Consider the following 72,089-nt stretch of genomic DNA (forward strand, 5'->3'; position numbering starts at 1 on the left):
AAGTTATTTTTGCTGTTTATCTGGTTTCGCCTCGGACTCTTGAATATTTCTCTATGCATCCTTTGTGGAAAAATCGAGAGTCGGTAATTCAAATGTACCCCTCCTACGTGTTCTTGAACGAAAAACAACTCATGAACTTGTTCATCACTATAATATAAAGCATCTTCAGTATGTTCCTGTAAACACTTCGTATTTGGAACTCTGTCAGTTAACACTAAGAAGTGATTTGGGCGATCCTCTAGCAATAACAAAAGGCTTAGCAGTGAGTACATGTCATTTTCGACCCATTGTTGGCGATAGCACAATCACCTAAAATGAAAAATAGAAGAATTACATATGCCTGTCCCGTTATCAAATGTTCTGTTGTTGCTCTGAGTCCTAATCAAAAAGGGACTGGATGGGAATAGTATCATGGGCATACTAAATTGTCCTGACTTTAATCTTGGTAGTACTGTTGCATAACTATGACGTTCTGCACTACCCTTTGCCAGATAATATCTTGTGCCTGCTGCATCAAATTTTGCTGCCTACACACTTAGGAAAGGGTGATTGGTTGCAAATTTCAAGGAGTGTTATGAAAAATGTAGGATCCTCAGGATAGGTTGCTGCAGAGAAATTACAAACACGACAAAATGCAGAGAAGTTCAAAGAACTCCGTTTACGACCTTAGCTTGTCAGTCCTAGCTCTCGTAGGACGTGAAGGACATCAAAAAGGACTTTGAGGAATAAAACAACGAAGACCAATAAGCAACAGAAGAAGAAGAAGAAGAAGAAGATTGTTAGATCAACGAAGGATTTCTTCTCTTAAGATGACTTATATCCCTCACAAGGAATCATATTCATCAATTAGTTCCTCATTGAATCTATTCAATGCTGAAAATGTTGATGTCAGTGTCAAGTATGGCTACTCTAAAAAAGTTTATCCCCATCAAAACCTCTAGGACCGAATACACTTTCAAAAATTTTCAACGAAGAATATTTCATTGACTTGTCATCATCATTTATTGATTTAAATGTTGTGGGGAAGAAAAGGTCAGAAAATACAACCCCAACTGCTGCTGAGTGTCTCTCTTACGAAAGCTGTATTCTACACAGCCTATTCAAACAAATTAATGTATTCATTAATGGAACATTGGTGAGCACTAGCAATAATTTATCCAACTATGCAAGCTACATACAATTTATGATGATGACACCAAAGTTATACAAAGAGTTGAGAGGACAATCATTGAGCTATGAATATCGATCAGGTGTTGATACTGACGGCGAGTTGACTACTGCAGTGACCCAAGAGTATCATCTGGTTGGAAAATTAAATCATGATATATTCAATATATCCAAATGGTTACCCCCCAATGTCAAGATTGACATAAAGTTACAGATGGCCCCATCAAATTTCATTTTGAGAAAAACACTTCCTGCAGCACCCGATGCAAATGTCATTATCACATCGGCAATTCTCCACGTCCGAAAACAACAGGTTATGAGCTCTGTTGCATTGGCAGTTAACAAGCTTAGAACCAATGGTAACCATTTTGAATGTCTTGTTACTCAAACAATCGCCAATTCATACCCTCTGACCGCTGATTGCTGTAATTAAGGTGATTCATTAATTAGCAGCTGAGGAATTCCACCAGCATGGGTTTCGGTCTTTGTGAAATAAGGCGGCGCTGCAGGATCTTGGTCGATCTCCCCCCAAGATTTTATTTTTTTTGACCTATATAGTCTTGTGTGCAAAGTGAATGGTATTCCACTGTACACTCTATCTTTTGACAAAAAATCCTATAGAACTCTGTACGAGTTGACCTTGCAATCCCTAGATCATGACTCTCAACTATTTGAAAATGGAATAACCAATTCAATGTTTTCAAAAAACATGGTGTAATTGTTTTGAACTTGTCAGGGACACAGGCTATAACTAAAGTAAGAACTGGGAATGTATGTTTAGAGTGTACATTTGCTAATGCTTTGGCTGAGTGTATCACGCTAATATCACTGAGTCAAATTGAAATCTATTAGGAAATCACATCCAACGGCAGTACTCTACTAGATTTTGAACAATGACAACAAATCATATAATCAATGTATTTAGTATGGATTCATGCATGTCCTAATACAAGTCCTATTGCATACTTTCGGACTTCATTGAACACATGCCAAGTGTTAACAATATCCTAATCGTTGTTAATAGCAGTCCATCGACTTTGAAGACCGGCCATTGGCTATGCATCTTTCAAACAGCGAAGAATATTGAATTTTTTGATCCTCTTGGCATATCATATAAATTCTACACGCCATACATCAGCAACTTTATTGAAAGCAGTGGGAAAACCATTATTCAAAATCAACGAAGAGTACGAGATTTAACGACTAAGACATGTGGCTTTCATGGACTACTCTTTTTCATGTTCAGATGTTGTTACTAAACCTACAAGCATTTTCTTGACATCTACGTTGACTTAGCTCTATTGAACGACTATCTTGTGGAAAATATACTTACAAATGTATTTGATATTTATGTTAGTGCACTACGAATAAAATGTTCTAAAAATTCATTTGAAATTGTTTATTAATAAATGATAAAAATTTATATAAATTATAAAAAGACTTTTATAATCTTTAGATATCATATTCTACTAGGTATAGATATATTTCGACAACAACTAGTGTAGGTAGATTATTTGAATTCACAGTGTACTGATCATGATGTACTGCAATTTCAGGCTCACATTTCTACGGTAGAATGTAACTTCAGTCTTGTCATATCTCTTTGTATAGTTAATGATGCTATTCTTATTCATTGTATAGAATTCAAATGTTTCAATTTGCTTATTTGAAGTAATTTCACAAACAGTGTCTTCAAGTGTCGAATCATATTCCGTCACAGCCAAATAGAAATCAGTGGGCTTATAATCATAAGACCCATTGTCTTCACAACGATGACGTAGAAACCATATTCTTTTGTTGTTCCAGCAGTTGAATCGCTGACCCGGCTCCTTCTCCCAGAACAATCTAAAACCACGACGATACCAATCTCGTAGCAATAAACTAAAATCACGGTTAGGATTCTTTCCAATCATACCGGGATATGTGTTCTCCCACTGGTTACATTTATCATAATGGCAATTGGAGCATAGGTGGCCTCTAGGATAGGAGTCACACACCTCTTCAAGACAGGAATTACAACCTTTAATTTGTACAGCATATCCTCTATGCAATTTACACGGGTTGCATAATCTACACTTTTCATCATACTCGACAATCATTGTGCTAGTCTCACACGATAAACAGTTTCCTAGTTTATACATAAAAATCGAATATATATAGATCATTTTGTCATTGGGTGACACTCTCACCGCCACAATGAATTTGAGCCAGGAACGACAAAAATTGTTGGAGATAGAGGAGCGAATTATCCCTATACCGTACCTTTCTCAAGAGAAAAAAGTCATGAGTTTAAAAACTAATGTTCAAACGCGTGTTTACGAAATCATTTTGCTGTATTATGATCAATAGATCAGTAAATTGCGTAAACGCATTTGAACCATGATGTAGAAGCTTCATACAATAGTCTAATGATGGAAAATCAGTTTTCATTATCTCGACAAGCATTCCCCGAGAAAATATCTTCCTTTGAATAAACAGCTCTAGAAAATCGTCATCTAGAGTCAAATGTTTTTCCATAAACACTAGATTCCCCAAGATTCGCTCTTTCTCTAATCTATCCATTTTTTTTTTTTTAGTCCTAACTCTCTCATAACCAACTACTGACTAACCAGAATTTTTTTTTTCTACTCTAAAAAATATACGCTAGTCTCCTATATAAAGAAAAATACCTTTTATTTAGAAACAATTTTATTTAACATAATTACAATAATAGTAATCACTGATGCATTTTGTTCTCTACAATATATTTCGATAGGACATCTAATGCTGACCGAAGTTTATTTATATGGAGAATATTCACTTTCCCAGCAAAACATAGTTGCCCCTCCTGTTTAAATTTGCTTAATTATATCACATATCTAGCATACATACTGTCCCATTCAAGGCATAGTCTACAACAAGCGGTTATATCCACTGCCATAGTGGGTATTTAGGAATCATTGCTGCTGCTTCTAGTGCCATCATTTTTTCCGCGCAATGTAAATACAAGACTAATTTTTTCTCCAGTAACATCTTAGAAAATAACGTATTCTCTTTGATTGTAATTAGCCAGCCAATGTGAATTTCGATGGAATTTATTTCCTCTTTTCAAACTACCGCCATCGATAGAATTATAGTATATGGAAAAACCTCTAATGTCTCTGATTGGCTCATAAATAATGCCCGCGTCAAACAATACATTCATTGTGCAATTGGCAACAACAACAAAAACCATGGCGGCTTTTCAAAACATTCACGCGGAAGTTTAATGACACAGCCATGGGTTTTTCTTGCGCAATTCCAATGTATATTTTCATGTAGGTTTTCAATCTATTACACTTTTGACCATATTCTTGTACGGTTGAAACTGTACGGTTGAAAGTGCCTAATAGGTTACTACTTACACAAGGCTTTGTCTTTATTTACGGGTCTTTAACGCGAACAATTTTTAAACTTGTGTAAAAAAGAAGACCCGTGAAAAGCTGAAAGGCTTCTAGAAATACTTAAAAAGACGCTTAAAAACAGAATTCTAATACTTAAAAACGCAATCTCTAGAAAATCAAATATTATTGAGTTAAAAACTATTGTATCACCTCTAGTATCCGAGTATATGACCAAAGACCTTCAAAATTGTCAATGAAGACTACCAGAAAAATTAAACAGGGTGGACGACTTCACCTGAAAAGCCATGATGAAAACACGGCTTAACATGAGGTGCTGAAACTTTTTGCAGTGACCGTTGGCAGTGACCGTACCTGTTTCGACTATTTTTGCCACATCAATATTTAGCAGATGTGCGTTTGTTAAGACCTCGTTCAGTGCGACTATTTTTTATTCTCACTAGATTACCATATGCTAGTTATTAATGAGAAAGAAAAATTGCCTGATTTTTGAAAAGGGCAGAAACATCCCCTAAAAGTCAAGGGATCTAAATGAAAATTGGAATCACCGTTTTCCAGAACCCCGTTGAAGAAGTTTCAAGCTCCCATTTGCAAAAATGTGGATTTTTATTAATTTTTTTTTTGCCAAAAGAAAGATCACGGATGCGTCTTTATTTGTTTTCTTTTGTTTGTTTTCTCTAGGGGTGATCGTATCGAACCAATATTCCTAGAATATCAAGAAAGGGCTTATTCAGCACTGAACTAGTTTTCAAGGTGTCAACATCTAACTAATCGGATTAAATTTCATTCGAACAAATAGCATCTAAAGTTAAATTCTTGTATTACTTGCAAAAGCTTTTGCCAGTGATTATGATTATAGATTTTGTTAGTGATTATTTCAGAGTGATTATAAAATTTTCACAATAAGACGAATTTTTTATTTTTAGTCACATATTTTTGGTTATTTTTCCAATTTTCGTTTCTCAAGGGAAAGGCACAAGTTTTCAGACTGAAATTGTTTGATTTTCGAAGGACTATGTAAGTGTCCTATTAATTTGTGTGGCGTTTGAATTATTTTGGACTAGCTGAATAAGGATGCTAGAGTACGGTGGTGAATAACAACGCAGGTTCTGCAGACCACCGGGCCAGCCGTCAATTGATGATTACCACTGCTGCCGTGGGCCTGCCCACAGAAAGATAAGTTGATTTTTTCTTGATTTTTCTCGTAGTAGTGAAGTAATATCAAAATTCCAACAGTTCCAGCTTGCGTTAGCGAATTTCAAAAGCTTCCCGCTGTGACTCGTAAGAATTATCCACGTTTCAAAGGATAAAAAAGGAATGTTCAACTACTTAGTTTTTGCGTAAGGAGATCACACAGAGTCGCGCCTCACGGAGAATAGTGTCATCTCGTTTGAGGACAATTACCGTGAAGCATCTAAAGAAACTGATAAAAATGTTGGAAGTGCGTTTAAAGAGGTTAACCAAAACCCGCACACTTATCAGACGGCTTCCAAAACTTTTGCGTCGCTGAAAGCAGTTTCTTCTGAACCATCTATTGCGGATTTGCTAGCTAAAATAGTCGTAACTAAGGAAGAAATCGCAAAGACAAAAGAATCAATGATGAGCGCGATTACTAAGCAAGTTCAAGAAACGACCGAACTCTGAAAACTTCTGTTGAGGCTATCGCGAGTGAAATATACTCGGCAGTGTCGCTTGAGTTCAATTCGAAGCTATAGCAGTTGTTGGTGTCGGTAAAGAATATCAAAGGACTGATTGAAAATTTAGAGAACCGAATTGCAAAATTATAAGTTAAAATTGATGATCATGAGCCAGAAAAACAGCTAGGAACTCTAGTTTTTCACGATGTTAAGCAGCAGCCGGGTGTTGACCTGAAGTCGACCATTCCGTATATAGCCTCGCAAAAGCTGGGGCTTTCAGGTATCTCCGAGTGTGATTTTGCTATGGTTTACAGGTCGAAATTGCAATTGGCTGGTTCGAAAATCTTTTTGTCTGAGTCTCTAACCAAGCGCCGTTGTGATATTCTGAGTGCCGCGAGAGACAGTGCCGCGAGGGGTGAAAAATGTATGGTCAGATCATGGCCAGGTCCTCGGAATGCTTTCGGGTGAGCGAGCCGCTCGTCGAATTAACTCGCTTTCAGATTGCGCCTAGTTTATTGTTTATGAGTAGTTTGGTAGTATTTATCTCGTTAAGATGTTAAATCTTGCTCTTTATTTTTATTTTGTCGGTTATTTTTTCTTTCTTATGAGTATAAATATCGTCTCGTTTGAGCGCGGAAAAGGGATGTATTATATTTTTTTTTTTAATTAAGGTGATATGAGTAGTAGTTTACGTTGAAGATTGAGTGATTTGCAAAATAATCCGTTTAATGTTGATGATTATTTGTTAACGGATATTTTAAATGACGGGTCGAAAATTAGTTTTCGTCCATCTCAGAAACGATTTGGAAATTTGGAAGGAAGGTAAGATAGAAACCCTTAGTATAAAAATTCAGTTTGGAAATCGAGCTTCTATTTTTACTTATCTATTTTTACTTATCTATTTTTACTTATCTATTTTTACTTATCTATTTTTACTTATCTATTTTTACTTATCTATTTTTACTTATCTATTTTTACTTATCTATTTTTACTTATCTATTTTACTTCTATTTTACTTAGTTTAGAAGCCACCAAGTGCATCATTTGATGAGTTTTCTGAAGGATTTGAATGTCTTGCTGCAAAGGTAAATAGATCTAGTCAAGAGTTTATATGTATGGGAGACTTTAATTTTGATTTGTTAAATATGCGCGGGCCGAATTAGGATTTTTTTAGCCTGATGATGTCAAATGGTTTATACCCGACCGTGAGCATTCCAACGAGAATCACGGATCGTTCGGAAACGCTCATCGATAATGTGTTTGTGTCTTCGGAGGTACTTAGTTAAGCGTTCTGCTCTGTTGTTATAAGCCCAGCCTCTGACCATATTCCGGTTGTATTGCATTTGAATTGTGAAGTGAAGAAAAATAATAGACAGAATAAAATGCTAATGCGTGAACTGAAGCCAGTTAATCTGAAAAATTTTGAAGAACGAATTAGTGTTATTAATTATTTTGTGGATGAGCAGTTTTGTGGATGAGCGAGGAAGAGATTTCGAAATGAATATCCAGCCTTCTACTGAGAGGAGGTACGCAAAATTGTTAGCACAATTAAGTCAAACAGTGCAGGAGTTGATGAAATGAACCTTAGAACACTCAAGTCGGTGCTGGTTTATTTGCTTCCTGTCTTCGTATACCTTGTTTTTTTCTATGGAAAAGGGGGTGTTTCCGATTGCGCTTAAAATAGCTAAGATTATACTGTTGCACAAAGGTGGAGTCAAAACTGACATATCTAATTGGAGACCAATATCAATCTCCCGATTTATTAAAAAATTTATGAAAAGATTTTTCATCACCGGATTTACGAGTATCTGATGAAAATTGATGTTTTACACTATGGTCAATATGGCTTCCGGAAAGGACATTCGACGACACAGGCAGTCCAGCATCTTCGAAAATATTAACTCAGCACTTGAGAAAGGTGAGCTGTGCATGGGTGTTTTTATTGATTTTAGAAAAGGTTTTCGACACTGTTGATTTTAAAATTCTATTGGAAAGGCTGTATTTTTTAGGCATAAAGGGTATTGTTTTAAATTGGTTTGAATCGTATTCAAGTGAAAGGAGCTATGAGTGACTTTGAGTAATAAATCTTCTCAGCCGTTTCCCATAAAGTGCCGTGTTCCACAAGGCTTTCTTCTTGGTCCTCTCTTATGCCTAATATTCGTAGACACAATGAGATTCTACATTCCCGGAGCTTCAGTTACTTCATTTGGTGACGAAACGGCTTTAGTGATTGCAGCGAAGTCGCTCAAGGTTAATAAGGCGTTGGATGGCCACAATCAGTTTGTTTGTGCTAGCCTACTTAGCGTCAATGCACCAAAAACTAATTTTAGGATGTTTACGATGACTGGTTTTGCTCCCATTCTCCCTGGTGTCCTTCTATGCAATGGCCTACCGCTCTTAGAAGTCGAAGAGATCCGATATCTAGGATTCATCCTGGATCGAAACTTGAGTTGGAGAAAACACTGCGACATCATAGCATGGAAGCTGGCGAAAGGCTTTGGAGTTCTGAACCGTTTTCAAAATTTTTTAACTTTGAAAATTCTGCTTTTATTGTATTTTTCCTTAATAGCGCCTTATATTAATTATGGTTGTTTGATTTGGGTGAGTAATTTTAGTTTCAATTTTAGAAGAGTTCACGTTTTGCAGAATAAGGCTTCAAGGTTGGTTGGAAGGTATGATCGTGGTACGGATAGCACTGAATCACTTTTTAGAAAGTTTAAAATTTTAAAGTTTGGTGAAATAAGACATTATCAAATCGGAGTATTTGTATTTCAGAGTCTGAATGGTCTTGCACCAGATTTTTCAAACAGTTCGTGGTAACGAACTGTAAGTAAGGAGCGACCCTGCTCAATGGTAACCGAAACTCTAAAAAACGGAATTTTGATACCAATAGATACATCAAAAGAATCAGATTTTAATTCTGATTTCAAATATATAAGTTTCATCAAGTTTAATCTTACCTATCAAAAGTTACGCGCCTGAGAAAATTTGGCTGATTTTCAAAAAAAGGGGGAAAGACCCCCTATAGAACCTGAATGAAAATCACACCATCATATTCAGCGTATCAGAGAACCCTACTGTAGAGGTTTCAAGCTCCTATCTACAAAAATGTGGAATTTTCCATTTTTTGCCAGAAGAAAGATCACGGATCCGTGTTTATTTGTTTGTTTTTTTTTTTTTCTTTTCCCCAGGGGTTATCGTATCGACCCAGTGGTCCTAGAATATCGTGGGACGGCTCATTGGAATGGAAATCAAAAGTTATAGTGCCCTTTTTAAGTGACCGAAAAAAATGGAGGGCAACTAGTTCCCCTCCAACGCTCATTTTTTTCCTAAAGTCACCCGATCAAAATTTGAAAGGAGCTGTCCCCTCCTCAACGCCTCGCTCTTTACACTAAAGTTTGACTTTCTCACAACTAAATTTTTTTAAACAATAAAATTTTCTTTTAATTGCAAATTTTTTTAATTAACTTTAACGAAATTCATACCATCAGATTCAGCTTATCAAAGAACATTATTAAAGAAGCTTCAAACTCCTATCTGCAAAAATGTGGAATTTTGCATTTTCAATTAACTTTAACGAAAATTACACCATCACATTCAGCTTATCAGAGAACCCCATTAAAGAAGTTTCACGCTCCTATCTGCCAAAAGATGGAAATTTGCATTTTTTGCTCGAAGAAAGATCACGAGGCTTGCCCTCCAAAAGATGGAGGGCAACTAGGCCCCCTCCCACGCTCATTTTTTTTCTCAAAGTCACCCAATTAAAATTTTGAGAGAGCCATTTTGTTCAGCATAGTCGAAAATCTAATAAATATGTCTTTTAGGATGACTTAATCCCCCGCAGTTCCCAGAGGAAGGGCTGCAAGATATGAACTTTGCCCATTGCTTACATATTGTATTAGTTATTGGGAAGTATACAGACATTTTCAGGAAGGATTTTTTTTCTGGTGGGGGGGGGGGCTGGAGGAGTGGGTTACTCGGGATAATCTTCCCGTGTAGGATGTTTCTTTGGGGTAAGGGACATTTCTATGAAGGGGGCGCCGGATTTCCAAGCATTATTTAAAAAACGATCAGAAATTAAATTTAAAAAAAAATAAGTTTTTTCAACTGAAAGTAAGAAGCAACATTAGAACTTAAAACGAACAGAAATTATTACGTATATGAGGGGGTTCTCCCCCAGGTCAATACCTCGCTCTTTACGCTACAGTTTTTTTAGTGCTTTCAAAAGAGCTATCTATTCTAATTAAACGGCCTTTGTGATTCAGGGTTTTGTGAATTAAATTTTTTTTAACTTTTAACGTAAAGAGCGTGGAATTAGATAAGGGGAGAGCCCCCTCATATACGTATTAACATAGACGTAATAAAAAAAAAACAAGCGATAGGGCTCAATAGTAATCGAAACTTTTAAAAACGGAATTTTGATGCCAATAAATGTATCAAAATAATGGGTTTATAATGCTGATTCTAAATATAGAAATATTATTAAGTTTAGTATTACTCATCAAAGGCTACGAGCCTGAAAAAATATACCTTATTTTTTAAAGAGGGAGGAAACATCCCCTACAAGTGAAAGAATTTTAATAAAAATCCCACCGTCAGATTCAGCGTATCAGAAAACCCTATTACATAGGTTTCAAGCTCATATCTGTAAAAATCTACAACTATATCTGTAACTTTGTATTTTTTGCCAAAAGAAAAATATACGAATATAGAAGTTCGTTACGTAAGTTAATTTTTAAATTACGTCAGAACCAAATTTAGAAACAGCCATTTAGCAAAAGAAAAGTAAAATTTTTATGCAAATTTTTTTTACTTATTCAATGACGGTGAGCCAAAATAAAAGCTGCATTAACTAAAAAAAGATCAGACATTAAATTAAAAAAACAAGTTTTTTAAACTGAAAGTAAGGAGCGACATTAAAATTTAAAACGAACAGAAATTATTCCGTATATGAAAGGGGCTGTCCCCTCAACGCCTCGCTCTTTACGCTAAAGTTTGACTCTGTCTCACAACTTTATTTTTTAAAACAATAAAAAACTTTAGCGTAAAGAGCGAGGCGTTGAGGAGGGGACAGCCCCTTTCATATACGGAATAATTTCTGTTCGTTTTAAGTTTTAATGTCGCTCCTTACTTTCAGTTTAAAAAACTTATTTTTTTTTTATTTAATTAATGAAAAAGATCGTAGGCCAACTAGCACACTTCTCACCCCTTTTTTTTCTTCAAAGTCGTCTGATAAAAATTTTAAGATAGCCATTTTGTTCAAGATAGCTGAAACGTCAAATAACTACGTCTGGAGATAACATCAAACAGTTCGGGGTAACGAACTGTAAGTAAGGAGCGACCCGGCTCAATGGTAACCGAAACTCTAGAAAACGATATTTTGATACAAATAGATACATCAAAAGAATCACATTTTAATGCTGATTTCAAATATATAAGTTTCATCAAGTTTAAACCTACGTATCAAAAGTTAGGCGCCTGAGAAAATTTGCCTGATTTTTGAAAAAAGGGGGGAAAGACCCCTTAAAAATTATAGAACCGTAATGAAAATCACACCATCATATTCCGCGTATCAGAGAACCCTACTGTAGAGGTTTCAAGCTCCCATCTACAAAAATGTGGAATTTTGCATTTTCTGCCAGAAGAAAGATCACGGGTGCGTGTTTATTTGTTTGTTTTTTTGTTGTTTTTTTTCCCCCAGGGGTGATCGTTTCGACCCAATTGTCCTAGAATATCGTGGGAGGGCTCATTGGAATGGAAATTGAAAGTTCTAGTGCCATTTTTAAGTGACCAAAAAAAAATGGAGGTCAACTAGGCCCCCTCCCCCGCTCATTTTTTCCCAAAGTCACCCGATCAAAATTTTGAGATTGCCATTTTGTTCAGCATGTTAGAAAATATATTAGGGATTTCTTTGAGTATTACTCAATCCCCCAAACTTCCTAACGAGAGGGATGAAATTTTTGAACTTTTCCCAATTTTAACAGCTGGTATGGATTATTTGGAAGTATACAGACTTGTTAAGGTGTGATGTGTACGTTGCGGATGGGAGAAGGGCCAGGGGGTTTGTGGGGGGATCTTTCCATGAAGGAAGTTTTCATGGGGGAAGGGACATTGCTATGAAGGGGACGACGGACTTCCCAGCATTATTTAAAAAAAGATCATAAATTTAATATAAAAAAACAAGTATTTCAACTGCAACAGCAGCAACGTTGAAACTTTAAACGAACAGAAAATATTACATATATAATTGGGTTCACCCCGTAGTCAATGCCTCGCTCTTTAAGCCAAAGATTTTTTAGTACTTTCATAAGAGCTATTTATTCTAATTAACGGCCTTTGTGATTAAGCGGTCATTTCTAAAGAATTGGAAAAAGATTTGAACATTCGCTTAAAGAGCAAGGTATTGACTAGGGGGCGAACCCCCTAATAAATGTATTAAAAATGTATGAACATAGAAGTTCGTTACGTAAGTTAATTCGCAAGTTACGTATATTTATTACTAATAAAAACGTTCGTAAATAAAATTAAACAAGTTTCGAGATAGCCATTTAACTAAATAAAAGTAAATTAATATGAAAATTTTGCTTTAATTATTCATGTACGGTGAGCCAAGATCAAAACCTGCATTTATTCAAAAACGTTCAAAAATTAAATAAAAAAAACAAGTTTTTTAAACTGAAAGTAAGGAGCGACATTAAAACTTAAAACGAACAAATTTTTCTGTATATGAAAGAGACTGTCCCCTCCTCAACGCCTCGCTCTTTACGCTAAAGTTTGACTCTGTCTCACAACTTTATTTTTTAAAACAATAAAAAACTTTAGCGTAAAGAGCGAGGCGTTGAGGAGGGGACAGTCTCTTTCACATACAGAATAATTTCTGTTCGTTTTAAGTTTTAATGTCGCTCCTTACTTTCAGTTTAAAAAACTTGTTTTTTTTTTATTTAATAACATCTCAGAGTCCCTGGGTAAGGTATTTAAGTTATAAATTTTGCCCATTGTTTACGTATAGTATTTGTTATTGGTATGTATGCATACATTTTTCAGGTGGGGGGGGGGGGTGGGTGGGTGAATTTTCTGCTTAGGGGATTTTCTACCCGGAAAATATTCCATTGGGAGGGAAGTTTTTGGGGGCTGAATTTTACACTAGGGAAGAATTAATGAATTTGAATAAAATTCCTATACGACTTCCTTTTAATTAGTCTTACTTTCTCTTTGCCGACTCAATATTACATGTGGAAATGTTAAGGGAAATTGTCCGGCGGAAAATTTTTATCGGGTCGGAGCTGTCTAGAGTATTTTTTGTAGGAGCGGTGGCTTTTCACGGGAGAAATTCGCCATGGGGGAGTTTTCCACGGGATAAATTATCCATGGGAAATTTTCCACGAGAGCAACTTTCTACTGCTAGGTAGGTTATTTGCGGGAAAACTTTTCCACGGAGCAGGAGACTTTCGGTATAATTATAACAGAAATCTTTTCAAATGAAAGTTTTAGTTCAAATGAAAGTGCACTAAGAAAAAATTTTCACCTGGAACCGTCCGCAAGAAATTTTTCGGGGGAATTTTCAGCTAGACTGAAATTGTATGTGAGGACTTTTCTTGGAGGGGGAGGGGTAGTTTAAGTGGGAATAACTTTTATTTGAATTTAATAGTCTGCAATCCCGAACTTAGATTGTTCTAGATTAAAACAATACAAATAAATATATCTAAGTTAATTTGTCTTTTTTAACATCTAAGGTATTCAGGAACAAAAATCCAGTATTATTAAGCTCTATGCACAGCTCTAGACGGTTTGACTGTCTGAAGCTGTACATGGCCATCTTTAAGACTGAGTGACATTGACCACAACTAAGCCTTTGTATTTTGAATTTAATAGTCTGCAATCCCGACCTTATGTTGTTCTAAATTAAAACAATACAAATAATACTTCTGAATTTATTTGTCTTTTTTAACATCTAAGGTATACTAGAACAAAAAAAAGTATCCATTTTATTTGTAGACTGCTTGTCCTTGCAGCTCCTGCTTAATAAACTCAAGATGTGCTTCAGGGCCATGAAAGGATACTTTTACACTGGAGTCTTCAGTCATTCTTTGCCACCAAGTTCTCTAAATAGAATAAGAGGAGTTAAACAGTATGAATTATAAAAATAATTGAAGCTTTTTTACATTAATTCTAAGCCAACCGCTCTCTATATAGGAAGGAATTAAATTTCTAGCCCTTTGACTTAAAATTGTCTAGTTTAATTGAACGTAAAAACGATCTAAGCAAAAACTAACTGTAAAAACTACAAAGATTACAAAAGGTCAGGGCTTAAAATTGCCCATAATTAGAGTGTTAACTGACCAATAAAGCTAAACAAACTCATATGCAAAGTGGACCTGATTTTCCTATTATTGAAAACCGTTTTCTTGCCCTTTTCTCTATATCTCTCCCCCTTATTTCCTCGCTCTCTAATTCCCTCTACCTCTGTATTCAATTTTCTTTTCTAAATCACACTTAAATTTTCTCTTCAGTACTTTTTAATGGCTAGTTTAAAGCCAATAATACAACATATCAGCTTTCAGAAGGGATTAGAGGTTGTCCCAAAGTCGCAAGATTATTATTAAGATAAAGTTATTTATTAATATATATAAGGGCGTAATTTGCTATGGGGCAGGGGGAAACTACCCCCTCAGACCCAAGCTTGCTCCGCAGACCTCTGTTTGTCCCCCCAGCTGAATCTTAGTTTCTGCAAAAAATCTTGTCAAAATTAAGATAAGCCTGCATAAATTCAAGTATCCAGATTTTTCCCATTTTTCAGTTTTCACTGCCATTTTTAATTGATTATGGGAAAATTCCTCCAACTTTGCCTCCCCCCCAGGATATTGACGAAATTACGCAACTGGATATATCCTTTCTGAAAGGGGCTGAGGAAAATAATAACAACACAGCTGTGCACGTTATTCAAAAGAGATATAAGTGAGAAAATAAATAATATCATCTTTCCATAGCTCTGAAATTCATATTTTTAAACGCCCTAGCTTAGTAGTAACTATGCGATGATATGAAATAATTCCGTAAAGCTTATTTTAAGACTCAATAAAAGTTGTACCATGTTTGGATATTTTTCTTTCGCCATTTCAAGCGAGTTTCCATAGATTTGTGACAGTGCTTGCATCCTTTCCAACCAAGGCCAGATTGAATAGTCTAACATGCCAGGCTTCGACCCTAAAACAAAAAATGTAATTAACACATCTTGATACCTTTATTGCGGTTAAATGGATTCCAGTGGGCTCCCAAATACAGTTATACAATTTACTTTGCGGAAAATGCGTTTAATTTTAAAGATCCAAGAACCGTTTAAAGCAATTGGTAGGTTTACTGTGGAATGTCTTGCAGAACCGTTCCTAGGGTTATTGGTGCCCAGGGAAAGATTTACTTACACCACAACTCCCGATTAAACTATAAGCAGAAAATCGGAAAGGAAACGAAAAATTTAATAAAAGTGGGCACCCCCCCCCTTCCGCAGCACTCCCACCAGCTACGGCACCCGGGGCAACTGACCTCTCCCCCTATCTTTTTTAGATGTCTCTGATATCTTACAATGTGTACATACAATTGCAAACAGTCATATTTCATAGAATTGGCAAGTGTCCATAACTCCCGGCTATTCACTATTAGACAAAAAATCCCATGAAATTATATAAGGGGTCCGTTAATTTGAAGCGAAAATTTTTCCATTTTACAAGCAGAGTCAGTTGGTATCTCAGGCTCACAAGAGAGTATATGTTTTTTCCCCTTTTGTTGTCTGTCGTCTGTTAGGCTCTTTTGTCATTTTATGCAAAACTTTGCTGGCAAAATGTCAATTAAACAGAAATAAACGAAATCAAAATCATCCATTCAAAGTAAAACCTCTTAAAAAGTTAATCTTATTCTAAAAATCGTTTGGCCGTTTATGGGAGCCATGAGCCATGACTGGTGATTAAGAACATTGGGAAGCGAATTTCAACTGTTCTTTGCACATGTAATTAATTTATAGGAGTTTTGCAAATTTGTTGCCTGATTCTAATTGCAAAAATAATTTTAATTCCAGTGATGTTTATGTCTGGCGTAAAAATTGTTTGAAATTTTATCTTCGTTGAATTTTGAGCGTTTTATCTATATTTAGTCAAATGTAGCTAACATTATTCTCTTTCTATATTATTCTCTTTTCAATTAGAAATATCTATCTATTCTCTTTTTATATTATTTGTTATGTAAATTTTTGTACTGATTTCTGATATCTAGTCAATTAGTTTATTATAATTAGTATAAGGAAAGTATTTCCTCTCTAAATAATAAATTTAAATAATTTACTAAATACAGCTTTTGTACATTTGCTCAAATGAGAAATATTGGCACTTTTAAAAAGACTTTTCTTAATGAGCATACTAAAAATCTATTAAAAATGCCTGATTAAGCTTTATTTTAACTTTCTAACTTTTCTTTCAACTTTCTTAGCTTGCTTTGATTTTTAAAAACATTTCGAGGGGACCCGCTAATTTAATATGATTAATCCGTATGATAATAATCACTAATAAGAGGATTGATTTTGAGGCCGTAAAGGGATAACATCTTTCAACAACAAAATTAAATAAGAATAGAATTAACAAAATATACATAAATCTATCATCTTTCCATGTAAGGCACTAAATTATGCAAGGGGTACCTTAACCTGAAGCGAATATTTTTCCATTTTACAAGCAGAGTCAGTTGGTGTCTGAGGCTCACAAGAGAATACATGTTTTTTTCCTATTCTTGTCTGACGTCTGTTCGGCTCTTCCGTCATTTGATTTTGATTTCCGTTAGGATTGATTTGAGGCCGTAAAAGGATAACATCTTTCAACAACAAAATTAAATAAGAATAGAATGTATAAAATATGCATAAATCTATCATCGTTTCATCCTAATTTAATTTAAAAAACAAGCTAATTTAATAAACTCAATGAAGAAAAACGACAAACGAGACTGCGGCCAGTAGAGAAAAAAGATAAAAAACTAAAACAACGCGGATATTTCGCCTGTATCAAAGATAGGCGTCTTCAGCAGAAGAGAGACAAAGATAAAAACCAAACTAAAAACAAATAAAGCCACCACCAATAAAATACAGTTGTCACATCTGATCAACATAGGGAAAAGAAGCTATTTGAGTTACTTCGATGAGAACATCAAAGCAACTGAGGTAAAAACATAAAATCAAGTTAATTCGCAACAGACAAAAATACGCCTAGTTTTGATACAGGCGAAATATCCGCGGTGTTTTAGTTTTTCATCTTTTCTTTCTACTGGCCGGAGTCTCGTTTTTTCTCTCATTGTTAGTTTTTTAGGACGTTATTCACGAGCCAGAAAGTGAAGATGCTTAGCTTTCTATCTAATATTCACGACTAGCAAAAATCTTCGCGAGAAGATAGAAATGGCAAGATTTGGAAAGTGAATCCAGCCCACAAGTGGAATGCGTTTTAGCGCTATATTCAGATTATTGCGCTCATTCGTTTAGTAAAAATTTAAAGATTGTCCTTTTTTTTGCAATCAATAGCATCAACAGTTGATAAGCATTTTTTTAAACCTTGCAGCATCATGACTGAAGTCGATTATTAACGCTAATTTATCTAGAGAAATTAACTATGATAATGGGAATGTAATCAATTTTCAAATAACTTTCTTTTTCAGTAATTAGTTGCGATAAGCTGGTCTTATAGTTAACAGCAGGTTATATTTACTAGTTACTAGTTGGTCTTATAGGCCAGTTTCATTTTTCACGATTAGCACTTTATACATGGCTTGTGGTGAATAAACCTGTTTAAGCCAAGCATTAGACTAACAGTTGCGTACTCGTATGTACAGAAATAAAGTTATGCTATATAAGGGAATTTTGAATAATGGAAAGCTGTGGGGGCTAACAATTTTATAAAAAAGAAATAAATCAAAAGAATTAAGATTATATAACTGAATGGTGACAAATTCAGCTGCATTAGTTTAAAAGGCTGTGTGCAACATACCTGGCAACAATTATATTTAAAAATCCTCCTCTTGAACAATGCAAGCTCTATTGATCAGCCCAATTTGTTTTCTACTTTCTCGTTTAATTATAAAACGTTTTAGACCTTTCTTTTGAATCTGTTATTTCCATTTTCCTTATTCATACAATAGTTGAGGAAATTTTTGGAATTTTTATAATAAACTTATCTCTCCTGTATCTTCAATGGCTAAAAAAAACTACTCTGTGGCAGTCAAGAAACCGCAACTCGTTTGTTAGTTTTTCCATCCTCTTGTCAAATATGGATTTTATGATATACCGCTGTTTAAGTTACAATTATGACTTATTTGCCATTTTTTTTTCTTTTCTTTTTTATATATTATTTCATTAATCACAAAATACATATTGAGATTATATCGTTAGTATCGACTATTGTAGCAACACCGTCAGTACCGGTGGTGTACCACCGGTACAACCACACTTACCACTGAAACACAAAGTATGCCTAGAATACGACCGAAAACAGATATAGAATTAATCTTTAAGCTTATTTCAGGTGAATAAACGTAAGATTTTGAATAAACAAATTTAAATATCACGAGGGGGCATCACGATTTTGGAATTCTAAGGTGGCACATGGCACAAAATCATTTGGGAATCACATATCTAGAGAGTATCCTTCTTTCTGCGGAATATTGAATGTTTAAGATGTAATAAATTTTACTACATTTGGACTCCTTCTTAACAGTGGAAATTGCACAAAAAAACTAGGTAACCCTTGACACACCTGCATAGAAAGGGGTGCCCCGTTTTACCAATTGTCCCTCAAAATGGTTCAAAATGTCCGTGGCTTCAGCGATTCTACGATCCTTGTCAGTTGCACCTTTATTCTTGACCAAATATGCCAAATTCTGTCCAACCTGAAAAATTGTTAGAGTCAATAATATTGAATTAAATTGTAATTAACAAGACCAATCAGGTTAGTATTTGCCTATTATCAGTCAACATCTAACTATGTTTCGTTTCTCATGATTTTCCTTTTTATGGTTTAACATTGAATAAAAAACTAACCAACCTTAATTCCGGACGGATTTAGATCGCGCCAGATTCGTCTAAATTTAAATTTTCAGATTCTTATTAAAATTTAAATTTAACTTTACATTACAGAACTTTGCTTCTATTAAGCAACTTACCTCATTTCTTACATAATTGTTCATGTATGACACTGATTGGTAATACATGGTAAACAGAAAAGTTTTGGAGCAAAATTTCTATTTTATTAACATTTTTACTAGTTTTATTTGGTCTTTGTTCGATTAAATAATCGTTCTTCAACAGAAAAACATACACGTTTACTACATTTTATTATTATTCCAATTTTTTCGAGCATTTATGCCGCAATATTACTACATGGGATAACGAATGATACGGACCGATTTCCTAGCCTACTTGCAAGCCCATGCTGTTACTGAAAGCTTTCAAAAGAGTTTCATCCCCTTCATCATAAAGCACCTTGATAAGTCTAAATAGCTTACCTTAAATAAATAGGGTTCCTTTATCTCTGTTTGCTTTTTTTTATTGTCACTTTGTATATTGATTATGTGTCACCTCATCTACAACCCACAACTAATGTTCGCAAAAAAAGATTTCTCCCATTTTCATTGTTATTTTTCTATTCTGGAAATATCTGATTACACTCACAAAGAATTTATATTACATATCAGTTTTACCACACTACACGCTGCCTATCTGCAATAATTGTTTTCTTGTAAAAGTACAGTGGCGTAATTTCTTCAAAATCCTGGGGGGGGGAGAAGTTGGAGCCAATTTTCCCAAATCAAGTAAAAATGACACTGAAAACTGAAAAATGTGTCAAATATTGTCATAAAGGCAAAGATCATAAGCAGCGCGCTTGCGCTGCCTAAGTAAAGAACGATGTGGGCACATTGTGTTTTTTTTCTCCCGACCCGGGCACTTCGTATCAAAGGAGTTGTCGTAGAAACTTCAAAAACGGCTAATTCGATTGGAAATTGGAGTGGCTAGTGCCCTTGTTAATAGTCGAAAGGGATTGGAGGGTAAATAGCCTCCCCCACGCCCATCATTTCCCCCAACTCATCCAACCAAAATTTTTAGAGGGCCATTTTGTTCAGCGTAGTTGATTTCCAGATAGAAAAATATATTTTTGAGGAGGACACTCCCCCAAAACCCTCGGGGCAATGGTTTTAAGTTATGCCTTGAGGGCATAACTTACGATGTTGGCACAATGTACTATTTATTATTTTTTCCTTTAGAGCAGGGCACTTCATATGGAAGGGGTCGTCGTAGAAACTTCAAAAGGGGCTCCTTCGATTGGAAATTGAGAGTTATAGGGCCCTTATTAATAGTCGAAAGTGATTGGAGGGCAACCAGCCCCCCTGCCACGCCCATCATTCCTTCAAACACATCCATTCAAAATTTTGAGATAGCCATTTTGTTCTACGTAGTTGATTTCCAAATATAAAATATGTTTTTGAGGAGGACACTCCCCCACAACCCTCAGGGCAAGGGTTTTAAGTTATGCCCTGGAGACATATAAGGCTTTTAAAGAAGGTGTTATAGTAGAAACTTCAAAAAAGCTCATTCGACTGGAAATTCAAGGGCTAGTGCCCTTTTTAATATTCAAAAGTGATTGGAGGGCAACTAGCCCCCCTACCACGCCCATCATTCCCCCAAACCCATCCAATAAAAATTTTGAGATAGCCATTTTGCTCACCGTAGTTGATTTCCAGACGGAAAATATATTTTTGAGGAGAACACTCCCCCACAACCCTCAGGGCAAGGATTATAAATTATGCCCTGGGTGCACATATGGTTTTTGTTGAAATCTTTGTCGTAGAACTTGAAAAAGGGCTCATTGAATTGGAAATTCAAAGTGCAAGTGCCCTTTATAATAGTCAGAAGTGATTTGGGGGCAACTAATCCTACTGTCACATCCACCTTTTCCCCAAACACATTCAACCAAAATTTTTAGATAGCCATTTTATTCAACGTAGTTGAAAGTTTTGGGAATTGGGTCTTTAAGGATGATAACCCCTCCCCCCACAGTCGTCATGGCAAGGGTTGTAAGTTATGCCCTGGGGGGCGTATAAAAATTTTATTGAAAGCGTTGTCGTAGAAACTTCAAAAGGGCTCATTCAATTGGAAAATGAAAGGGCTAGTGTTTTTTTTAATAGTTGAAAGTGATTAGATAGCGACTAACGCCCCTCTCACGCCCACCATTTCCCCAAACACTTCGAATTAAAATTTTGAGATATCCATTTTGTTCAACGTAGTTGAAAGTTCAGGTAATTAGGTCTTTTAGGATGATAACCCCCTCAGAGCCCTCAGTTCAAGGGTTGTAAGTTATGCTCTGGGGCACATAAAGTTTTTATTGAAAGCGTTGTCGTAGAAACTTCAAAAGAGCTCATTCTATTGGAACTTGAAATGGCTAGTGCCTTTTTTAATAGTTTAAAGTGATTGGATAGCGAATAACACCTCTCTCACGCCCACCATTTTCCAAAACACATCCAATCAAAATTTCGAGATATAGATTTTATTCAATGTTGTTGAAAGTTTTGGAAATTAGGTCTTTTAGGATGATAACCCCCTCAGAGTCCTCAGTGTAAGGGTGTAACTTATGCCCTGGGGGCATATAAGGTTTATGTAGAAAGTTGTATAAATCATAGGCAGCACGATCGCGCTGCCTAAGTAAAGAACGGGGACACTCGAGAACGAGACGAGAAACGGGGACTAAGTATAGAGGAGGACACTCCCCCACAACCCTCGGGGCAAGGGTTTTAGGTTATGCCCTGGGGGCATATAAGAACGATGTTGGCACACTGTATTAATTTTAATACATTAATAAAATAATTTTAAAAATAATGTATTATTTATTAAATTTTTCCTTTAGAGCAGGGCATCGTATCGTTGTTCGTAGGAAGTTGTCGTACAAACTTCGAAAAGCGCTTTTTCAATTGGAAATTGGAGTGGCTTGTGCCCTTTTTAATATTCAAAAGTGATTGGAAGGCGACTAACACCCCTTCCACGCGTACTATTTCCCGTAACACATCCAATCAAAATTTTGAGATAGCCTTTTTGTTCACGGTAGTTGATTTCTAGAGAGGAATTATCTTTTGAGGACAGTCCCCCACAGCCCTTAGGGCAAGAGTTGTAAGTTATGCCTTGGGGCCATATAAGGTTTTTTATAGAAGGCGTTGTCGTAGAAACTTTAAAAAAGGCTCATTCGATTGGAAATTCAAAGGGCCAGTGCCCTTTATAATGGTCGAAAGTGATTAGAGGACAACTATCCCGCCTCTCACGCCCCCTTTTTCCCCACACGCATCTAATCAAAACTTTGAAATAGCCATTTTATTCAACGTAGTTTTAAGTTCTGGAAATTAGTTCTTTGAGGATGAACCCCCCCCCCCCTACACACACAGCCCTCAGGGCTAGGGTTGTACGTTATGCCCAGGGGGCATATAAGGGTTTTACATAACGCGTTGTCGTAGAAACTTCAAAAAGGGCTCATTTGATTGGAAATTGAAATGGCTAGGGCTCTTTTTGATATTCGAAAGTGATTGGAAGGCAACTAACCCCCCTTCCACGCCAACCACTTCCCCAAACACATCCAATAAAAATTTTGAGATAGTCATTTTGTTCCACGTAGTTCAAAGTTCAGGAAATTATACCTCTGAGCAGGACACTCCCCAACAGTCTTCAGTTTAAGGGTTATAAGTTATGCCCTGGGGGCATATAAAGTTTTTATTGAAATCTTTGTCGTAGAAACTTAAAAAAGGGCTCATTCGATTGGAAATTCAAAGGGCTAGTGCCCTCTTTAATAGTCAAAAGTAATTTGAAGGCAACTAACCCCCCTCTCACGCCCATCTTTTCTCCAAACACATCCAATCAATATTTTAGATAGCCATTATATTCAACGTAGTTGAAAGTTTTGGAAATTAGGTCTTTAAGGATGACAACCCTCCCCCCACAGCCCTCAGTAAAAGGGTTGTAAGTTATGCCCTGGGGGCGTATAAGGTTTTCATTGAAAGCGTAGAAACTTCAAAAGGGCTCATTCAATTAGAAATTGAAAGGGCTAGTGTCATTTTTAATAGTTGAAAGTGATTGAAGAGCGACTAACGCCCCTCTCGCGCCCACCATTTTCCCAAACAAATCCAATCAAAATCTTGAGATATCTATTTTGTTCAACGTAGTTGAAAGTTCTTGAAATTATGTCTTTTAGGATGACAACCCCCTCAGAGCCCTCAGTGCAAGGGTTGTAAGTTATGCCCTGGGGGCATATAAAGTTTATATAGAAAGTTGTTATAGACATTTCAAAAAGGGCTCATTTGATTGGAAATTGAAATTGCCTTTTTTTGATTGTCGAAAGTGAGTGGAAAGTAGTTGACCCCCCTCTTACGCCCACCATTTCCCCAAAAACATTCAATTGTAAGTTTAGAGATAGCCATTATGTTCAGCGTAGTTGAAAGTTCTGGAAATTATGTATTTAAGGATGCCAAACCCCCCAGAGCCCCAAGGAGAAAGGTTGTGAGTTCTGCCCTGGAGGCATATCAGGTTTTTATGGTTAGAGTTGTCGTAAAACTTCACAAGGGGCTCATTCAACTCGAAATTGAGAGGGTTAGTGCCCTTTGTGATAGTTGAAAGTGATTGGAGGCTAACTAACCCCCCTCTCACGGCCACCATTCCTCCAAACAAATCCAGTCAAAATTTTCAGATAGCTATTTCGTTCCACGTAGTAGAAAGTTCTGGAAATTAGTTCATCGAGAATGACACCCCCCCCCCCCCAGCACTCAGGGCAAGGGTTGTAAGTTATTCCCTGGGGGCATATAAGATTTTTATTGAAATTTTTGTCATAGAAACTTCAAAAGGGCTCATTTGATTGGAAATTGAAAGGGCTAGTGCCATTTTTAATAGGTGAAAGTGATTGAAGAGCGACTATCGCCCCTCTCACGCCCACCATTTCCCCAAACACATCCCATCAAAATTTTGAGATAGCCATGTTGTTTAACATAGTTGAAAGTTCTGGAAATTCGGTCGTAGAGGATGACAACCACCCTAACAGACCTTAGGGTAAGTGTTGTAATTTATGCCCCGGGGGCATATAAAATTTTTATAGAAAGCGTTGTCGTTTCCAAAAGGGCTCATTCGATTGGAAATCGAAAGGCCTAATGCACTTTTTAATAGTCGAAAGTGATTGGAAGGCTTTACATTTTAATAGTAAAGATTGAAATGGGTATATCGTATTATTTTTTGTTGTTGTTGTTGTTTAGACCATGGTACTTCGTATCGAAGGAGTTGTCGTGGGAACTTCGAAAAGGGCTCATTCGATTGAAAATAGAAAGGGCTGATTCCCCTTTTAATAGTCGAAAGGGATTTGAGGGCAACTAATCCTCCTTCCACTCCTACCCTCGCACGCCCACCCTCCCACGCCAACCCTCCCACGCCAACCCTCCCATTTCTGCTCTTAAAATTTAACCAAAGCAAAATAGCGTAAGTGTATCCAAGCTATCAAAGAAAGTAAACAGATTTTTTTTGCGAATGGTATCAAGTTTTCCATTTCAGGTCAACTAGAGTAGGAATGAAACTAAACTAAACAGTACTAATTGTGGCCAGATTTTTAAAAGGCTGTATGTTGTTAAAAATCGCTGAAAACTTTTCTCCAGCATACAAATAGCAGGCCAAACTATAAAGTCTTAAAAACGAAAAGATTTAAAGTATTATTTTCTTGTTCCCTGAAAAGACTATGTCAATATAAAACGAACAGAAATTAATTTAAAAACTTTTCCACAAAATGAGTTTTTCAAAGAAAAGTAAAGAACTCCATTAAACAAAAAATGAGCAAAAATAAAATCAAATAATCTACCAAGCGTGAAACTACCACAAATCAGCATCGATAAATAAATGAAACTCAAAATGAACAGAAATTACAATAATTAACCGACTCAAACTCAAAATGAGCAGAAATTAACATAATCTGGGCGCAAAACCTCAATGCCTTCCCGAGACCAGAACAAAATTTGCACTTTACTGAAAAAAAAAACAAATGAATGTGCATTGTCAGTTTAATATACATATGCTGATATTTAGTAATCAAAATGTTAATAATATTTGATTTATTAAAGTTATAAAAGTAAAAACATTTATATTTTTTTCATTATTCCGTATATGGAAGGGGCTGTCCCATCCTCAACGCCTCGCTATTTACGCTATTTACACTTTCTGTTCGTTTTAAGTTTCAATGTAGCTCCTTACTTTCAGTTAAAAAAAACTTTTTTATTTAATTTCTGAACGTTTTTGAATTGATGCAGCTTTGATTTTGGCTCACCGTACATGAATAATTCAAACGAAATTTGCATATTAATTTTACTTTTTTTTTAGCTAAATGACTTTCTCGAAATATTGGTTTGACGTAACTTACGAATTAACTTACATAACGAACTTCTATATTCGTGTATTTTTATTACGTGTATTAGGGGATTCAGCCCCTAGTCAATACCTCGCTCGTTATGCCAAAGTTTAAATTTTGTTCCAATTCTTTAAGAATGACCGCTTAATCACAAAGGGCGTTAATTAGAATAAATAGATCTGATGAAAGAACAAAAAAAAAACTGTAGCGTAAAGAGCGAGGTATTGACTAGGGGGCGAACCCAATCATATGCGTAATAATATCTGTTCGTTTTAAGTTTTGATGTTGCTCCTTACTTTCAGTTCAATTTTTTTTTTATTTAATTTCTAATCGTTTTTTTGAATAATGCTGGGAAATCCCGGACCCCCTTCATAGCAATATTCCTTACTACATGAAGACTTCCTTTATTGAAATATCCTCCCACGTAACCTCCGACAGTCCCCCCCCCCAGAAAAAAAAACTACCAGAAAAATTCCCCCCTGAAAACTTCTATATACTTCCTAATAACCAATACTAGCCTATATGTAAACATTGGGCAAAGTTCATAACTTGCAGATCTTTCCCCGGGGACTTTGGGGGATTAGGTCATCCTCAAAGACATAGCTATTATTTTTTTTTGACCATTCTGAACAAGATGGTTTTCGCAAAATTTTAATCGGGTGACTTTGGGAAAATAATGAGCGTGGGAGGGCGCCTAGCTGCCCTCCAATTTATTTGGTCACTTAAAAAGGGCACTAGAACTTTTTTTCTGTTTGAATGAGCCCTCCTGTGATATTCTAGGACCACTGGGTTGTTACGATCACCCCTGGGGAAAAAATTGAATAAACACGCATCCGTGATCTTTCTTCTAGCAAAAAATACAAAATTCCATATTTCTACAGATAGGAGATTGAAATTTATATAATAGGGTTCTCTGATACGATGAATCTGACGGCGTGATTTTCATTAAAGTTCTGTGACGTTTAGGGGGTGTCTTTCCCTTTTTCCGAAAATAAGGAAAATTTTCTCAGGCACTTAACTTTTGATGGGTAAGACTAAATTTGATAAAACTTACATATTTGGAATAAGCATAAAATCTGATTCTCTTGATGTATCTATTGGTATCAAAATTTTGTTTTTTAGAGTTTCGGTTCCTATTTAGCTGGCTCGCTCCTTACTTACAGTTCGCTAGCACGAATTATTTGACAAGATTTTTTTGCAGAAACTAAATTTCAGCTAGGGCTCAAACTGAGGTCGGGGGAGGCAAAATTGGGTATGGAGGGGGAAGTCGCCTCATCCCCCTGCCCATAGCAAATTACGCCCCTATTAAATTAGTGGCCAGTTTCTAATTATTTTTTTCATCGCCTTTATGGCTTTTTGTAGTCTACCGTTTTTTTTATCATTTTAATGTTACCACTGTATTTTATTTTTATACATTCTCTCTCTTTTTTATTCTTTATTTGAAAACCAACGGTCCAATTACGCAGTGACAAGCTCATTTTTTTTAATAAATATTATGTACGGTATTTGAAATCTACAGCCATTGTTTTCTTGTTAAATTAGTAGCCTTTTTTTTCAGTATCTTTATGGCTTCTTGTAGTAAAGGCTACCGTGTTTTTTTTTTTGTTTTTTTTTTATTTTGCCGTTACCTCTGTATTTTCCTTATAGTTGCTTTTCACTTTTTTTTAAATTCGAAAATCTTAATATGGTCCACTTACGTAGTGATGGAGTCGTTTTTCCTAATAACTATTATGTACCTGTCCTTCAGTTGTTGCTCTTTCAAATATTTTCCTGACTCAAGGAGTATCAAATCAATTAAAATATTTGTACTATAATCATAAAATATGTATTATATATTTAACAAGTATTACACTTTAATTACAAGAATAAAGACAGGTAAACTTTATACGGAGCGTAACTGAATTAAAGCCTAACCTTTGTATTAAAATTAAGGAGGAGAATTCTATCATAGGCCCTTTGAACTGAGTCACTTCTGTGCATTGGATTTGGCATGAACGCTTCTTCCAAATATTCCACTATAACTGGACTTTCAATAATCATCGAACCATTATGTTCAATGCCAGGTAATTTTCCAGTGCTGTTTTTCTGTGTATACCAATCAGGGATTGATGTTGGGTTTATGTACACAATGTCATGCCTAGAAATATGTACATATAATATATTATCGATAAACTAGTGAAAACTGATGGAATGTATGATTCAGCTTCTTCTAAGGTTTCCCTGGTGTTGTGTTAAGGAAATCTGCTGAATGAGCTTCTCCTAAGGTTTCCCTGGTGTTGTGTTAAGGAAATCTGCTGATTGAACTTCTCCTAACGTTTCCCTGGTGTTGTGTTAAGGAAATCTGCTGAATGATCTTCTCATAAGGTTTCCCTGGTGTTGTGTTAAGGAAATCTGCTGATTGAACTTCTCCTAACGTTTCCCTGGTGTTGTGTTAAGGAAATCTTCTGAATGATCTTCTCCTAAGGTTTCCCTGGTGTTGTGTTAAGGAAATCTGCTGAATGAGCTTCTCCTAAGGTTTCCCTGGTGTTGTGTTAAGGAAATCTGCTGAATTAGCTTCTCATAAGGTTTCTCTGGTTTTGTGTTAAGGAAATCTTCTGAATGATCTTCTCCTAAGGTGTCCCTTGTGTTGTGTTAAGGAAATCTGCTGAATGAGCTTCTCCTAAGGTTTCCCTGGTGTTGTTTTAAGGAAATCTGCTGAATGAACTTCTCCTAACGTTGCCCTTGTGTTGTTTTAGGGAAATCTGCTGATTGATCTTCTCATAAGGTTTACCTGGTGTTGTGTTAAGGAAATCTGCTGACTGAGCTTCTCCTTAGGTTTCCCTGGTGTTGTGTTAAGGAAATCTGCTGATTGAGCTTCTCCTAAGGTTTCCCTTGTATTGTATTAAGGAAATCTGCTGAATGAGCTTCTCCTAAAGTTTCCTTGGTGTTGTGTTAAGGAAATCTGCTGAATGAGCTTCTCCTAAGGTTTCCCTGGTCCTGTGTTATGGAAATCTGCTGAATGAGCTTCTCCTAAGGTTTCCCTGGTGTTGTGTTAAGGAAATCTGCTGAATGAGCTTCTCCTAAGGTTTCCCTGGTGTTGTGTTAAGTAAATCTGCTGAATGAGCTTCTCCTAAGGTTTCCCTGGTGTTGTGTTAAGGAAATCTGCTGATTGAGCTTCTCCTAAGGTTTCCCTTGTATTGTGTTAAGGAAAAAATACATAAAATAGAACTTAAGAAAAACAAAAATAAATATTTTCACTCAAGTGGATCTGAATCTGAAGAGATAGGGAATATAACTAACATTTCTGAACAGATAGTAATTCAAAAGATTTTTGGAAAAGAGTGATAAAATCTTTGAATAAGAAAGGGAAGAATACCTATTGTTCAAATTATAGAAGATTTTTTTTTCTTTTATCAGAAGCAAACTAATGGGTACGTCCAAAACGTTTTTATAATGTTCAAATTTTTGTGGGGCGTTAATTTTGAGTAGATTCTAGACAAATTCCAAAAACGTGTCCCATAAGATTAGTTGGGTGCAGTATGGACTGTCAACATCAGCTGTTAAATATGTTCATTTCTAAAGTTGTTTTTGAAAAAAAAAATACTCAAAAGCTACATTTTTTGATTTGTTGCATTGAAGTTAGGTAAGTCATTTTATACAGTACACTCATTTCACTGAATATTGTTTTCTTCATTCCCACTCTACGCTTAGGGGTCTTATCTTTCCCTTTTCCTTACTCAATCACTCAACCCATATTTACTTATAGTTTTAGAGTTCCATTCCGAAATAACCTTTTCCGAAAGGAGAGGAAAACAAAGACCTATAGTAAACCAAACAGAGCAGAAATAAAGTAAATAAAATTCGAACTTAAAACGAAGAAAAATGATTATCAACAAATAAATGAGATCCCAAACGAACATAAATTGCAGCGAATAACCAACCCAACTTAAATCGAACACAATTTACCAAAAACAGGAGCAGGGCTGACACCTTCTAAGCCTTCTAAAGACCGGAACGTCATTTGCGCTTTACTGTAAATAATTTTTTCGGAAAGTGTGCTTTTATTTTTCCAAACATAAAAATCAGCACCCAAAAAAAAAATTACATTTCAAGGTTTTCAAGGTTACCCTCTCAAAACCTCTTAACGGCTTGAAGATCATTTGTATTTCATTAAAAACGAGATGTATTTTGAAAGTAGTGGGGCGTGTGAGGTTAAAGCGCATGCCCTCCCCAGTTTCAAGCGCATGCCCTCCTTTTTCCCATAGGATTCAAGCGCATGCCCTCTGAGGTCACTGCATCCCTGTTTCTATGCAAATTCCCACCCTTGGCAAAATTCCAGTTTTATTTTATATGATTAATCGGGGTGTCGTCAGGATAACACACAAGTTTTAATAATATGGGAAGCCCCTCGCCCCCTGTTTCTAGAGGGCGAGATTCCTGTCCAGGCAAGATTTGGCACACCCTGGCAAGATTCCCATTTTTGGCAAGAGTTCAATGTCCTTTTCGGTTAGGTCAGGTGTTTTTCTTTGACACATTCTTTTGTTTTTCTATGGCAGCCCTCTGACGTCATGTGACACACCCTAGCACCTGTACAATGCGGTCAGCTGTTACTAGCCCCTCGAACCTGTTTCTGGGCGAGATTTCCTACCTTGACAAGATTCCCGCCCTGGCAAGATTCCAAGTGCATGTCCTATTCTAGGTAAAATTCCCACGTATTTCAGTTACCAGGAATGTGGTCGGGATAATACACAAGTTCAATTAACTGGGGTGGCTCTTAATCCCTCACACCTGCACAGTGTAATCACCTGTTCTTTTAAAGGGAACAGACCCCGTTGGACCCCAATGACGTCATACAGCTTACCCTTTTAAAACCATCAGGCCTAATATGCTTGACGCAATTTTACTTAACCCTGCGTCAGGAACCCATGGGGGAAATCTCCGCTTGTAACGTAACGAGAGCACACAACTTTACGTACTTATTGGGCATCAATTCCACGTATACTTTTTCCGCTCGAAAACCCCAAACCGTTTTTTCCATTAGCTTAATGGCGGTCTACACTTTATGTAAGGTCAGCGAATCTTACGCATGGACGGCGCATCCATCACTGCCAGATAATACCAGTTTGACATTTGTCGCCAGAAAGACTCAAGACATTTTCTATTTTCGGTGTTTCATTTTTTCGCTCGAAACACCTTTCATATTTTTCCTTTTGTTCTTTTTCTATAGTTCTTGACCCCGCAAGGATCCGAAAGGACATTCCCTTCCAATAATACAGCGCCCCAAGCAAGTCGTCCATGAAATTATTTCCACTATTTTGTACCTGGAACCATATTCTAAATAAACTATTTCATGACAGCTAAGATTCCCCATTTTTTGGCACTCGTTAGAATGATGCGTTACACTCCCAATTTGATACACTTCAGGAGGCATTTGCTCTCAAGATATTAATAACGATAAAACGAAAATGAGTCGTTTCTTTACGTGGGATATTAGGATTTCACACTATCGCGTCAATACCCCCCCCCCTCTAGCATACAATACCGGAGGAATAAGGTTGATATTAGATGCAAATTTAAGAAAAATTAAGAGCTTCGAAGGAAAATATCCATTTCTTTGAGTACTTTTTAGATTTTCACCTCTTCCACGGGAAAAATTCCCTAATGTCTCCCCCCTAACGTTTAAGCTGTAGTGTACCCCACAATGACATTACATGACTCTCCCCCTCCCACCAACCCTGAAAACACATCATCTCCACCAAGACATTTTTCAGGCAATTTCTATTTAAAATTATGTCTTTAAATCCAGTGATTGAAGTTTTTTGCAACCCAAGCCAATCACGATGCCCCACAAAATACTCCACACCGCCATGCCATTTCACCCATGTGACACCAGCACCCCCACCCTCCCTCCAAACTCCGGATGACCTGCTATTAGTGATACACTTAAACCATAATCTGAGATTTCATTGAAGGACTTTTTAACGAAATGCACCGCTTCATCGAGTATTGTTAGGTTTCACTCTCCCTCTAGTTAAAAACTCATTTAACACCACCCACCTTATCTTTAAGCTCTAGAGTATACTAGTCAATGACAATGCATACTATCTTAGTAAATTATGCTTTTAAATCCCATGATTCAAGTTTTTGCAACCCAAGCCTATCAAGATACCCCACTAAACACTACACACCGCCATGGCATCACCCCCATCAATCACCCTATGGCACCAGACCCCACCCCCGGGTGAGCTGGTATTAGGGGTATATTTAAAGCAAATATACGCAAAAAAGAACTGTTTGTTATAGAAAATCATGGATCCTGGCATACAAACCAGGAGTCTTATTAGAGATAAATTTAAAACATTTTAAGAGATATCTACAAAGGACTCTTAATGAAAATATCCATTTCTTTGAGTGGGATGTTAGATTTCAAACCATCATCATAATACGCGTATTATCCGATCCGATAAAATGTTTTTAATATCCATTTTATTAAAAATAGTTCAAAGGTCAGATAAGAAAAATTCCTGTGTCGACGCAACCCCCCCCAGGTCCCGGAGGCAGGCGTTATGAGTAATGCTCTAGGGGTATTTATAGTTCTTATGGAAGGGATGCTCGTATAAACTTTTGAAAGGGCTCATTTGATTGGAAATTGAAAGTTCTTGTTCACTTTTTAAGAGTCAAAAGAGATCGGAGGGCAACTAGCCCTCCCCCCTCCACGCCCTAAAGGTATTAGATAAGAATTTTGAGATAGACATTTCGTTAAAAATAGTTTAAAGTTCAGATAGCAAAAAACTCTGGTTTTGACACAGCCCCCCAGGGCCCTTGGGTAGGCGTTGTAAGTTATGCCCTCGGGTATATATGGTTGTTATGGAAGGGATGGTCGTATAAACTTCATAGAGAGCCCATTGGATTGGAAATTTTAAAGTTGTAATTCACTTTTTAGGAGTCAAAAGTGATTGGAGGGCAGCTAGCCTCTTCGCACACTCCATTTATTTTTTTTTCCCAGAAGCCTTTCATATAGAAAGTGTCGTCGTATAAACTTCAAAGGGGGCTCATTCGATTGGAAATCGAGAATTATAGTTCCCTTTTTAAGAGTCAAAAGTGATCGGAGGGCAACTAGCCCCCCAAGCCCTTTTCCCCCAAACACACCTGATAAAAAATTTGAGGTATCCCTTTTGTTAAAAAAAGTTCAAAGATCATATAACAAAAACTCCTTTACGTATGGTCATTTGGTTAAAAATAGTTCAAAGGTCAGATAAGAGAAACTCCTGTGTCGACACAACCCCCCAGGGCCCGGGGCAGGAATTGTAAGTATTGCTCTGGGGGCATATATGGTTCTTATAGAAGGTTTGCTCGTATAAACTTCGGAGAGGGCTCATATGATTGGAAATTGAAAGTTCTCGTTCACTTTTTAAGAGTCAAAAGAAATGGGAGGGCAACTAGCCTTTCTCTCTACGCCCTATTTTTCTAGAATCCATCCAATAAGAACTTTCTGAGAGTCATTTTTTCAAAATAGTTCAAAGGTCAGATAAAAAAAATTCAGTGTCGACACATCCCCCCAGGGCCTGGGTGACAGGCATTGCAAGCTATGTCCTGTGGCAGTATGTGGTTCTTATGAAAGGGATGCTTGTATAAACTTCAGAGAGGGTTGACTTGAATGGAAATTAAATTTGTAGCTCATTTTCTTACAGTGAAAAAAGATCGGATGGCAACTAGCCCCTTCCACCCTCCACGTCTTTGGGTTTATTGAATGGATAAACCCATCGGAACAAAATTGGTGACCATTTTTTTAAAAAATAGTTCAACCATCAGATATTAAAACTCCGGTGTCGACACAACCCCCAGGCCCAAGGGACAGGCGTTGTAAGTTATACTCTGAGGATATATATGGTTCTTAAAAAAGGGATACTCGTATAAACTTCAGAGCGGGCTCATTTGATTGAAAATAGAAAGTTCTAGTTCAATTTTAAAGATTCAAAAGAGACCGAAGGTTAATTATTCCCCCTCCCACGCCCTTTTCCCCATCCCATAAAACCCATCCCATAAAAATTTTATAGCCATTTTGTTAAAAATAGTTCAAACATCAGATAATAAAAACTCCGAGGTTAACACAAACCCATTTTTTGACTTTGATGTTGTTACTTTGATACCAGTTTTGATACTTTGATGAACACTTGATTTTTTTTAAAGTTTGGTTTTGAAATAAGGAATTTTAAAAAACTTGAAACTTTTTGCAATCAAAAAGGAACAAAAATTATTTTAAAAAAAACTTTCCGAAAAATGAGATTTTCAAAGAAAAGTAAAGGCCATTTTAAACTTAATCTCAGCAGATACAAACGCCTGTTAAAATTCAAACTCAAAACGACCAGAAATTACCATTAAACAATAAATGAAACGTAAAACGAAAAGAAATTAAATAAACAATCATAGCAAAAAACCATACAACAAGTAATAATATAAATGAATAAATAGATCTTCAAGCGAGTGATTCTTAGATTGAATATGAAAATCAAGCTTAAAACGAAAAAAAATATTTTCCTATTGAAGTATAAGTGAAATTTAAGACGAACTGAAATAGATTAAACAATCATTGTAAACAAACATACAACAGATATTAATGTATATTAATAAATAAATCTTAAAACGAGTGAAACTTAAATTGAATATGCAAATCAAGCTTGAAACAAACAAAAATCACTACAAACAAGAGTTTGGGTATCACCTCCGTCCCTCACACTTAAAGTCTAAAACCTACTACATCATTGGCACTTTACTGAAAACCATATGCGTCTTGAACAGTTTTGGAAAGTATAAACAGCATCAATTTGAATATTTGATGTATAATGATATTAATTGTTGAAAGATCCATCAGTTCAAGAATTTATTTCACTGTAATCTTATTTTTATTTTTAATGCTGTAAGAACTGGAAAGGAAAATAATTGTAATATGATTCGTTTTCAGTTAAGCGCCAATGACGCAGTAGGCTTTTGGTTTTTATTAACAGTTAAGGAAGGAGGCGGTATCCAAACACTTATTTGTATTGAAACTACGTATATTCGTCTTGTACAACTTTGAAAAGAGCTAATAAATTACACTGAATATTTGATGTATAATGATATTAATTGCTGAAAACTTATCAGTTCAAAATGTTACTATAATTTTAATGTTTATTTTCAATTTAAGTACAAAAGAAAATTTTTGTCATAGAATTGGTTTTTGGTAAAGCGCCAATGACGCAGTAAGTTTTAGACTTTTACAGTGAGAAAAGGAAGTGATACCAAAACTCTTGTTTGTAGGGATTTTTGTTCGTTTCAAGCTTGATTTGCATATTCAATTCAAGTTTCACTGGTTTTAAGATTTATTCGTTAATTTACATTAATATCTATTGTATGTCTGTTTGCATTGATTGTTTATTTAATTTCTGTTCGTTTTAAGTTTCATTTATACTTCAATAGGAAAATATATTTTTTCGATTTAAGCTTGCTTTTCATATTCAATCTAAACATTACTCGCTTTAAGATCTATTTATTCGTTTATATTATTACTTGTTGTATGTTTTTTTGGCTATATGATTGTTTATTTAATATCTGTTCTTTTTGGGTATCATTTATTGTTTAGTATTAATTTCTGGTCGTTTTGAGTTTGAATTTTATCAGGTTTTTGTATCTGCTGAGCTTAAGTTTAAAATGGCCTTTTCTTTTCAGTGAAAAACTTATATTTTGGAAAGTTTTTTTTTAATTAATATTTAAAAAATACTACCATATTTAAAACTATTAGATTTACCATTAAATGTAGTGTATTTTTACATTCTTCTTTTTCTTTCCCCCCTCTGCATCTTATATAAGAAATATAAATTTCCGGTAACGAATGAGTGTAAAACTATGAATGGTTGTCTCCTCATTCATAGGCTGAGAGTTGATGCTTATTTGGTCTTGGATTAAGGAGTTATTATGGGCCAAGCCTCCCCAAAAATTTTTACCATTAATCCCAAAATTCCTTAAATTTAAAAATAGATTGCTTCTGGTGTGTTATTTTGACACAATCCACTCCCTCCGTTCGAACAGGAGTTAAAGCCACAATTTAACAGCGACGATCTAACTTACATGACTTCTGCTAGAAAAAATCAAGTTTTTTTTGTTATTGATATGACTCTTTTTCAGAAATTCATAAATTAAAATAAATACCGAAAACTTTGGTAAATGGATACCTGTCATTCCATGTTTGCCGAATTTTCATGGCTGAATATTTTTGTGTTTGTGCAAATAATAAACTTTTACAGTCGTTATCAAAATTTAAAGACAAATAGCTTCGAGTTCTTAAAAACTAATCATGTTGTAGATAACCAATAACCGACTGATAATTTTATTTGTTTAGTGCTAAATTACTAGTTTTATTATGTTCAATTCATGCCATAACAAATGTATAGTTTGAAATAAACTAAATTTGAATATAACTTATTAATCGTGAATAATAGCAGAAAAAACGTTGTATAAGAGCGGAGGAAGGCGTCACGAGGACCAATAGCTCGAGCACGCATCAAGTCAAGCAAGGTCATTTCGCGAGGTCTGCAGACCTTGGAACTGCCAAAGTAAATCGATTACACATTTGTGGGGCTGTTTATATGTGTCGAAGGCTCAAACTGCTATCTGTAACGAAGAAAACGAGCAGAGTGAGGCACTTTTTCCTTTTCTTTTTCCCTAGTGCTTGTGGCCTTCTAGGTGGTTTTAGATTGGAGATTAGGGATTCATTCACCAGATTAGTCTGTTACCTATAAGCTTTTACTAAACCATCTTGACAGTGCTAGAACAAGCTGTCATTTAGGGCGAAAATAACAATATGTTATCATTATTATTGATTTTGTTTTTACCAATGCTAGCAACTACTGAGCGGTCAAAGGGTAATGATTAGAGGCTCATTCCATCGATAATATTCTGCCTATTCGCTATTTATCACCATGATTTCAGAATATTAGGGAAATGTCAATCGTCATATGACACAAAAATAGCAATTTTTAGCACAATCTTTGTTTCTGTTCATTTCATCAGCAATGGTGGTCTACTAGACAGTCTTATGTTGTGTAATAAGGGCTAATATTACCAATGGGTAACCCACTATCTGTCCCCTGCTTTACATCTTGGAGCACCACGTTTGCAACACTCGGTAAAGTTTCACCACGCTTGGAACGTGCCACCTGATGTACCTGATTTCTGGAAGTCAGCATTCCCTCAAATTGACAATCTATTTTTTTCATATCCACTTTTTATAATTCCGTGTGATCTATATCGTAAAATAGTGCGATTTTCACACCATGGCCAAAACTAGTGTGTTAAGGAGACTTGCTGGGGCTAAGAGGCTGGTTGGAGCCTCTCTTTTGAGTTCTCTGCAAATAAGGTTTTTCGATATGAATTTATATTGATTAGCCCCTTGGAAATTGCACTTAATGTCACGCTATCAAACAGTTCGTGGGAATTAACTTTGAATTAGAAGCGATCTGGGCTAATAGTAATCAAAATTTTAGAAAAGGAATTTTGACAAACATGAATGCATCAAAAGAATTTAGTTTTTACGATGATTTCAACTATAAAAAAATTATCAAGTTTAAAGTCACTAATGAAAATTTACGAGCTTCTGCCAGTTTTGGTGATTTTCGAAAGAGCCCCCCCCCCCCGCTACTTGTCAGGCTCCCATCAAGAAAAATGTGGAATTTATCTTTTTCTTCCAGAAGGAAGATCATGGATGTGTCTTTATTTGTTATTTGTTTTGTTGTCTGTTTGTTTTGTTCATTGGTTCCCAGGGGTTATTGTGTCGAACCAATAGCCTTAAAAAATCACAAGATAACTTATTTGAACGGAATTAAAGGTTCTTGTGCCCTTCTTAAGTAACTGAAAAGACTGTCCCACGGCATAGTGGTGTTTTTTGCCATTTTGGGAACCGAACTATAATTTTGACCCAAAGAGGGCAAAGTTGCTGTCGATTGAAAATTCTTAGATGGCCAATAAATTTAAACTATTGGAAAACTTTATATTGAGCTTCCCAGTTTCAGAAGCAGTAATGCCGTACAGTGGCGCATTCATTCCCAAAGAGTTCCTCAGTAACTACGAAATGAAAGTTTGGTATAAATGCTTCTTTTGTAGCTTCATTTAACCAAACTAATTCACTTAATGTTTGGTAAGTTGATTTACAGTTATGTAAAATTCGCACCAGTTATTATGGGGGACGGCTTGTGGGTCATTGCATAGGTAGAGTCGGAGACGTCCCTGATGCAACAAAAATGTGAATCTTTAAGTCCAAATTTTCGAAATTTCCATGAGCCTTCAGGTAAATATATAAGGGGATGGGACTACTGATATTTATAATTTAATAGCAAAGCAGCGGAGGATTTATCAGGGCAGTGGCCCCCAGCACATATTGGATACGCCATTTTTCTTTTAATGAAAGTGAGGAACGACATTAAAACTTAAATCAAATAGAAACTATTCCGTATATGGGGGGGGGCTTCCCCCTCCTCAACCCCCACTCTTTACGCTGAAATTTTGGAAGTCGTTTAAAGCACTTCTTCTTCTAATTGAGTGACAATTGGCTTTGAGCACTTGTTCTTAAGGAATTAGGAAAAAAAAGTTAACTTAGTGTAAAGAGCAGGGGGTTGAGGAAGTGGCAGTCCCCCTCATATATAGAACAGTTTATATTCGGTCTAAGTTTTACTACCGTTCCTTGCTTTCATTTGAAAAAAAAACTTCGTATAGTTTTTGTTGAATCCCGCGTTAGTTCGCCTTATTATCTACTTAATCAAAGAAAATAAGAGGATAGAAAAGTTATTTTCTTTAACTATTCCAAGCATTGCAAAATAAAGTACATATAGACCGCTTTAATCTTCTTACATATCACGGTGCCGGTGAAGCCCAAAAGGTAGATTAGACTCTCTTTTACATTGATCTTATTAATGGAATTCATTAACTTTAATGCAGTCAAATTAAGCTGATTCCTGAGCCCTTGGCCTCTTCACTAGGCCGGCTCACAGGGTTCTTTCCCTACTCAAGAGTCACAATTTTTATGCTTGAAAAACAACCAAATTGCCTAATGCAATTACTTGATATTGTTTGTGTTCTTTCACGTGGCACCACGGGGCTTCATCAGTGGCCTATCTTGAGGCGAAGGAGGGGGCAAGCGAGCAACTTTCTTGGTCCACCTAATTTTGTTTTCCGTTTGCAATTAAGTCTATACGAATTTATCAAGAAAATTTTTGGGAGCCACATAAAAATATAGAATCTGCCACTAGGCCGACATATTACTCCGCAACATTAATATGGGTCTTTAATGTCTACATACTTTAGTAAACTATTGACTGTTGATCGCACTATTGACCATCAGCGTGTATCATAAGATAAAAAAAAAAATCTATTTTATATGTATTTTGGTTGTACAGCACTCTGTATTGCATTTCCTAACATTAGAAGACTAATTAAAAAAAAATATTTAGATTATTTCAATTTCCAAGTAAATTAGAACTGACAATTCAGTGTTAATATAAATTTAGTGTTAATCCTCATTAATTAGTTTGTCCCTCTTCCCCTCTGATTTCTTGGAGACACAAAACTAAATCTATATAACAAACTAAAGAAAAAGTAAAAATTAAATTTGAAAACCATTAAAGCTTTGAAAATAAAAATTTAAATCACATCAGAATTTAGTCGCAACGTCCTAATGGTTGTTTATACTGTACTTAAAATTCGGTACAATAGCACAAACTCAAAATTGGCAGTTACAATGTTTACTCTAAAACTAAAAAAAACAAATAACGATTTACGTAACTTGTTATTTTCATTAAAGCACATTCAACCTCTTCAAGTTTAAGCTTCTCTATTTTTTGCTGTATTACAAAAAATATGTTATTCTTAATGAATTTAAACTAAATTAATTTAGACTAAAGATTCTATAGCATGTAGGTGCACAGCGTTGCGCAACTTTTATCATAAAAAATTAACTGTGTTTTGACAAATAAATCGTAGCTTAGCGAGAAAAAGAGTACTTGTATGATATACCCACTACCACTCAAGAAGTGAAATTAGGTTAATCCTAATAAAATATACCTAATGATAAAATATAATACTTTAGAAACAAATTCAACTCAGTCCAATCGTTTATTACCCACAACTACAAGAGAGCAAGTAGTACAAGTGGAGCATAAGCATAATAATAAAAAATAAAAACTGAACATCAACAAACACTAGCAATTAATTTCTACAAAGAAAAAAAATTGTAAAAGACCATGGTCAGGGCCAATATTACAAAACGCATCAGCAGAAAGCTTTTTGTGTAGGTCACCGAGCTTTTGAGTTACATCCGTAACATATAAAATTTTTTAACTAGATACTGATTTCTAGTCCATGGCGGCAGAGAAAGAAGAAACTTGCAAAATTTTAGATATGTAACTTTAATCTTTTTCAAACCCTTTAGCTTAAGAAAATAATGAACACCCGAAAAATAAAGTACAGAATGATCAGAGGCAAACGCTACATGCCTATAGTAAAGGCCATACGGCTCCAATGTTTTATTATTTATTTATTTTTCCCAGAGGCATTTCATATGGAAGGGGTCATCGTATAAAATTCAAAGGGGGCTAATTCGATTGGAAATCGAGAGTTCTATTGCCCTTTTTGATAGTCGAAAATGATTGGAGGGCAACTCGCCCCCCCCCCCCCACGCCCATCATTCCCCGAAACACATCCAATCAAAATTTTGAGATAGCTATTCTGTTCAGCGTAGTTTATTTCCGGATATAAAATATATTTTGGAGGAGGGGACTCCCCCACAACCCTCAAGACAAGGGTTTAAAGTTATGACCTGAGGGTATAAAAGGCTTTTATAGAAGGCCTTGTCGTAGAAACTTCAAAACAGGCTCATACGATTGAAAATCAAAGAGCTAGTGTCCTTTTTAATAGTCAAAAGTAATTTGAGTGTAACTAGCCCCCCTGCCCCCCCCCCACGCCCATCATTTCTCCCAACACATCCAATAAAAATTTTGAGATAACCATTTTGTTCAGCTTAGTTGATATCCAGATAGAAAATATATTTTTGAGGAGGACAATCCCCCAAAACCCTCAGGGCAAGGGTTTTAAGTTATGCCCTGGGTGTATATAAGGTTTTATAGAAGGTGTTGTCGTAGAAACTTCAAAACAGGCTCATTCGATTGGAAATTAAAGGGCTAGTTCCCTTTTTAATAGTCGAATGTTTTGGGAGTGCAACTAGCCCCCCCCCCCCACGCACATCATTTCCCCAAACACATCCAATCAAAATTTTGAGATAGCCATTTTGTTCAGCATAGTTGATTTCCAAATAGAAAATATGTTTTTGAGGAGGCTATTCCACCAGAACCTTCAGGGCAAGGGTTTTAAGATATGCCCTGGGGCATATAAGGTTTTTATAGAAGGCGTTGTCGTAGAAACTTCAAAAAAGGCCTATTCACTTGGAAATTCAAAGGGATAGTGCCCTTTTTAATAGTCGAAAGTGAATGGAGGGCAACGAGCCCCCCCCCACGCCATCATTCCCCAAAACACATCCAAACAAAATTTTGAGAAAGCCATTTTGTTCAGCGTAGTTGATTTTCAGATAGAAAAAATGTTTTTGAGGAGGACAATCCCCACAACCCTCAGGGCCAGGGTTTTAAGTTAGGCCCTTGGGGCATATAAGTTTTTTATTTAAGGTATTGTTTTATAAAATAAATTAAATGATCATTCGTTTTTCATTTATTGGGCTCGGTTCATTTTGAATTTGCGAATTTTTTGGCAGGTAACCTTGCCCCCCCCCCCCCACGCCCATCATTTCCCCACACACATCCATTCAAAATTCTGAGATAGCCATTTTGTTCAGCGTAGTTGGTTTCCATATAGAAAATATGTTTTTGAGGAGGACACTCCCCCAGATTCTTCAGGGCAAGGGTTTTAAGATATGCCCTGGGGCATATAAGGTTTTTATAGAAGGTGTTGTCGTAGAAACTTCAAAAAAGGCTCACTCAATTGGAAATTCAAAGGGATAGTGCCCTTTTTAATAGTCGAAAGTGAATGGAGGGCAACTAGCCCCCTCCCCGCGCCATTATTCCCCCAAACACATCCAATCAACATTTTGAGTTAGCCATTTTGTTCAGCGTAGTCGATTTTCAGATAGAAAACATGTTTTTGAGGAGGACAATCCCCCACAACCCTCAGGGCAAGGGTTTTATGTTATGCCCTGGGGGTATATAAGGTTTTTCTTGAAGACGCTGTCGTAGAAAATTCAAAACAGGCTCATTCGATTGGAAATTAAAAGAAAAGTGCTCTTCTTAATCTTCGACAGCTTATGGTGGGAAACTTGCCCCCCCCCCCACGCCCATCATTTCCCCGAACCCATCCATCAAAACTTTGAGATTGCCCTTTTGTTCAGTATAGTTGTTTTTAAGACATAAAATATGTTTTTGAGGAGGACACTCCCCCACAACCCTCAGTGCAAGGATTATAGGAGGAGGACAATCCCCCACAGCCCTCAGGGCCAGGGTTTTAAGTTATGCCCTGGGGGCATATCAGGTTTTTATAGAAGGTGGTGTCGTAGAAACATCAAAAAAGGCTCATTCGATTGGAAATTCCGAGGGCTAGTGCCCTTTGTAATAGTTGAAAGTGATTGAGGGCAACTACCCCCCTCTCATGCCCACCTTTTCACCAAACATATCCAATCAAAATTTTAAGACAGCCATTTTATTACACGTAGTTTTAAGTTCTGGAAATTAAGTCTTTGAGGATTACAACTCCCCCAGAGCCCTCAGGGCAAGGGTTGTAATTTAAGGATTCTCCGAATCCTTCATATTATTTCTTATGGAAGGGATGCTCGTATAAACTTTGGAGAGGGCTCATTTGATTGAAAATGAAAGTTCTTGTTCATTTTTTAAGAGTCTAAAGAGATTGAAGGGCAACTAGCCCCTCTCCCTCCTCCAAGCCCTAAATGCATCAGATAAAAATTTTGAGATAGATATTTTGTTAAAATAGTTAAAAGTTCTGATAACAAAAAACTCCGGTGTCGACACAGCCCACCAGGGCCCAGGGGTAGGCGTTGTAAGTTATGCCCTGGGGCATAACTTATTAAGGGGGTTTATAACTTATGGGAAGGGGTTTTGTATGGAAAGAACACATAGGAAATCTATTATAATTATCCAATTATAAGGTTAAAATACATACTCTCTGATAGATGCAAAATTGCTTTGGCACACAAATTCCTATTAAGGTCAATTCCAAAGAGTCGTGATCCCTTTGTGTCAGAAAGTGAAATGGTCTAAACTCCCTTATTGGAGCTATTTCTAGGCTTCTGCAGTGAGACGATACCCAAACTCTTGTTTGTAGTTATTTTTATTCGATTCAAACTTGATTTGCATATTCAATTTAAGTTTCACTCGTTTTAAGATTTATATATTCATTTATATTATTTTCTTGTTGTATGTTTTTTGCTATGATTGTTTATTTAATTTCTGGTCGTTTTGAGTTTGAATTTTAACAGGTATTTGTATCTCCAGAGGTTAAGTTTAAAATGTCCTTTACTTTTCTTTGAAAAACTTATTTTTCGGAAAGTTTTTTTTTAATTAATGATCAGAAAAAGTCGAGAATAAGCGCCCAAGAGCTCTTCTGCTATGTTTTCCACGGTTTGCTACAATTTTTGAATAACTGAACTAAATTTTTCTTACTGCATCAGCAACAATCTATTTACGGAAAAGAGCTAGAGAATTGGAAACATTAATACCAAGCCACCAAAAGAAAGAGAAAGAAAATACAGAAAATTCATTACATACCAGAGGAGTAGAGCAAGACAGATTATAAGATAAGAATTCACACTTGTCAAGATCCAGGGATAGACCAATATTTAGGAAAGACTGAGAAACTAAAGAAACCATCGCAGAAAGAGCAGACTTAGTACGACTAATCAACAGAATGTCATCAGCATAGGCAATGTATGAAATATCAGTAAAACCGGAAAAATAACTGCCTGAGATCTTTTCCAGAACAGTAAAAATACAAATTTTGAAAAGGGTTTATGATAAAACACCTCCCTGCCTTACTCCTCGAAGCACCTTAATAGTTGTTTCTGTGGCTAAATGTGGGCTATATGTTTGTACATTAAAGGGGTCGGGTAAGTACAGCGGACCGGCATGTAAAATGTGTTAGCTACTATTTTTTTATATATTATGAATAAAGAACTGTTTTCTTACTTCATGCTGTCCAAATAATTTACCCCCTCCCCCCTAATGTGCAAATATATAGCCCAAATTATATATTTCCCATCTATTCTGCCACTTGTTTTCGTCTTTTCTCACGCTAAGGTGAAAGAAACTAACGAAAGAAACCAGTTTACAGTGCGTCATTGCATGAATAACTTGAGCGGTAGTGGGTATATCATACAAGTAACAGCAAAAGTTTACACCAAGAACACACAATAATACACCAACAACCCAAATAATACTCACGGAATGTTTTTGGCAGAAAGCAGAAGCCTAATTCTGTGTCCATGGGGGCAAAACTCAAATGTATAAAGACGAACTTCTGAACCACCAACTGAAGCTGGAGCAAGTGATCCTTCAAAGAAACTCCAATGAAACAAAACTAACTTCATTTCAGTACTTTACAGAATTGTAGCAGCAAGTAAAAAGGAAAATATAAAATAACTTAACTATTTCCTTTTTACATTAGGCTATTCTCTAAAGTTAGTTAAAAGTAAATTTTGGATACTTTTACGAAGCGACGTAAAATAGACACAGTGATGGAAGGCCAAGGGGATAGGGGCAGTGACTCTACATAAAAAAGGCAATAAAACCTTCAGTTTCTGACCTAGGGCCCTGTGCATTCGAACACCCCTATTTTTGTTCTCTGATCTATTTGAAACCATGTCATCTTCATTTTAAAGAAGATTACAGATTATTAACAAATTTACAGGGATTTAATTTATTATATCACAAATATATATTGGTAATTACACCCCTCCCATGAAAACGCTCCCCCTGGCAATATTTTCTAATGGCATCTTGGGGTAGAAAACTCTGAAAAGACGGCTAGATTCGAATTAAAGCATTATAATTGAATTCTTTCGATTGAAAATAATCTGCCAAGCTGTTCTGACCCTGAAATAATTTCATGTAAGGGGGACTGGATAAAAGAAAATGAAGGAATTATGGAAAGTATATGAAAATTACAGGTAAAAAAAGCAATAAAAGTCTTCAGATATCAGGGTAAAATGGGGGATCAAAGGCCCATACCCTGAATTAATCTTCCCTAGAATTATCACCGACAACCTTCTTCATTATTATTTACGTAATTTTTAACAAGCCGTAACTTTTAACATATATATAAATATAAATAAGCTATTGGGCATCTATAAGCTGCAAGCTTTTCATATAAACTCTTAGCAATTTTGGCCATGGCAATCTCTTCTGGTTTTGCGAGTGTTTCTAAATTTATTTTAGTATTTATACATTACACTTTTATTTTACTTTGTTGACGAATTTAACCATTCCCTCTTTCTGACTCCCCCTGCCCAAAATAAATTATTGTGCGCCTGAACGCGCATATATGTTTCGTTTTTCCTTCTTTTTTTTGCCAAAGAACAAAGGCACAAGGAGATAAATAATATCACAAGAAAATAAATGAACGTAATGTTAGAAGACGATTTTTAAATAACGGCATACTCAAAATTTAGAAAATATACTGTTTCGGAAGAAGTTTTTAAAAACAGTAATGTAAATAAGAGATAATTGAAAAATAATGCCTATCTCAAATTTTAGACGCTCTGAGAATACTGTAGTTTTCTGATTTCTAAAAGCTTTATTTTGATGAAAGTTTTTTTTCTTTTGTCCATAGTCCACTCAAATAAATTGAGGATACAAAAGGTTTATTTTTGAAAAAAAGACAAAGAAAATATGCCAAAAGACTTTTACCATTCGCAAGGTGAGCTGTAACAGCTTTGGGGTCCATTTTAATTCACAGTAAAACGTCTACAACAGCCCTGTACTTTGTGGTCCTTTATATATGGGTAAATCCCTTATCACAGTAAAACAGCAAAAATCCAAAAGGCTTGGAAAGGGATTACATCTTATTACTGTAAGATTTTATATTATCAAGTGTGGATTAGAATTGTAAATACCCCTTTTCCAAAGTTAGGAGTATTGACTAAGTTCTTCCCAATTTTTAAGAATGAATTAATGGAAATCAGATTGTTTTTTTGTTTTGTTTGTTTTTTTTCACAGTAACGCTCGAGAATTAATCATAAAAATATTAAGTCGAATAAAACATCAAGCTTAAAACAAAATTGAATTTCAATCAAGAAAGAAATGAAAATTAGAACAAAAATAAATTATAATGGACAATAAATTCAAACCTAGTCAAACAGTTCGTGGTAACGAACTGTAAGTAAGGAGCGACCCGGCTCATTAGTAACCGAAACTCTACAGAATAGAATTTTGATACCAATAGATACAACAAAAGAATTATATTTTAATGCTGATGTCAAATATACAAGTTTCATCACGTTTAGTCCTAACCATCAAAAGCTACACGCCTGAGAAAATTTGTCTGAGTTTTGAAGACAGGGGAAAACACCCCCTAAATGTTATAGAACCTTAATGAAAATCACGCCATCAGATTCAGCGTATCAGAGAACCCTACTGTAGAGGTTTCAAGTTCCTATCTGCAAAAATGTGGAGTTTTGTATTTTTTGCCAGAAGAAAGATCACGGATGCGTGTTTATTTAATTTTTTTTTGTTTTTTGTGGGTTTTTTCTCAAGGGTGATCGTATTGACCAAGTAGTCCTAGAATATCGTAGAAGGGCTCATTCGAACTGAAATAAAAGTTCTAGTGCCGTTTTTAAGTGACCAAAAATAGAGGGCAACTAGGCACCCTCCAACGCTCTTTTTTCCCAAAGTCACCCGATCAAAATTTTGAGATAGCCATTTTGTTCAGCATGGTGGAAAATGTAATAACTATGTCTTTTAGGATGATTTAATCCCCCAAAGTCCCCGAGGGGAGGGCTGAAAGTTATGAATTTTATCCAATGTTTACATACAGTATTGGTTATTGGGAAGTATACAGACGTTCTCAGCGGATATTTTTTTCTGGTAGTGGGGGGGAGGGGGGATCGGGGGGCCGTGCAGGAGGATCTTTCTATTCAGGAAGTTTTCATGGGGGAATGGATATTGCTATGAAGGGGGCGCCGGAATTTCCAGCATTATTTAAAAAACGATCAGAAATTAAATAAAAAAAAGTTTTTCAACTGAAAGTAAGGAGCAACATCAAAACTTAGAATGAACAGAAGTTATTACGATTGGGTTCTCCCCCTAGTCAATTCCTCGCTATTTAAGCCAAAGATTTTTTAGTACTTTCATAAGATCTATTGATTCTAATTAACGGCCTTTGTAATTAAGGGGTCATTTTTAAAGAATTAGAAGAAAATTCGAACTTTAGCGTAATGAGCGAGGTATTGACTAGGGAGCGAAACCCCTAATATACGTATTAAAAATATATGAATATAGAAGTTTGTTACGTAAGTTGATTCGTAAGTTACGTATATTTATTACTAATGAAAACGTTCGTAAGTCAAATTAAAAAACTTTCGAGAAAGCCATTTAACCAGAATAAAATTAAAATTTATATGCAAATTTTGTTTTAATTATTCATGTACGGTGAGCCAAAATCTAAACCTGTATTAATTCAAAAACGTTCAAAAATTAAATAAAAAAATAAGTTTTTTTAACTGAAAGTAAGGAGCGACATTAATACTTTAGACGAACAGAAATTATTCCGTATATGAAAGGGGCCTCCTCCTCAACACCTGTCCCCTCCTCAACGCCTCGCTCTTTACGCTAAAGTTTGACTCTTTCTCATAACTATATTTTTTTTAAACAATAAAAGCTTTAGCGCGAAGAGCGAGGCGTTGAAGAGGGGACAGCCCCTTTCATATACGGAACAATTTCTGTTCGTTTTAAGTTTTAATGTCGCTCCTTACTTTCAGTTAAAACAAATTTGTTTTTTTATTTAATACGAACAGAAAGGACTACATAATGGTTGCTCCCATCTTATACGTTAAAAGTTTAAATCTGAGCGAAAATTAAATAGATAAATAGATTTAAATCTATTAATGCCTGGCATTAATGCCATTCCTTGATGCCTGGTAAGATTTCGATTACACCATGCAACATTTTTTTAATAGCTTGCATGATCTTGATAATACCGCTTTAGGTTTTGATAATGCAATTGAGGATTCATTTTATACCAGGCGAGATTTTGATAATGTAATGCAAGATGTCTGATAATATCAGACAAGATTTTGATAATGCCAAACAAGATTTGTGTAATACTTGATAATATTATGATAATACCAGACACGATTTCACTAAAACCATTCTAATTTTCATAATAACTTTCAAAGATTTAGGTTATACTAGACAGGATTCTCACAATATCTCACATGACTTTGATAATGCAAGAAACAATTTCGTAATATTTAACAGGATTTGGTAATATCATGCAAGACTTTAATAATATCATGTAAGGTGTTGATAATATTTGACAAGATTTTGATAATCTTGATAATAGCAGATATGATTTTGACAAGACCATCTTATATTTTGGCATTAGCAGACAAGTTTTGATTATAGCTGAACAAATTTTGTTATTAACTTAAAAAATTTAATTATAGTGATTAAATTATAATACCATGCAAGATTTTGTTAATAACTTGAATGATTTTGATAATAGAATGTATTGTTTTGATATTGTTATAAAGGATTCTCATCAAACCAGTCGAGATTTTGGTAGTGTAGGGTGAGATGTTTCATAATATCAGACAAGATTATGGTAGTATCATACAAGAGTTTTGTAATACTTGGCAAAATTTTGATAATCTTGAAAACGACAGACACGATTTGATTACAATATGTTAAATTTGGTAATAGCAGACATGATTTAGATAACGTCATGTTAGATTTGACGATATCAGTCACGTTTGGATATTACCAGAAAAATATTTTTGTTAATATCATGTAGAATTTTCATAATACAATGCATTATTTTGCTAATTACTTGCAAGATTTTGATAATAGTATGTAAAGCCTTGATAATATCATAGGGAATTCTCATTATACCATGTAGGATTTCGATAATCTAACACAAGATATCTGATAATTTTGGGTATGATTTTGGTAATATCACATAAGATTTTGGTAATGCTTGGTAATATTTTGATAGTGCCAGACACGATTTCTGGTATTATCAATCTAGATTTTAATAATAACTTTCAAGATTTAGGTTATAGCGGAAATGATTTTCATAATACCTCACATGAGTTTGAAAATGCAAGACAAGATTTTGTAATATTTAAATATGGTTTGGTAATATAATGTAAGACTTTGATAATATCATGTAAGGTACTGATCATATTTAGTAAGATTTTGAAAATCTTGATAATGAAGGATTTTCATTAAACCTGTCGTGATTTTGATAATGTTGTTTGAGATTTTCCATAATATCAGACAAGATTTTGATAGTGTCATACAAGAGTTTGGTAATACTTGGCAAGATTTTTAAATAATCTTGATAATGACCGACGCGATTTGATCACTCTATGTTGTTCACTATGTCAATAAGTCACATCTATCTTAACCATGTGTGCTAATTTGTGTCAAAACTAAAACCCAAGTTTATTAAATGACCAAATATTTTTAATAAATCAGATGTATTTTAACCGTTTGTGATATATTTGTCAAAACTAAAACCCAAGTTTCTCAAATGATCAAATATTTTTAATAAAGCAGATATATCTTAACCGGGTGTATTCTTAATAGTCAAAAGTAAAACCAAAGTTTCTTAAATGATCAAATATTTTTAATAGATCAGATGTATCTTAACCAGGTATGCTAACATTTCTCAAGAAGAAAACCAAATTTTCTTAAATGATCAAATATTTTTAATAAATCAGATCTATCTTGACCGTGTATCCTACTATTTGTCAAAACTAAAACCCAAGTTTTTTAAATGATCAAATATTTTTAATAGATCAGATGTATCTAAACCGAGTTTATTCTTAATAATCAAAAATAGAACCCAAGTTTCTTAAATAGTCAAATATGTTTTAATAGGTCAGATATATCTTAACCGAGTGTATTCTTATTAGTCAAAAACAAAACTGAAGTTTCTTAAATGATCAAATATTATTTAATAGATCATGTGTATCTTAACCGAGTGTATTCTTATTAGTAGAAAATAAAACTCAAGTTTCTTAAATGATCAAATATTTTTTTTAAATCAGATGTATCTTAACCGTGTGTATTTTTAATAGTCAAAAATAAAACCAAAGTTTCTTAAATGATCAAATATTTTATAAGATCAGATGTATCTTAACCGGGTGTGCTAATATTTGTCAAGAATAAAACCCAATTTTCTTAAATAATCAAATATTTTTAATAAATCTGATCTATCTTAACCGTGTATCCTAATATTTGTCAAAACTAAAACCCAAGTTTCTTAAATGATCAAATATTTTAAATAAATCAGATGTATCTAAACCGAGTGTATTATTAATAATCAAAAATAGAACCCAAGTTTCTTAAATTATCAAATTTGTTTTAGTAGATCAGATGTTTCTTAACGGAGTGTATTCCTATTAGTCAAAAATAAAACTGAAGTTTCTTAAATGATCAAGTATGTTTTAATAGGTCAGATATATCTTAACCGAGTGTATTCTTATTAGTCAAAAACAAAACTGAAGTTTCTTAAATGATCGATTTTTATTTAATAGATCAGATGTATCTTAACCGAGTGTATTCTTATTAGTAGAAAATAAAACTCAAGTTTCTTAAATTATCAAATATTTTTAATAATTCAGATGTATCTTAACCGTCTGCATTCATATTATTCAAAAATAATACTCAAGTTTCTTAAATGATCAAATATTTTTAATAAATCAGATGTATCTTAACCATACGTATTCATATTAATCAAAACTAAAAGCCAAGTTTCTTAAATGATCAAAATTCTTTTTAATAGATCAGGTGTATCTTAACCGTCTGTGATAATTTTGTGTCAAAAATAAAACCCAAAATTTAATTAATGATCAAATATTTAAAAAAAAACAGATATATCTCAACCGTGTGTAGTCTAATTAGTCAAAAATAAACCTCAAGTTTCGCAAATGATCAAAGATATTAAATAAATCAGATGTATCTTAACCGTGTGTTTTCTTATTAGTCAAAAATAAACTTAAGTTCCATAAATGATCAAATATTTTAGTCAAAAATAAAACTGAAGTTTTTAAATGATCAAATATTATTTAATAGATCAGATGTATCTAAACCGAAGGCATTCTTATTAGTCAAAAATAAAACTCTAGTTTCTTAAACGATCAAACATTCTTAATACTTTTGATCTATCTTAAACATGTGTGTTATTATTTATCAAAACTAAAATTTGAGCTTCTTAAATAATCAAATATTTTTAATAAATCAGATATATATTAACAGTCTGTGAGCTTATTTTTCAAAACTAAAACTCTAGTTTCTTAACTGATGAAAATATTTTAATAATTCAGAAATATCTTTACATTTTAAGCTAATATTTATCAAAAGTAAAACAAAAGTTTTTTAAATGATCAAATATGTCTCTAACTCAAAAGAGAATCAGGTTAATATCTCAAAAACAGCCATTCAATTTCTACCTAGCTTGGCGCGCCAAGCTGAGTGAGCCTAAATGAACCTAACGTAAATTAAGTTATTTTTATTTTTAAAAAAGTGGGGATTTTACTTTGGCTGCAGGTACCCGGTGTAGATAGAAATTGAGTGGATGTCAATTAGGATACATTTGATCTATTAAAAAAAATATTTACTGGAACTGATTGTCTGAAACTCCTGTACATTTTCCTTCGGTTAAGATACATCTGATTTATTAAAAATATTTGATAGTTTAAGAAACGTGAGTTTTATTTTCGACTAATATGAATACACTTGTTTAAGATACCTCTGATTTATCAAAAATATTTGATTTATCAAAAATAACTGGGGGCATATAAGGTTTTTATAGAGAGTCTTGTCATAGAAACTTCAAAATTGGCTCATTCAATTGGAAATTGAAAGGACTAGTGCCCTTTTTAATAGTCAAAAGTAATTGGAAGAAACTTAACACCCCTCCCAAGCCCACTATTACCCTAAACACATTCAATAAAAATTTTGATATAGCCATTTTGTTCAAGGTAGTTGAAAAGTCTGTAAATTATGTCTTTGAGGATAACAAATCCCAAAAGCCCTCAGGGCAAGGGCTGTAAGTTATACCCTGGGGACATATAGGGTTTTAATATAAAATATGGTCATATAAACTTCGGAGGGGGCTCATTGGATTGGTAATCAAACGTTCTAGTGCCATTTTTAAGATTCAAAGTTATCAGAGGGCAGCTACCCCCTCCCCCCAACACAAACGTCATATTGTCCCGAAATAGAAATTTTGAGATTGCCATTCTATTCAAAATAGTCTAAATATCATATAATAAGGCTTTTGGGATTGAAACAACCCCAGAGATTAGGGGCTAGAGTTGTAAGTTACGCCCAGGGTGTGTGTAAGGTTTTTATGGAAGGGATGGTTGTTTAACTTCAGAAGAGGCTCAGTCTTTCTTCCTGAAAAAGACTATGTCAATATAAGACGAAAAGAAATTAATCAAAAAAACTTTTTGCACAAAATAAGTTTTTCAAGAAAAAAAGTAAAGATTTACATTAAACCAAAAATGAACAAAAATAGAATCAAATAAACTACCAAGCGTACAACTACCGCAAATCAGTATCAATAAATAAATAAAACCCAAAACAAACAGAACTCAAAATAAGTCAAACTCAAAACGAGTACAAATTAATCTGAGTAAGGTTCTAAACCCTATGCTTTCTAAGAACCAGAATATAATTTGTACTTCACTGATAAAATTCTTTCAAATGTTTCTACTTTTATAACTTTAAGAAATCAAAAATTAATTATGGTTTTAAGGAATAAATATCAGCATTTGTAAATTAATCTGACAATGCAAATTTTTTTCTGTAAATTTATTAGAATATTTTTTAGTAAAGTACAAATTATATTCTGGCTTTTAGAAAGCATAGGGTCTTAGAACCCTACTCAGATTCATTTCTGCTCGTTTTGAGTTTGACCTATTTTAATTTCTGTTTGTTTTGGATTTCATTCACTTATTGATACTTATTTGTGGTAGTTGTATGTTTGGTAGATTTTGATTCTATTTTTGTTCAGTTTTGGTTTAATGGAGTTCTTTACTTTTTTTTGAAAAACATTTTGTGCAAAAAGTTTTTTTGATTAATTGTCTCAAAGCGTTCATCCCGTAACAATAGAAGTCCTATTCTGAAGCATTGTCAGTATGTTGATATGACTGGTGTAATGTTTCACTATACCTTTTTCAAGTACTATCTTTTGCCTGCTCAAGTGAAAATATGCAATCCATACCAGCGAACTTCACTTTATTATGGGGGCATAATCATTAAGTGTTTTAGAAAGTACACGTTGCTACCAGTTACTAGACGCAAATACCACTATTCTAATTGCTTTACTTGATACGTATGGACGTTTTCGGTATACTCAAGTTTTTCATCGCTAACTCGTCTAATAGTGATTTTTAGTGATTTTTTTTAAGAAAAGGTAATTTATTTGTCTCTTTGGTGGCCCCCTTGCTCATATTTGCAGATGAAGGTCAAATCTCTGTAATATCTGCTGCCTCATTCCCTGTATTTGTCCCTGCTTCCTCATCACTTTTACCTCTTGCGGATTTTTGCTGTTCGTCGACTTTTTTCATGTATGAAGGATAAAACAGATCAACAACACTCATTTTCTCTTTTGAAACCTTATCTTGAGCCAACATTTCACCTGCCACTCTTTTATTAAATATGGCTCTGCTAAGTGCATTATTACCTTTGGCTTTACTGAGCTCGGATTTATCACTGAGCAGAAACAGCTTCTTCTTTGGACTGTTCTGGAGACGCTTTTCCATAATCTCATCACCAGAACAAATTTTCAGGGCCTGCAAAGGGTTACCATTATTATTTACGCCATGTATTTTACTTGAGTCCTTGTTTGGCTTGTCTACTCCCGTGTCAACTTCATCGCTGTCTCTGTCTTCATCGCTGCTCAACCATTCGTTCTCATTTGGCTTGAGCATGAAACTGCTAAGTGCATGCCAAATAATGGTCTCATTTGTCCAAGGATTTCTTAGTTTATCGATGGAAAACCGCTTTTGAGGTCTCAATTCAGGTAAGCTTGATTGCTGCATTATTTGTTTTAATAAAATATATTTATGGGTCCTTATTTATTCGAGGTTATTTGAATTTATTTGGTTACGACCACGTTTTGTTGCAGACATCCAAAAACAATTCTGCAAAGCCGGTTCGATTTCTTAAATTACTGTTAACTTCAGCTTTGAGTTACAGCCTAATTTTACACTTTGCGAAAATGTTTTTTAGTCCTTCAATTTTTAGTAGCTAGAAAAACAAACACACTGTGTAATCAACGACATCATACGTAAAACAACATCATGCCGGGTTACAACTGACGTGATACCATGACGTCACTAGGAAAGAGGAAATTCAAAAGAGGAAATATTGTATTTAAAACTAATATTCTAAATCATTGGTTTTAAACTTTCAGCTGCAAGAAGGGTCGTTGAGAACTAAGACTTGACTCATATATTGTCAAGCTTCACCAATGCCATATCCAGGGGAGGGGTCAGGGGTAAGTGTTTCACCCCCTCCCCGCCGAATTCTTTTCGGGGGGCCCTTTCCCTGAGGGCTGGGGGGATTTTTTATCCTTTAAGACATAATTTTCAGACTTTTCTGATAGGCTAAACAAAATGACTATATCAGAATTTTGATTGGAAGTGTTTGGGGAAATGATAGGCAGGGGGGAGCATTTGCCCTCTGATCAATTTCGACTAATAAAAAAGGCTCTATTCCTCTCAATTACCAATCGGATGAGCCCTTTTTGAAGCTTCTACGACAAAAATTTCTACGACAAAACTTTCTATAAAAATCTTATATGCCCCAAGGGCTGACCCTTGTCCAGAGGGTCAATTATGACCCTTGTCCAGAGGGCAATTGGGAGAGGGTTTTCATCCTCAAATACATAATTTACGGACCATTCACCAACGTTGAACAAAATCTCTATCTCAAAATTTTGATTGGATGTGTTTGGGGAAACTGTGGGCGTAAGAGGGCCGTTAGTTGCCCTCCAATCACTTTCGACTTTTAAATAGGTTCGAACACTGGAATGTTTTATTTTAGATGTGCTGACTTTAATGTGTTTTATTTAAATTAATTAAATAAAACTTTCTGAAAAATAATTTTTTCAAAGAGAAGTAAAGGCCTTTTTAAACTTAAGCTCAGCAGATACAAATATCTATTAAAATTCAAACTCAAAACGACCAGAAATTACTATTAAAGAATAAATGAAACCAAAAACGAACAGAAATTAAATAAACAATCATAGCAAAAACATACAACAATTAATAATATAAATGAATAAACAGATCTTAAAGCGAGTAATGCTTAGATTGAATATGAAGATCAAGCTTAATATGAAAAAAATATTTTTCTATTGAAGTAAAAATGAAACTTAAAACGAACAAAAATTAAATAAACAATCAATGAAAACAAACATACAAAAAATTCTAATGTAAATTAATAAGTAAATCTTAAAACGAGTGAAACTTAAATTGAATAGACAAATCAAGCTTGAAACGAACAAAAATCACCACAAACAAGAGTTTGGGTATGACCCAAACTATACTGAAAACCAATTTTGCGACAAATATTTTTTTTTGTACTTAAAATTGAAAACAAATATTAAAATTAAAGTAAAATTTTGAACTGGTGAGCTTTCAGCAATTAATATCATTATATATCAAATATTCAGTTTAATTTATTAGCTCTTTTTAAAGTTTTTCAAGACGAATATAGTTTCACTACAAAAAAGCGTTTGGATACTGCCTCCTTTCCTAACTGTAAAAAATCCAAAAGCCTACTGCGTCATTGACGCTTAACTGAAAACAGATTATATTACAAATATTTTCTTGTCCAGTTCGTTGACGCAGTAGGTTTTAGACTTTTACAGTGAGAGAAGGAGGTCATACCCAAACTCTTGTGTGTGGTGATTTTTGTTCGTGTTGAGCTAGACTTGCATATTCAATTTAAGTTTCACTCGTTTTAAGATTTATTTATTAATTTACATTAATATCTATTGTATGTTTATTTGCATTGATTGTTTATTTAATTTATGTTCGTTTTAAGTTTCATTTGTACGTCATTAGGAAAATATTTTTTTCGTCTTAAGCTTCATTTTCATAATCAATCTAAGCATTACTCGCTTTAAGATTTATTTATTCATTTGTATTATTACTTGCTGTATGTTTTTGCTATGATCGTTTATTTAATTTCTGTTCATTTTGGGTTTCATTTATTCTTTAATAATAATTTCTGGTCGTTTTGAGTTTGAATTTTAAAACGTATTTGTATCTGCTGAGCTTAAATTTAAAATTACCATTACCTTTCTTTGAAAAACTTATTTTTCGGAATTTTTTTTTTTAATTAATTTTTGTTCGTTTTTAAGGAAGTTTTTAAAAATTCCTTATTTCAAAATCAAACTTTAAAAAAAATTAAATTTTCATCAAGGTATGAAAACTGATATTAAAGTAACAATACCAAAGTGAAAAAATGGGTTTGTGGCAACCTCGGAGTTTTTATTATCCGATGTTTGAACTATTTTTAACAAAATTGCTATCTCAAAATTTTTATCGGATGGGTTTGGGGAAAAAGGGCGCGAGGGGACTAGATTAAGCTTCGGTCTCTATTGACTCTTTAAAAGTGAACTAGATCTTTCTATTTTCAATGGAATGAGCCCTCTCTGAACTTTATACAAGTATCCCTTCTGTAAAAACCATATATATCCCCAGAGTATAACTTACAACGCCTGTCCCTGGGCCCTGAAGGCTTGTTTCGACCCCGGAGTTTTAATATCTGATGGTTGAAATATATCAACAAAATGGTTATCCGAAATTTTTTATCCGATGGGTTTATCCATCCGTAACACCCAAAGGCATGGAGTGCAGAAAGGGCTAGTTGCCCTCCGATCTTTTTTCACTCTGAGAAAATCAAATACGACTTTTAATATCCATTCAAATGAACCCTCTCTGAAGTTTATACAAGCGAACCTTCCATAAGAACTGTATATGCCCCCAGAGCAATACTTACAACGCCTGCCCCGGCCCTGGGGGGGGGGGTGTCGACATAGTACTTTTTCTTATCTGACCTTTGAACTATTTTTAACGAAATGACCATACGTAAAGGAGTTTTTGTTATTTGTTCTTTGAAATATTTTTAACAAAATGGCTGCCTCAAATTTTTTATCAGATGTATTTGGGGGAAAAGGGCTTCGGGGGGGGGCAATTGCCCTCTGATCACTTTTGACTCTTAAAAAGGGAACTAGAACTTTCGATTTCCAACCGACAGAGCCCCCTTTAAAGTTTATACGAAGAACCCTTATGCACGAATTGCCAATGGGAAAAAAATAAATGGAGTGCTGGGGGAGGCTAGCTGCCCTCCAATCATGTTTGACTCTTAAAAAATGAATTAAAAATTTCAATTTCCAATCAAATGAGCCCTCTAGGAAGTTTATACGAGCATCCCTTCCATAACAACCATATATGCCCCCAGGGCATAACTTACAACCCCTACCCCCAGGACCCGGGAGGCTTTGTCGACACCGGAGTTTTTGTTATCAGAACTTTGAACTATTTATAACAAAATTTCTATCCCTTTAGGAAGTTTATACGAGCATCCCTTCCATAACAACCATATATGCCCCCAGGGCATAACTTTCAACGCCTACCCCCAGGACCTGGGAGGCTTTTTCGACACCGGAGTTTTTTGTTATCAGAACTTTGAACTATTTTTAACAAAATGTCTATCTCAAAAATTTTATCTGATGCATTTAGAGCGTGGAGGAAGGGGGCGCTAGTTGCCTTCCAATTTCTTTTGACTCTTAAAAAGTCAACAAGAACTTTCGATTTCCAATCAAATTAGCTCTCTCCGAAGTTTATACGAGCATCCCTTCCATAAGAACTATATATGCCCCAAGAGCACCACTCATAACGCCTGCCTCCTGGCCCTGGCGTATTCCGTCGACACAGGAATTTTTCTTATCTGACCTTTGAACTACTTTTAATGAAATGGCTATTATGAAAAAAATTTTGGATGGGCTGGGGGAAAAAAAGGGTGTGTGGGAGGGGGGGGGGCTAGTTGCCCTCGGATATGTTTTGACTCTTAGAAATTGAACTAGAACTTTCAATTTGTAATCAAATTATCCCCCTCTGAAGTTTATACGAGCATCCCTTTCATAAGAACCATATGCGTCCCAAGGACAACACTTACAACGCCTATCCCCCGGGGCTCTGGGGGGAGTTATTGTTATCTAATTTTTGAACATATTCCAAAGCACTAGCTATCTCAAAATTCTTAACAGACAGATTTTCGTAAAAATAGTGGGGGGGGGCTAGCTTAACTCTCTTGACTCTTAAAAATTGAACTAGAACTTTCAATTTCCAATCAAATGAGCCCTCTATGAAGTTTATACGAGCATCCCTTTCATAAGAACCATACATACCCTTAGGGCATAACTTAGAACGCCTTCCCATGTGCCCTGGGGGGTTCTGTTGACACCGGATTTTGTCTTATACGACCTTTGAACTATTTTTAACAAAAATAGTTCAAGAATAATAGTGCTTTATTCTCGTGCATTGCACTAATCACTTTAATGTATTTGTCCAATGTACCAAACAAGGATAAAGCCCTTATCAGAGCTCTTTTATCAACAGAATCGAACGCTTGCTCATAATCTATAAAACTGAGGACCAAAGGTGTTTGAAAACTCAGGCACTTCTGAATTATTAACCTAAGAGTGAAAATTTGGTCGACACATCCTCTAACTTTTCTAAAACAGTACTATTCTTCTCTTCAAACTTTGTCTACGTCATCTCTCAGTCTAAACAGTATCATATTACTAAGTAATTTACTACCTACAGAAACCAGACTGATCCCTCGATAATTACCACACTCACTTTTATCACCTTTCTTATAAAGTGGCTTAATTAAGGTTTTCCTAAAATCGTTAGGTACTTCCCCTTTTTCAAAAGTTATATTCATAATCTTCAGAAACTTATTTCTAACCTCAGAGCCACCATATATAAGAAACTCATTTACCACCCTATCAGCACTTGGAGCCTTATTATTTTTTAGTCCTTTTAGTACTGTCGCTAATTCCTCTTCACAAAACAAATCTTCCTTCACATCCAAGGTATCACAAACTTTTTCATTGTCCTCTATATGTCTTACTTGAACTCTATCTCGGTTAAGCAAATTCTCAAAATATTCGATCCATCTCTCTTTAGTTTTTTCCTTATTGCTAATTGCGGCTGTTAAAATTCAAACGCAAAACGACCAAAAATTACTATTAAAGAATAAATGAAACACAAAACGAACAGAAATAAAAAAAAAATCTGAACAATCATAGCAAAAAAACACACAACAAGTAATAATATAAATGGGTAAATAAATCTTAAAGCGAGTAATACTTAAATTGAATATGCAAATCAAGCTTAAAACAAAAAATATTTTGCTATTGAAGCATAAATGGAACCCAAAACGAACAAAAATTCAATAAAGAATCAATATAAACAAACATACAATAGGTACTAATGTAAATGAATAAATCTTAAAACGATTGAAACTTAAATTGAATATACAAATCAAGCTTGAAACGAGCAAAATTACTACAAACAAGAGTTTGGGCATCGCCTCCTTCCCTCACTTTAAAAGTTTAAAACCTACTGCGTCATGGCGCTTTACTGAAAACTATATGTGTCTTTAATAGTCTTGTAAAGTATAAACAAAATCAAATTGAATATTTTATATAGAATTGTTCGGGGTGCTAGCTACCGCTGGCACCAATATTCGTGGTATTTTGCCACCAGTGTTATACCGGTAGGCCACAACGCCACTGGCGTGGTAATATACGGGTGTCACCACTTATTGGAGGGGAAAGCCCCGGCCCCAAAATATAATGTGATTCCCGCGTCTACAACACCGGTTCTGCAAATATCGGGTTCGGTACTACCTGATTTACAGTATACCCTGTCCCAGGGTATGATAACGCGATCAAGTGGTCAAATGACCACTTTCTAAAGCCAAGTGTACCCGCCTTGGGTTACGGCTAGAAAAATCTCTAACTCATTCCTTGGAGGTCACAAACCTCCCTGTCAATATAACAATGACGGTACCTCGTAGCTCTATTCCTACCCTGCCTGGGTTACGGAAACTAGTACACAGTTTGTAGAAAATACCTTACTTGTATTCTTCCAAAAAAGGGTCACAATAATAACATCTATAAATTCCAATTACAGACTCTCTTTACGGGGTCTCAAAGTAGACTAAAAAATAATAATAATCTTTACAGCACTGTCCGTAGGGGTGGACCTTCACTTGGCCCAGCCAATCATCTCCATCCCCATTCAAACCCAATTCTACCTCTCAGCTTTATCTGTCAATGACTCCAAAACAGGAAGTACAAAAATAAAACTTAGTTCAAAGCTTACTTATTGCAAAACCACTATCGCTTAGTAACGGGAATTTAACCTTTCTTTTGCAATTATGCTATAAGCAAATGTAATTAAGAAAACGAAAACAGGTCATTTATCTGAAAGGAAAAGAAACAGGGGTGGAACCCATCACCTCCCCCCGTAAGATAAGTGACCGCCCACGCGTTACCTTGGTCCACCCTTACAAACATAAACACTTAACTTCAACTTTACAAAATCCATTTGCCTTCTCTCTTCCACCAGGGTCTGTGCTACTACTTCCACCGCTTGGCTCTGGATCGGTCGTCATCTACACGTCTTTACTGTAGGACCACCATGGTCTAAATCGTATAGCACCCGCATTAAGTTTTGAAAGTTGAAGTCCCCAAGATTCGTAGACAATGATTGTGCGCAGCACAATCAAAAACAAAAAATTTTCTCGCTCTCACGAATTTACATTTAAGAGGAGCAGAGAATCAGTTTCTGGCACATGTGATGATGCCAGCCATCATGAAAAATTGGCTGCACTAGCCTCTTAATTTCCATCTGTGGAAACAACAACGCATCTCAATCAAAAAGTAGATTGCCCCTTGGCATAATTTCAAATAATCTAAGGCCGAAAATACAAAGGCCAGTGACAACGATAGGGGAACAGGGAAATGAAGTAAAGTTTTGAGCGAACCATGAATCGCTTTTCTCTGAGCCCCATCCCCTAAAATAATCGAATGAATAATGCTCGGCGATGAGGGATGAAAATAATATTGAAGACTGGAAAGACAAGGCTTTAGTAAAGGGATCACAACTTGTCCGCCAGTTGTGCATTGAGGAAAAGGGCTATCTTTAGCGTCTTCCCGCAAGGGATCTTCCCCAAGGGATTCCTCCCCCTCATAAAGGAACAAACCCTCTTTTGAGTTGCTCAGACCAATATCAGATTCCTTCCCAAATTTTTCCAATCTGACTCGACATTCCATATTTCCCAACTTTCCCCCAACCCGTTGTAGGTTATTCATCTCTATTTTGTAACCATCTTGTTTTATTCCCCATGGGTCTTTGACCTCTTTTTCCCCCTTATTATTTATGTTATCAAGGCACAGCCCATCCAACATTTATTTATTTTTCACCACTGCAGGCTGAATCTCCTAATTTTGTCTCTTTTTTACACTTCTCTTTTCATCTCTACTTTTCTCAATTTTGTCATTCACGCAAAATACTAAATCATCGTTGAATCCGATTTGGACTCCAGTGTCCACCATCTTTGACTGCATTACTTCATTGTATCTCCGTTTAATATCTCTTTTCTCTCTCTTAGTTTTCTTTTCTTTTCTAGTAGCATTAAATAAATCGTCATGAAATCTGAATTGGACTCCAGTGTCCATCTTTGACTGTATTTCTTTATTATATCTCCGTTTAATATCTTTTTTCTCTCTTTTAGTCTTCTTTATTCTTACCGCAGAAACAAATAGTTCGTTATCAAATGGGAACTGAATTCCGACATTTGGTTTTTCATATTGTACTAAAATTTCCCGAACTTTGCGAGGAAAAGCGAGTACAATAGATTTCGTCTTCTTTTTCTCTGGTACAATCAACGCTTCATTTTGGCAAACATTTTTCGGCGTCTCACACTCGTTAAAAGTGTTCTCAAGTTTTCCATTTTCTGGAAATTTGAATTTCCGATATCTCCAAAGTCTCCTCCTACTAAAACTGCTAGCGTAGGTACTAATCCTACTTTTATCGTTTTCTTCTGGACCGTACCGTCCTTCCTTGCAATTTCTATTCTTACCCAAGCAGACGGGCATGGGTGCTTGTCTCCATAATAACATAATGTTGCAATCTTATTTTTATGGTCTATCTCCGTTCTATTAATTAGGTCAATTCGCACATTGGTTTGGTCACTACAGGAATCAATTGCGATTTCAACTAATTCCCCGTTCAATTTTTTATATATTTTATGCGACTCTGCAAATGCGTAATTTTTTTCTTATTATGGGCCATGGCCAAGGCTGTCGTTTTATGTGGTTTTTGGTCATGTTTAAATGGGCAGTTTCTTGCAAAATTCCCCGTGGTACCACAATTATATCAAGTTAGTTCAACTTACTCTACGTTATATTGCCAATTTTTGTTATACTCTGTATTGTAATATGTCTGTCTCCTTAACTTCCTCTCTTATTCCGGTCCACCTATTTGCCATTTCCGCCATTTGTTTGCTTGTTTTGGGGTTCTTTTATTTCAAATGTATTTTCAATTCTCTTTGGGTATTTTTTAAAAATTGTTCCATTACTGTTTTATCTATTGTTTCTTTTATCGTTTCTTTTATTTCTTCCGGGCCTTCTAACATTCTATAGTTTTCTAACTATAGCCATTTTAAACACATATCTTTCAATTTGTACCCGAGTTCTTTATAAGTTTCGTTGTCTTGTTTTCTTTCCCTTCTAAACCTCCTTTGAAAGTACTTGGGGGAGAGTTGCAACTTTTCAAAAATGGCTTGTTTTAGTCTTTCAAAATCTTTTGAGTAGTCCATTGGTAATGCTTTATATGCAATTTGTGCTTTGTAGTTAAGGAGGGGCTGTATTCTTGTCACCCAATTTTCTCTCGGCAACCCGCTTAATTCCGCCGTTTTTTCAAAATTGTATATGTATAAATGTACATCTTCATTTTCTTTCATTGGTTGAAGGTTTATTGCCTGCATTACCTCTATTGTAGACGATTTCTGAGGCTCTTGGGAATTTCTCCCTGCAATCATTTCCATTATGTATTTTCTTTCCTCTCTGTCTGCCTCCTCCTTTTTTTCTCTGGCTATCCTATCAGCCTCTTCCTTTTTTTCTCTTGCTATCCTATCAGCCTCTTCCTTTTTATCTCTGGCTATCCTATCAACCTCTTCCTTTTTTTTTCTCTGGCTATCCTTTCAGTCTCTTCCTTTCGTTCTCTTTCTTGTCTATCTTTCTCTCTTTCTTTCTCCATGAAATTTAATTGTTGTTGTGTCATATCTATTTGGGTACTTTTTCGCGAGCCCCTGCTGGATCTCAATTCAACACTGGTCCTTCTACTCGGACTACTTTGATTTCGTCTATCATTATTTCTTCTTAATTCATTACTTTGAGTCTGCTCGTTGTATAATATTTTCTTTCCCCCCCAACTCCCCTATTTTTTGTACCTCCTCTGAAGGGTGAGTTTGTTTTCTTTTACCCGTACTTTCATGTGATGATTTTTTCTCACGAATTATCGCCACTGTTTCTTTTGTTCGGGTTTCTCCCTCCAACAGTACTTCTTTCTGAATTTGCCTTAAACTTTTTTCTTCTTCCCTGGTTCGTACCGGAGATCGCTCTATTACTGATTTTCTTTTGAAGATTTCCTCTTCACACGTCCCAGAAATGTCTATTTCACCTGTTGAGTGATATATGGTTCTATCTGATGGTGTTTTTCTTAGGGTATTTCCAGTGGGAGTCGCATACAATTGTGTGTCTGAATCTGATTTTTGTTTTACCGCGGTAGATCTTGTCTGAATTCTTCATTTGTCCGCCATTATTTCTAGGTTTACTTAATGTCTTCCGTCCAAATGAAAATTCTTTTATCAATGTCTCTTTTTATCCTTTAGTGAAAAATTATTTCCTTTTAATTTGCCGATTCTACGTGGGGGGCGCAGCCTCCCTTGTCTCACAAGTTAATTATTCGCGTGATCTATTGCTTGTCAAATTTTATTAATTATTATTATCCAATTCGGCATAGCTCAGATAAAAAAAAATTTCTCTTTGCGATTTTTTTTTTTATATATATGTAACCACAATAGGTTACTCTTGTAGGCTAGGTTACTTGTCTCTTCGAAAACGCTGAATTCTGTTACTATCAGTGCTGTTGATAGCTCCTTTTGTTGCTGCCACCAATGTTCGTGGTGCTAGCTACCGCCGGCACCAATATTCGTGGTATTTTGCCACCAGTGTTATACCGGTAGGCCACAACGCCACTGGCGTGGTAATATACGGGTGTCACCACTTATTGGAGGGGAAAGCCCCGGCCCCAAAATATAATGTGATTCCCGCGTCTACCACACCAGTTCTGCAAATTTCGGGTTTGGTACTACCCGATATACAGTATACCCTATCGCAGGGTATGATAACGTGATCGAGTGGTCAAATGGACACTTTCTAAAGCCAAGTGTACCCGCCTTGGGTTACGGCTAGAAAAATCTCTAACTCTCTCCTTGGAGGTCACACACCTCCCTGTCAATATAACAATGACGGTACCTCGTAGCTCTATTCCTACCCTGCCTGGGTTACGGAAACTAGTATACAGTTTGTAGAAAATACTTTACTTGTATTCTTCCAAAAAAGGGTCACAATAATAACATCTATAAATTCCAATTACCGACTCCCTATACGGGGTCTCAAACTAGACTAAAAAAAAAAAAAATCTTTACAGCACTGTTCGTTTGGGTGGACCTTCACTTGGCCAAGCCAATCATCTCCATCTCCATTCACACCCAATTCTACCTCTCAGCTTTATCTTTCAATTACTCCAAAACAGGAAGTACAAAAATAAAACTTAGTTCAAAGCTTACTTATTGCAAAACCACTATCGCTTAGTAACGGGAATTTAACCTTTCTTTTGCAATTATACTATAAGCAAATGTAATTAAGAAAACGAAAACAGGTCATTTATCTGAAAGGAAAAGAAACAGGGGTGGAACCCCAACAAGAATGATATTAATTGTTCAAAAATCTATCAGTTTCAATATTTTATTTTACTGTAATTTTTTTTTCATTTTCAATGCTGTAAGAACTAGAAAAGAAAATATTTGCAATATAACTCGTTTTCAGTGAAGCGCCAATGACGGAGTAGGCTTTAGGTTCTTACACTTAAGGAAGGGGACAATTTTAGAGGTAAAGAAACAGGTAAAGAAACAGGGGCGGAACCCCAACAAGAATGATATTAATTGTTCAAAAATCTATCAGTTTCAATATTTTATTTTACTGTAATTTTTTTTTCATTTTAAATGCTGTAAGAACTAGAAAAGAAAATATTTGCAATATAACTCGTTTTCAGTGAAGCGCCAATGACGCAGTAGGCTTTAGGTTCTTACACTTAAGGAAGGGGACAATTTTAGAGGCCTTGCACAATTCTAGAAAGAACTAATAAATTCAACAGAATAATTAATGTATGATGACATTAATTGCTGAAAGCTCATCAGTTCAAATTTTTACTGTAATTTTAATGTTTATTGCTTATTTAGTTTCTGTTCGTTTTGGGTTTCATTTATGCTTCAATAGCAAATTGTTTTTCGTTTTAAGCTTGATTTGCATATTCAATTTAAGTATTACTCACTTTAAGATTTATTTATTCATTTATATTATTACTTGTTGTGTGTTTTTTTGTTATGATTGTTTATTTCATTTCTGTTCGTTTTGGGTTTCATTTATTCTTTAATAGTAATTTCTGGTCGTTTTGAGTTTGAATTTTAACAGGCATTTGTATATGCTGATTTTAAATTTAAAATGATCTTTACTTTCCTTTGAAAAACATCTTTTTCTCAAAGTTTTTTTAATTAATTTTTGTTAATTTTTAATTGCAAAAAGTTTCAAGTTTTTAAAAATACCTTACTTTAAAATAAAACCTTTTTTCAACATCAAATATTCATAAAAGTATCAAAACTAGTATCAAAATAACAGTATCAAATTAAAAAAAGAGTTTGTGTCCACCTCGGAGTTGTTATTATCTGATGTTTGAACTAGTTTTAACAAAATGGTTATTTCAACATTTTTATCGGATGGGTTTGGGGAAAAAAGGACGAAGGGGCTAATTGCCCTTCGATCTCTTTTGACTTCTTAAAAGTGAACTAGAACTTTTCATTTTCAATCAAATAACCCATCTCTGAAGTTTATTCGAGCATCCCTTCTAAAAGAACCATATATGCAGCCAGGTTATAACTAACAACACCTGTCCCCGGGCCCTGGGGTGTTGCCTCGACTCTGGAGTTTTAATATCTGATGTTTGAAACTATTTTTAACACAATGGCCACGCCAAAAATTTTATCGGATGGGTTTTGGGAAGAAAAAAGCGTGGAGGGGGAGAGGCTAGTTGCCTTCTGATCTCTTTTGACTCTGAGAAAGTGAACTAAAACAAATCAAACGAACCCTCTCTGAAGTCTATGCGAGCATTTCTTTCAAAATAACCATATACAGCCCAAGGACATAACTTGCAGTGCCTGCACCCGGGCCCTGGGGGTTGTGTTGAGACCGAAGTTTCTGACCTTTGAACTATTTTTAACAAAATGGCTATATCGAAATTTTTATCGGATGCATTTTGGGGAAAAGAGGCGTTGGAGGGATAGTTGCCCTCTGATCTCTTTTGACTCTTCAATAATTCAATAAGAATTCTGGACCATTTTTTAGCACACCCTAGGAAGACAGGGGAATTATCTGAAATTAAAACATCTTTTCTATTTCTTGATATTCTGGATTTACAACAAATTTTGCACCTTAATTTGGGTATTTGGTTTTTGAAAATCCAACATAAAGATCATTTTTTCAATAGTATGAAACTTTTGGTTGAAAATAAACATATACTTTTATCAAGAGCTAGTATTAAGTTTCTTTTCCCGTTTGTTAAAATGTAGAGATCCAGACTAAGTTCAAGATATCAACTTCCTCATATTGCGAATAAATATAAGTTATTTGAATTAGTAAGTGAATCACCATCACTATACATATATAAAAAGAAATTGAAAAAGATGGTACTTTCAGCCTACAGTAGCGGGGATTGATTGTATTATTGATTTATTTATAAATTGTTAAGTAAATCCCACCCCTATCTCCGTGAGTCGATAGTTAAGTTATGCATGTTTTTTTTTTTTTTATTTCTTCTTTAAATTTATTTTAAATTTTGTTATGTTCTTATCAAATTTTCTTTTCTTTCTGAAGCTATGTTAGCGGGAAGTGTAATTTTCCCCCCTATTGTTTGATAAAGGAGACATTACGAGATTTCTCTCTTCTCCTTTGTACAAAATTTATGTATATGTTTTTGTTAAATAAAGTCCAAGTCAAGTCAAGTCTTGAAAACTGAACTAGAACTTTAAATTTCCAATTAAATGAGTCCTCTCTGAAGTTTATACGAGCATCCTTCCATAACAGCTCTAAATACCTGCCGGGCATAACTTACAACGCCTATATCCAAGCCCTGAAGGATTGTGTCGACATCGAAGTTTTCGTTATATAATATTTGAACCATTTAGAGAAAATGGCTCTCTCAAAGTTCTTATCAGATGGACTTGAGCAAAATAGGGCGTGGAGGGGGGGGGGCTAGTTGCCCTTAGATCTCTTTTGAGTCTAAAAAAGTGAACAAGAACTTTCAATTTTCAATCAAATGAGCCCTTTCCGAAATTTATGCGAGCATCCCTTCCATAAGAACCATATATGCCCCCAGAGCATTACTTACAACCCCTGCTCCCGGTTCCTGGGGGGTTGCGTCGACGCAGGAGTTTATCTTATCTGACTTTTGAACTATTTTTAACAAAATTCTTATCTCAAAATTTTTTCGGATGGGTTTGGGGAAAAAGGATGTGTGGGGGGACTAGTTGCCCTCAGATCTCTTTTGACTCTTAAAAAGTGAACTCGAACTTTCAATTTCCAATCAAATGAGCCCTGTCTGAAGTTTATATGAGCATCCCTTTCATAAAAACCGTATATGCCCCAGGGCATAACTTACAAAGCCTGCCCCCGGGCCCTGGTCGGTTGTGTAGACACCCGAGTTTTAATTAGCTGTCATTTGAACAATTTTTAACAAAATGGCTATTACAAAATTTTTATTGGATGCATTTGGGGAAAAGGGGGCGTTGGGGAGGGGGCTAGTTGCCCTCCAATCTCTTTTGACTCTCAAAAACTGAACTAGAACTTTCAATGTCTATTCAAATTAGCCATCTCCGAAATTTTTACGAGCATCTCTTCACAAGAACCATATATTCCCCCAGGGCATAATTTACAACTCTAGCCCTTGGGCCCTGGGGGCTCTGTCAACACCGGAGGTTTCGTTATATGGTCTTTGAACTATTTTTAAAAAAATGGCTATCTCCAAGTTCTAAATCAGATGGGTTTGAGGAAAACTGGGTGTGGGGGAGGGGGGTGCTAGGTGCCCTCCGATCTCTCTTACTCTTAAAAAGTGAACTAGAACTTTCAATTTCCAATCAAATGAGCCCTCTTTGAAGTTTATACGAGCATCCCTTCCACAAGAACCATATATGTCCCCAGATACTAACTTACAGTGCCTACCCCCGGGCCCTGGGGGGCTGTATCACCGGAGCTTTTTATATGATCCTTGAGCTATTTTTTTGGGGGGGGGGTGGGTGCTAGGTGCCCTCCGATCTCTCTGACTCTTAAAAAGTGAACTAGAACTTTCAATTTCCAATCAAATAAGCCCTCTTTGAAGTTTATACGAGCATCCCTTCCACAAGAACCATACATGTCCCCAGATTTTAACTTACAGTGCCTACCCCCGGGCCCTGGGGGGCTGTATCACCGGAGCTTTTTATATGATCCTTGAGCTATTTTTAACAAAATGGCTATCTCAAAATTTTTATCTGACGCATTTGGGAAAAAGGGTGTGAGGGGGACCTAGTTGCCCTCCGATCAGTTTTGACTCTTAAAATGGGTACTAGAACTCTTGATTTCTAATCGAGTGAGCCCCTTTTGAAGCTTGTACGACGACCTCTTCCATATGAAGGGCCTCTGGAAAAAAATATAATAATAATGACACATTGGAGTCGTATGGCCTTTACTATAGGCAACGCTATAGCGTTGCCTATAGTAAATATATAGGCAACTATATACTAAATATATAGGCAACTATATACTATAGTTGCCTATAGTATAGCGTTGTTCTTTCTTCTTTGAAAACTGCATACCATAAGAACCATAATATGGTTCCAAATGGTTTTGGAACCATTATGCAAAACCAGATGGTATCTTATGGTATGCAAAACCATATGGTTTTGCATACCATAAGAACAGTCAAGTAGGAGAGACAGCCAACACTTTAAAAATACCTAAATTTACAAGCTTTGGGGTTCCAAATTTAGCAATAACAAACACGAGCAAATCTTAACCTTTTCAGTGCAGGTGCACACCCAAGGGGAGGGGCTCTAGCCCCCTCCCCCTCTAAAAAAACGAATTACATCCTGTTTTTAAATATTATTTAATCTGCTTGGTTTTATCATACATTCCTTAGTCCCTACTCAAAACAAGCATGTTCAACTTGGACAAAATTCTGATATGCTTAATTTGCAGATATTCAAAAACATGATTAATCTGTTTTTCCTGTCTACTATTAAAATAACTCGAATAGATTTTATTACAAAGTATGAAAATGTGTTTAGTGAAAACATTCTTTTTTATTTAAACTTAATTTTATTTACTTTTGTCTTGGGCACTCCAAGCCAGAGTTAATAACCCATTTAGTGTTGTTGACAAACGTCTTAGCGAAATTTGAAAGTAATCCCGTTGGATAACACACCGAAAGGGAAAATCCTTGAACTTACAAATAATACTGATAAGTGCCTTTAAAGGAACTCCACTAAGTTAGTCTGGTATTAGCCAAAATCATCCCGACTAGTATGACACCAATTTCACGTGAGCGAAAATAATTGCTGTACCGACGGTTTTTAAAAGAACCGTGTTCACAGAGAAATCTAGCAGTCCAGTTTCTTACTCGTGTTTTCTTACCCATTTTGCAGTTAAACTTATTCATATATTGCCAGAAAATTGGCGAAATTTTCCACTGCAAGTTCAGATCACTTTTAAGCTTTAAACTTCCTTTTGGTTGTTCATTTTTGTGTCACTTCGTGTCACTTCACTTTTGTGTCAATTCACTTCGCTTAGATTCATTCTTTGTCAAACAGTTTGTGGTTACGAACTGTAAGTAAGAAGTGATGCGGCTCAACTGTAACTGAAACTTTAAAAGACAGAATTTTAATAACAATAGATATACCAAAAAAATTGAATTTTTATGCTGATTCGAAATATATGGATTTCACTTAGTTTAATGTCATCCATCCAAAGTTATAAACCTGAGAAAAATTTGCATACTTTTGAAAAAGTGAGAAAACACTCCAAAACATCAGACGATATTATTGAATATATCACCATCAGATTAGAAGCTCCAAGCTCCTATATACAAAATGCAAAACTTAGATTTTTTCCAGAAGAAAGATCACGAACTCGTGTTTATATGTAAGTAAGTAAGTAGATTTATTTGTAACTCACAATATAAAATGAATCTGGAGTAAAAAAAAGAAAAAACAAAATAATATTACCCACAAGTAAATAATAAGGAAAACACAACGTAAATAACTTAACAATAACCATAGAATCACTAATCTGGAAAAAAACAAGTGAGGGGTTTACTGGTACATATTTTGCTTAGAGTATTGGTCCTCAGATCCTTAGCGATGTTGTCAAGCAACCCTATAGGGTCGATAAGTCCAGAATGACAAATAATCTTCTGATTTCTGTACCACCTTGGCAAATATGGCAGGAATTTACAATATTTAAAATAGCCTCTCCTTGGCTGAAGACGGTCTTTTTTGCGCATTAAATAAAAAAAACAAGTTTTTTTAACTGAAAGTAAGGAGCGACATTAAAACTTAAAACGAACAGAAATTATTCCGTATATGAAAGAGGCTGTCCCCTCCTCAGCGCCTCACTCTTTACGCTAAAGTATTTCATTTTTTTAAAAAAAATAGAGTTGTGAGAAAGAGTCAAACTTTAGCGTAAAGAGCGGGGCGTTGAGCAGGGGACAGCCCCTTTCCTATACGGAATAATTTCTGTTCGTTTCAAGTTTTAATGTCGCTTCTTACTTTCAGTTAAAAAAAACTTGTTTCTTTTATTTAATTTTTGAAAGTTTTTGAAAAAATGCAGGTTTTGATCTTGGCTCACCGTACATGAATAATTAAAACAAAATTTGCATATTAATTTACTTTTATTTGGTTAAATGGCTTTCTCGAAACTTGTTTAATTTTATTTACGAACGTTTTTATTAGTAATAAATATACGTAACTTACGAATTAGCTCACGTAACGAACTTCTATGTTCATATATTTTTAATACGTATATTAGGGGGTTCGCCCCCTAGTTAATACCTTGCTCTTTAAGCGAAAGTTCGAATTTTGTTCCAATTCTTTAAAAATGACCGCTTAATCACAAAGGCCGTTAATTAGAATAAATAGTTCTTATGAAAGTACTAAAAAATCTTTGGCTTAAAGAGCGAGGTATTGACTAGGGGGTGAACCCAATCATATATGTAATATTTTCTGTTCGTTTAAAGTTTTGATGTTGCTGTTGTTGCAGTTGAAAAACTTGTTTTTTTATATTTAATTTCTGATCTTTTTTAAAATAATGCTTGGAAGTCCGGCGTCCACTTCATAGCAATGTCCCTTCCCCCATGAAAACTTCCTTCACGGAAAGATCCTCCCATATAACCCCCGACCCACCCAACCCCCACTACCAGGAAAAATCCCCCCTGAAAACGTCTGTATACTTCCCAATAACCAATACTATACGTTAACATTGGGTAAAGTTCATAACTTTCAGCCCTCCCTCTGGGAACTTTGGGGGATTAAGTCATCCTAAAAGACATACTTACATTTTCAAACATGCTGAACAAAATGGCTATCTTAAAATTTTGATCGGGTGACTTTGGGAAAAAATAAGCGTGGGAGGGGGCCTAGTTGCCCTTCATTTTTTTGGTCACTTAAAAAGGGCACTAGAACTTTTAATTTCCATTCCAATGAGCCCTCCTACGATATTTTAGGACCACTGGGTCGATACGATCACACCTGGAAAAAAAAACAAAA

General features: G+C 35.3%; 1 protein-coding gene across 1 annotated transcript; it reads right to left on the reverse strand.

The window, feature by feature from the left end:
* Positions 1-14,104: 14,104 nt before the first annotated feature.
* LOC148954858 (pyrimidodiazepine synthase-like) lies at positions 14,105-45,613 on the reverse strand. The gene is made up of 6 exons (XM_089098956.1): positions 45,540-45,613; positions 44,076-44,184; positions 27,532-27,754; positions 18,964-19,096; positions 15,273-15,388; positions 14,105-14,286 (listed from the first exon to the last, which is right to left on the reverse strand). Exons 1-6 carry the CDS (start codon positions 45,574-45,576, stop codon positions 14,170-14,172), a joined length of 735 nt encoding a protein of 244 aa, XP_088955082.1. The 5' UTR covers positions 45,577-45,613; the 3' UTR covers positions 14,105-14,169.
* Positions 45,614-72,089: the final 26,476 nt, after the last annotated feature.

Source organism: Artemia sp. Qi Xiang Cuo, chromosome 2 (genome assembly GCF_049724085.1).
Source record: "Artemia sp. Qi Xiang Cuo chromosome 2, ASM4972408v1, whole genome shotgun sequence".
Lineage (NCBI taxonomy): Eukaryota > Metazoa > Arthropoda > Branchiopoda > Anostraca > Artemiidae > Artemia > Artemia sp. Qi Xiang Cuo.

Bases quoted from the DNA above. Each gene is read 5' to 3' on its own strand.
- LOC148954858 (XM_089098956.1), bottom strand. From the start codon at position 45,576: ATGGACCCCAAAGCTGTTACAGCTCACCTTGCGAATG. The intron at 44,185-45,539 runs GTAAAAGTCTTT...GTTTCTTTGAAG, and splicing joins TACAGCTCACCTTGCGAATG to GATCACTTGCTCCAGCTTCA. The intron at 19,097-27,531 runs GTTAGGCTTTAA...ACAATTTTTCAG, and splicing joins TCCTTAATTTTAATACAAAG to GTTGGACAGAATTTGGCATA.